This window comes from Abramis brama, assembly GCF_963993115.1.
Source record: "Abramis brama genome assembly, chromosome: 4".
Lineage (NCBI taxonomy): Eukaryota > Metazoa > Chordata > Actinopteri > Cypriniformes > Leuciscidae > Abramis > Abramis brama.
This window is the reverse complement of record NC_139966.1, coordinates 34,153,756-34,225,844: the sequence shown is the minus strand read 5'-3', so window position 1 is coordinate 34,225,844 and position 72,089 is coordinate 34,153,756. Positions and strand designations below refer to the sequence as shown.

At 41.4% G+C, this 72,089-nt stretch overlaps 1 protein-coding gene across 3 annotated transcripts; it reads right to left on the bottom strand.

Moving 5' to 3' along the window:
- Positions 1 to 33,011: 33,011 nt before the first annotated feature.
- On the bottom strand, positions 33,012 to 50,196 carry LOC311081000 (uncharacterized protein). Of its 3 annotated transcripts, XM_084111334.1 has the most exons (4): positions 50,005 to 50,139; positions 49,364 to 49,499; positions 49,031 to 49,081; positions 33,012 to 35,142 (listed from the first exon to the last, which is right to left on the bottom strand). In XM_084111334.1, exon 4 carries the CDS (start codon positions 35,135 to 35,137, stop codon positions 33,551 to 33,553), a length of 1,587 nt encoding a protein of 528 aa, XP_083967460.1. In that variant the 5' UTR covers positions 35,138 to 35,142; positions 49,031 to 49,081; positions 49,364 to 49,499; positions 50,005 to 50,139; the 3' UTR covers positions 33,012 to 33,550. The 3 variants fall into 3 exon arrangements, with proteins under 3 accessions (XP_083967460.1, XP_083967458.1, XP_083967459.1); XM_084111332.1 differs by lacking the exon at positions 49,031 to 49,081 and having other exon boundaries at positions 50,132 to 50,196; XM_084111333.1 differs by lacking the exon at positions 49,031 to 49,081 and having other exon boundaries at positions 50,005 to 50,153.
- Positions 50,197 to 72,089: the final 21,893 nt, after the last annotated feature.

The following is a 72,089-nucleotide window of genomic DNA, read 5'->3' as shown; positions in this document are numbered from 1 at the left end:
GGTTCGAATCCCACTTCTGACAAAGCCAACCTTTGGCTGCGGGCTCAAGCTAGAGTCTTTAACCCTCTGGCAAGTCTACCCAGAAATGCATTAATGTTGACCAAGCACTGCATTCCAGTTCATGCTAGAATTAACCAAACATTACAGTATGACCTGCATTACATGGCCTTTAAAGTAACACTTTAGTGCAACGTATGGGATTCTATGGCATTTTCGTGCCATTTTCTTGGAATTTCATGAAACTGGACATGTTTATAGAATGGAATTCAACGGAATTGCATGGAATACCATGCTGTGATGTTTACCGGAAGAAGAACTTGTTTATGAAAGGCTATTCGTGTTTTTGTTTTGTTTTTTGGGGTGGGGGATGCAATGTGATTCTTGGAGTTTGACTGTGATGTCATGGACTGGAGTTTTGGGGATGCAGTAGTATTTCCTGGCAAGGATTCTTGGAAATGTCTTGGAATGAAATGTCATGGGTTTTGGGGCATGGGGTGGAGTGTCATGGCATAAGATTCAAGGAATGTCATGTAAAACATTACATTAGCATTGACAAGACATGTCATTAGAATGAAAGAATGATATTAGCCTTAACAAAACATTGTAACAACACTGACACATATTGCATGAATATGAGAGCAATACTATTACTGCATTTGTTCAACATTAGTCCTACAAAAACACTGGATTTCAATGACATTGCATATGAAGAAATGAACACACGCACAAAAGGGAACACAGAAAGCAGCTCTTTTATTTACACGCTCCCCTGTATCAAAAAGCACCAGACTGCCCCGTGTGAGGCTCGAACTCACGACCTTCAGATTATGAGACTGACGCGCTGCCTAACTGCGCCAACGAGGCATGTGCCGTGACCAGGGTGAGCGGTGAAGCACCAGCTTCTAGATCATCTGCCATTCGGTGCAGCTCCAACAGTACCGCTCACCCTTAGCCGTCACGTCAGGATGGCCGAGCGGTCTAAGGCGCTGCGTTCAGGTCGCAGTCTCCCCTGGAGGCGTGGGTTCGAATCCCACTTCTGACAAAGCCAACCTTTGGCTGCGGGCTCAAGCTAGAGTCTTTAACCCTCTGGCAAGTCTACCCAGAAATGCATTAATGTTGACCAAGCACTGCATTCCAGTTCATGCTAGAATTAACCAAACATTACAGTATGACCTGCATTACATGGCCTTTAAAGTAACACTTTAGTGCAACGTATGGGATTCTATGGCATTTTCGTGCAATTTTCTTGGAATTTCATGAAACTGGACATGTTTATAGAATGGAATTCAACGGAATTGCATGGAATACCATGCTGTGATGTTTACCGGAAGAAGAACTTGTTTATGAAAGGCTATTCGTGTTTTTGTTTTGTTTTTTGGGGTGGGGGATGCAATGTGATTCTTGGAGTTTGACTGTGATGTCATGGACTGGAGTTTTGGGGATGCAGTAGTATTTCCTGGCAAGGATTCTTGGAAATGTCTTGGAATGAAATGTCATGGGTTTTGGGGCATGGGGTGGAGTGTCATGGCATAAGATTCAAGGAATGTCATGTAAAACATTACATTAGCATTGACAAGACATGTCATTAGAATGAAAGAATGATATTAGCCTTAACAAAACATTGTAACAACACTGACACATATTGCATGAATATGAGAGCAATACTATTACTGCATTTGTTCAACATTAGTCCTACAAAAACACTGGATTTCAATGACATTGCATATGAAGAAATGAACACACGCATAAAAGGGAACACAGAAAGCAGCTCTTTTATTTACACGCTCCCCTGTATCAAAAAGCACCAGACTGCCCCGTGTGAGGCTCGAACTCACGACCTTCAGATTATGAGACTGACGCGCTGCCTAACTGCGCCAACGAGGCATGTGCCGTGACCAGGGTGAGCGGTGAAGCACCAGCTTCTAGATCATCTGCCATTCGGTGCAGCTCCAACAGTACCGCTCACCCTTAGCCGTCACGTCAGGATGGCCGAGCGGTCTAAGGCGCTGCGTTCAGGTCGCAGTCTCCCCTGGAGGCGTGGGTTCGAGTCCCACTTCTGACAAAGCCAACCTTTGGCTGCGGGCTCAAGCTAGAGTCTTTAACCCTCTGGCAAGTTTACCCAGAAATGCATTAATGTTGACCAAGCACTGCATTCCAGTTCATGCTAGAATTAACCAAACATTACAGTAACACTGACCTGCATTACATGGCCTTTAAAGTAACACTTTAGTGCAACGTATGGGATTCTATGGCATTTTCGTGCAATTTTCTTGGAATTTCATGAAACTGGACATGTTTATAGAATGGAATTCAACGGAATTGCATGGAATACCATGCTGTGATGTTTACCGGAAGAAGAACTTGTTTATGAAAGGCTATTCGTGTTTTTGTTTTGTTTTTTGGGGTGGGGGATGCAATGTGATTCTTGGAGTTTGACTGTGATGTCATGGACTGGAGTTTTGGGGATGCAGTAGTATTTCCTGGCAAGGATTCTTGGAAATGTCTTGGAATGAAATGTCATGGGTTTTGGGGCATGGGGTGGAGTGTCATGGCATAAGATTCAAGGAATGTCATGTAAAACATTACATTAGCATTGACAAGACATGTCATTAGAATGAAAGAATGATATTAGCCTTAACAAAACATTGTAACAACACTGACACATATTGCATGAATATGAGAGCAATACTATTACTGCATTTGTTCAACATTAGTCCTACAAAAACACTGGATTTCAATGACATTGCATATGAAGAAATGAACACACGCACAAAAGGGAACACAGAAAGCAGCTCTTTTATTTACACGCTCCCCTGTATCAAAAAGCACCAGACTGCCCCGTGTGAGGCTCGAACTCACGACCTTCAGATTATGAGACTGACGCGCTGCCTAACTGCGCCAACGAGGCATGTGCCGTGACCAGGGTGAGCGGTGAAACACCAGCTTCTAGATCATCTGCCATTCGGTGCAGCTCCAACAGTACCGCTCACCCTTAGCCGTCACGTCAGGATGGCCGAGCGGTCTAAGGCGCTGCGTTCAGGTCGCAGTCTCCCCTGGAGGCGTGGGTTCGAGTCCCACTTCTGACAAAGCCAACCTTTGGCTGCGGGCTCAAGCTAGAGTCTTTAACCCTCTGGCAAGTTTACCCAGAAATGCATTAATGTTGACCAAGCACTGCATTCCAGTTCATGCTAGAATTAACCAAACATTACAGTAACACTGACCTGCATTACATGGCCTTTAAAGTAACACTTTAGTGCAACGTATGGGATTCTATGGCATTTTCGTGCAATTTTCTTGGAATTTCATGAAACTGGACATGTTTATAGAATGGAATTCAACGGAATTGCATGGAATACCATGCTGTGATGTTTAGCGGAAGAAGAACTTGTTTATGAAAGGCTATTCGTGTTTTTGTTTTGTTTTTTGGGGTGGGGGATGCAATGTGATTCTTGGAGTTTGACTGTGATGTCATGGACTGGAGTTTTGGGGATGCAGTAGTATTTCCTGGCAAGGATTCTTGGAAATGTCTTGGAATGAAATGTCATGGGTTTTGGGGCATGGGGTGGAGTGTCATGGCATAAGATTCAAGGAATGTCATGTAAAACATTACATTAGCATTGACAAGACATGTCATTAGAATGAAAGAATGATATTAGCCTTAACAAAACATTGTAACAACACTGACACATATTGCATGAATATGAGAGCAATACTATTACTGCATTTGTTCAACATTAGTCCTACAAAAACACTGGATTTCAATGACATTGCATATGAAGAAATGAACACACGCACAAAAGGGAACACAGAAAGCAGCTCTTTTATTTACACGCTCCCCTGTATCAAAAAGCACCAGACTGCCCCGTGTGAGGCTCGAACTCACGACCTTCAGATTATGAGACTGACGCGCTGCCTAACTGCGCCAACGAGGCATGTGCCGTGACCAGGGTGAGCGGTGAAGCACCAGCTTCTAGATCATCTGCCATTCGGTGCAGCTCCAACAGTACCGCTCACCCTTAGCCGTCACGTCAGGATGGCCGAGCGGTCTAAGGCGCTGCGTTCAGGTCGCAGTCTCCCCTGGAGGCATGGGTTCGAATCCCACTTCTGACAAAGCCAACCTTTGGCTGCGGGCTCAAGCTAGAGTCTTTAACCCTCTGGCAAGTCTACCCAGAAATGCATTAATGTTGACCAAGCACTGCATTCCAGTTCATGCTAGAATTAACCAAACATTACAGTATGACCTGCATTACATGGCCTTTAAAGTAACACTTTAGTGCAACGTATGGGATTCTATGGCATTTTCGTGCCATTTTCTTGGAATTTCATGAAACTGGACATGTTTATAGAATGGAATTCAACGGAATTGCATGGAATACCATGCTGTGATGTTTACCGGAAGAAGAACTTGTTTATGAAAGGCTATTCGTGTTTTTGTTTTGTTTTTTGGGGTGGGGGATGCAATGTGATTCTTGGAGTTTGACTGTGATGTCATGGACTGGAGTTTTGGGGATGCAGTAGTATTTCCTGGCAAGGATTCTTGGAAATGTCTTGGAATGAAATGTCATGGGTTTCGGGGCATGGGGTGGAGTGTCATGGCATAAGATTCAAGGAATGTCATGTAAAACATTACATTAGCATTGACAAGACATGTCATTAGAATGAAAGAATGATATTAGCCTTAACAAAACATTGTAACAACACTGACACATATTGCATGAATATGAGAGCAATACTATTACTGCATTTGTTCAACATTAGTCCTACAAAAACACTGGATTTCAATGACATTGCATATGAAGAAATGAACACACGCACAAAAGGGAACACAGAAAGCAGCTCTTTTATTTACACGCTCCCCTGTATCAAAAAGCACCAGACTGCCCCGTGTGAGGCTCGAACTCACGACCTTCAGATTATGAGACTGACGCGCTGCCTAACTGCGCCAACGAGGCATGTGCTGTGACCAGGGTGAGCGGTGAAGCACCAGCTTCTAGATCATCTGCCATTCGGTGCAGCTCCAACAGTACCGCTCACCCTTAGCCGTCACGTCAGGATGGCCGAGCGGTCTAAGGCGCTGCGTTCAGGTCGCAGTCTCCCCTGGAGGCGTGGGTTCGAGTCCCACTTCTGACAAAGCCAACCTTTGGCTGCGGGCTCAAGCTAGAGTCTTTAACCCTCTGGCAAGTTTACCCAGAAATGCATTAATGTTGACCAAGCACTGCATTCCAGTTCATGCTAGAATTAACCAAACATTACAGTAACACTGACCTGCATTACATGGCCTTTAAAGTAACACTTTAGTGCAACGTATGGGATTCTATGGCATTTTCGTGCAATTTTCTTGGAATTTCATGAAACTGGACATGTTTATAGAATGGAATTCAACGGAATTGCATGGAATACCATGCTGTGATGTTTACCGGAAGAAGAACTTGTTTATGAAAGGCTATTCGTGTTTTTGTTTTGTTTTTTGGGGTGGGGGATGCAATGTGATTCTTGGAGTTTGACTGTGATGTCATGGACTGGAGTTTTGGGGATGCAGTAGTATTTCCTGGCAAGGATTCTTGGAAATGTCTTGGAATGAAATGTCATGGGTTTTGGGGCATGGGGTGGAGTGTCATGGCATAAGATTCAAGGAATGTCATGTAAAACATTACATTAGCATTGACAAGACATGTCATTAGAATGAAAGAATGATATTAGCCTTAACAAAACATTGTAACAACACTGACACATATTGCATGAATATGAGAGCAATACTATTACTGCATTTGTTCAACATTAGTCCTACAAAAACACTGGATTTCAATGACATTGCATATGAAGAAATGAACACACGCACAAAAGGGAACACAGAAAGCAGCTCTTTTATTTACACGCTCCCCTGTATCAAAAAGCACCAGACTGCCCCGTGTGAGGCTCGAACTCACGACCTTCAGATTATGAGACTGACGCGCTGCCTAACTGCGCCAACGAGGCATGTGCCGTGACCAGGGTGAGCGGTGAAGCACCAGCTTCTAGATCATCTGCCATTCGGTGCAGCTCCAACAGTACCGCTCACCCTTAGCCGTCACGTCAGGATGGCCGAGCGGTCTAAGGCGCTGCGTTCAGGTCGCAGTCTCCCCTGGAGGCGTGGGTTCGAATCCCACTTCTGACAAAGCCAACCTTTGGCTGCGGGCTCAAGCTAGAGTCTTTAACCCTCTGGCAAGTCTACCCAGAAATGCATTAATGTTGACCAAGCACTGCATTCCAGTTCATGCTAGAATTAACCAAACATTACAGTATGACCTGCATTACATGGCCTTTAAAGTAACACTTTAGTGCAACGTATGGGATTCTATGGCATTTTCGTGCAATTTTCTTGGAATTTCATGAAACTGGACATGTTTATAGAATGGAATTCAACGGAATTGCATGGAATACCATGCTGTGATGTTTACCGGAAGAAGAACTTGTTTATGAAAGGCTATTCGTGTTTTTGTTTTGTTTTTTGGGGTGGGGGATGCAATGTGATTCTTGGAGTTTGACTGTGATGTCATGGACTGGAGTTTTGGGGATGCAGTAGTATTTCCTGGCAAGGATTCTTGGAAATGTCTTGGAATGAAATGTCATGGGTTTTGGGGCATGGGGTGGAGTGTCATGGCATAAGATTCAAGGAATGTCATGTAAAACATTACATTAGCATTGACAAGACATGTCATTAGAATGAAAGAATGATATTAGCCTTAACAAAACATTGTAACAACACTGACACATATTGCATGAATATGAGAGCAATACTATTACTGCATTTGTTCAACATTAGTCCTACAAAAACACTGGATTTCAATGACATTGCATATGAAGAAATGAACACACGCACAAAAGGGAACACAGAAAGCAGCTCTTTTATTTACACGCTCCCCTGTATCAAAAAGCACCAGACTGCCCCGTGTGAGGCTCGAACTCACGACCTTCAGATTATGAGACTGACGCGCTGCCTAACTGCGCCAACGAGGCATGTGCCGTGACCAGGGTGAGCGGTGAAGCACCAGCTTCTAGATCATCTGCCATTCGGTGCAGCTCCAACAGTACCGCTCACCCTTAGCCGTCACGTCAGGATGGCCGAGCGGTCTAAGGCGCTGCGTTCAGGTCGCAGTCTCCCCTGGAGGCGTGGGTTCGAATCCCACTTCTGACAAAGCCAACCTTTGGCTGCGGGCTCAAGCTAGAGTCTTTAACCCTCTGGCAAGTCTACCCAGAAATGCATTAATGTTGACCAAGCACTGCATTCCAGTTCATGCTAGAATTAACCAAACATTACAGTATGACCTGCATTACATGGCCTTTAAAGTAACACTTTAGTGCAACGTATGGGATTCTATGGCATTTTCGTGCCATTTTCTTGGAATTTCATGAAACTGGACATGTTTATAGAATGGAATTCAACGGAATTGCATGGAATACCATGCTGTGATGTTTACCGGAAGAAGAACTTGTTTATGAAAGGCTATTCGTGTTTTTGTTTTGTTTTTTGGGGTGGGGGATGCAATGTGATTCTTGGAGTTTGACTGTGATGTCATGGACTGGAGTTTTGGGGATGCAGTAGTATTTCCTGGCAAGGATTCTTGGAAATGTCTTGGAATGAAATGTCATGGGTTTTGGGGCATGGGGTGGAGTGTCATGGCATAAGATTCAAGGAATGTCATGTAAAACATTACATTAGCATTGACAAGACATGTCATTAGAATGAAAGAATGATATTAGCCTTAACAAAACATTGTAACAACACTGACACATATTGCATGAATATGAGAGCAATACTATTACTGCATTTGTTCAACATTAGTCCTACAAAAACACTGGATTTCAATGACATTGCATATGAAGAAATGAACACACGCACAAAAGGGAACACAGAAAGCAGCTCTTTTATTTACACGCTCCCCTGTATCAAAAAGCACCAGACTGCCCCGTGTGAGGCTCGAACTCACGACCTTCAGATTATGAGACTGACGCGCTGCCTAACTGCGCCAACGAGGCATGTGCCGTGACCAGGGTGAGCGGTGAAGCACCAGCTTCTAGATCATCTGCCATTCGGTGCAGCTCCAACAGTACCGCTCACCCTTAGCCGTCACGTCAGGATGGCCGAGCGGTCTAAGGCGCTGCGTTCAGGTCGCAGTCTCCCCTGGAGGCGTGGGTTCGAATCCCACTTCTGACAAAGCCAACCTTTGGCTGCGGGCTCAAGCTAGAGTCTTTAACCCTCTGGCAAGTCTACCCAGAAATGCATTAATGTTGACCAAGCACTGCATTCCAGTTCATGCTAGAATTAACCAAACATTACAGTATGACCTGCATTACATGGCCTTTAAAGTAACACTTTAGTGCAACGTATGGGATTCTATGGCATTTTCGTGCAATTTTCTTGGAATTTCATGAAACTGGACATGTTTATAGAATGGAATTCAACGGAATTGCATGGAATACCATGCTGTGATGTTTACCGGAAGAAGAACTTGTTTATGAAAGGCTATTCGTGTTTTTGTTTTGTTTTTTGGGGTGGGGGATGCAATGTGATTCTTGGAGTTTGACTGTGATGTCATGGACTGGAGTTTTGGGGATGCAGTAGTATTTCCTGGCAAGGATTCTTGGAAATGTCTTGGAATGAAATGTCATGGGTTTTGGGGCATGGGGTGGAGTGTCATGGCATAAGATTCAAGGAATGTCATGTAAAACATTACATTAGCATTGACAAGACATGTCATTAGAATGAAAGAATGATATTAGCCTTAACAAAACATTGTAACAACACTGACACATATTGCATGAATATGAGAGCAATACTATTACTGCATTTGTTCAACATTAGTCCTACAAAAACACTGGATTTCAATGACATTGCATATGAAGAAATGAACACACGCATAAAAGGGAACACAGAAAGCAGCTCTTTTATTTACACGCTCCCCTGTATCAAAAAGCACCAGACTGCCCCGTGTGAGGCTCGAACTCACGACCTTCAGATTATGAGACTGACGCGCTGCCTAACTGCGCCAACGAGGCATGTGCCGTGACCAGGGTGAGCGGTGAAGCACCAGCTTCTAGATCATCTGCCATTCGGTGCAGCTCCAACAGTACCGCTCACCCTTAGCCGTCACGTCAGGATGGCCGAGCGGTCTAAGGCGCTGCGTTCAGGTCGCAGTCTCCCCTGGAGGCGTGGGTTCGAGTCCCACTTCTGACAAAGCCAACCTTTGGCTGCGGGCTCAAGCTAGAGTCTTTAACCCTCTGGCAAGTTTACCCAGAAATGCATTAATGTTGACCAAGCACTGCATTCCAGTTCATGCTAGAATTAACCAAACATTACAGTAACACTGACCTGCATTACATGGCCTTTAAAGTAACACTTTAGTGCAACGTATGGGATTCTATGGCATTTTCGTGCAATTTTCTTGGAATTTCATGAAACTGGACATGTTTATAGAATGGAATTCAACGGAATTGCATGGAATACCATGCTGTGATGTTTACCGGAAGAAGAACTTGTTTATGAAAGGCTATTCGTGTTTTTGTTTTGTTTTTTGGGGTGGGGGATGCAATGTGATTCTTGGAGTTTGACTGTGATGTCATGGACTGGAGTTTTGGGGATGCAGTAGTATTTCCTGGCAAGGATTCTTGGAAATGTCTTGGAATGAAATGTCATGGGTTTTGGGGCATGGGGTGGAGTGTCATGGCATAAGATTCAAGGAATGTCATGTAAAACATTACATTAGCATTGACAAGACATGTCATTAGAATGAAAGAATGATATTAGCCTTAACAAAACATTGTAACAACACTGACACATATTGCATGAATATGAGAGCAATACTATTACTGCATTTGTTCAACATTAGTCCTACAAAAACACTGGATTTCAATGACATTGCATATGAAGAAATGAACACACGCACAAAAGGGAACACAGAAAGCAGCTCTTTTATTTACACGCTCCCCTGTATCAAAAAGCACCAGACTGCCCCGTGTGAGGCTCGAACTCACGACCTTCAGATTATGAGACTGACGCGCTGCCTAACTGCGCCAACGAGGCATGTGCCGTGACCAGGGTGAGCGGTGAAGCACCAGCTTCTAGATCATCTGCCATTCGGTGCAGCTCCAACAGTACCGCTCACCCTTAGCCGTCACGTCAGGATGGCCGAGCGGTCTAAGGCGCTGCGTTCAGGTCGCAGTCTCCCCTGGAGGCGTGGGTTCGAGTCCCACTTCTGACAAAGCCAACCTTTGGCTGCGGGCTCAAGCTAGAGTCTTTAACCCTCTGGCAAGTTTACCCAGAAATGCATTAATGTTGACCAAGCACTGCATTCCAGTTCATGCTAGAATTAACCAAACATTACAGTAACACTGACCTGCATTACATGGCCTTTAAAGTAACACTTTAGTGCAACGTATGGGATTCTATGGCATTTTCGTGCAATTTTCTTGGAATTTCATGAAACTGGACATGTTTATAGAATGGAATTCAACGGAATTGCATGGAATACCATGCTGTGATGTTTAGCGGAAGAAGAACTTGTTTATGAAAGGCTATTCGTGTTTTTGTTTTGTTTTTTGGGGTGGGGGATGCAATGTGATTCTTGGAGTTTGACTGTGATGTCATGGACTGGAGTTTTGGGGATGCAGTAGTATTTCCTGGCAAGGATTCTTGGAAATGTCTTGGAATGAAATGTCATGGGTTTTGGGGCATGGGGTGGAGTGTCATGGCATAAGATTCAAGGAATGTCATGTAAAACATTACATTAGCATTGACAAGACATGTCATTAGAATGAAAGAATGATATTAGCCTTAACAAAACATTGTAACAACACTGACACATATTGCATGAATATGAGAGCAATACTATTACTGCATTTGTTCAACATTAGTCCTACAAAAACACTGGATTTCAATGACATTGCATATGAAGAAATGAACACACGCACAAAAGGGAACACAGAAAGCAGCTCTTTTATTTACACGCTCCCCTGTATCAAAAAGCACCAGACTGCCCCGTGTGAGGCTCGAACTCACGACCTTCAGATTATGAGACTGACGCGCTGCCTAACTGCGCCAACGAGGCATGTGCCGTGACCAGGGTGAGCGGTGAAGCACCAGCTTCTAGATCATCTGCCATTCGGTGCAGCTCCAACAGTACCGCTCACCCTTAGCCGTCACGTCAGGATGGCCGAGCGGTCTAAGGCGCTGCGTTCAGGTCGCAGTCTCCCCTGGAGGCGTGGGTTCGAATCCCACTTCTGACAAAGCCAACCTTTGGCTGCGGGCTCAAGCTAGAGTCTTTAACCCTCTGGCAAGTTTACCCAGAAATGCATTAATGTTGACCAAGCACTGCATTCCAGTTCATGCTAGAATTAACCAAACATTACAGTAACACTGACCTGCATTACATGGCCTTTAAAGTAACACTTTAGTGCAACGTATGGGATTCTATGGCATTTTCGTGCAATTTTCTTGGAATTTCATGAAACTGGACATGTTTATAGAATGGAATTCAACGGAATTGCATGGAATACCATGCTGTGATGTTTACCGGAAGAAGAACTTGTTTATGAAAGGCTATTCGTGTTTTTGTTTTGTTTTTTGGGGTGGGGGATGCAATGTGATTCTTGGAGTTTGACTGTGATGTCATGGACTGGAGTTTTGGGGATGCAGTAGTATTTCCTGGCAAGGATTCTTGGAAATGTCTTGGAATGAAATGTCATGGGTTTTGGGGCATGGGGTGGAGTGTCATGGCATAAGATTCAAGGAATGTCATGTAAAACATTACATTAGCATTGACAAGACATGTCATTAGAATGAAAGAATGATATTAGCCTTAACAAAACATTGTAACAACACTGACACATATTGCATGAATATGAGAGCAATACTATTACTGCATTTGTTCAACATTAGTCCTACAAAAACACTGGATTTCAATGACATTGCATATGAAGAAATGAACACACGCACAAAAGGGAACACAGAAAGCAGCTCTTTTATTTACACGCTCCCCTGTATCAAAAAGCACCAGACTGCCCCGTGTGAGGCTCGAACTCACGACCTTCAGATTATGAGACTGACGCGCTGCCTAACTGCGCCAACGAGGCATGTGCCGTGACCAGGGTGAGCGGTGAAGCACCAGCTTTTAGATCATCTGCCATTCGGTGCAGCTCCAACAGTACTGCTCACCCTTAGCCATCACGTCAGGATGGCCTAGCGGTCTAAGGCGCTGTGTTCAGGTCGCAGTCTCCCCTGGAGGTGTGGGTTCGAATCCCACTTCTGACAAAGCCAACCTTTGTCTGCGGGCTCAAGCTAGAGTCTTTAACCCTCTGGCAAGTTTACCCAGAAATGCATTAGTGTTGACCAAGCACTGCATTCCAAGGGTATTGCAAGGTATTGCACAAAAGCAAGATAAGGGATTAAGCTGGGATTTTCCAGTTATTCTGGCTGAATTTAGCCCTGACTCGGTTGCATGAAGGGAGGCTAAATTAATCTACATTAAGTTACTATGGAGATTTACACTTTGCAGCTAGCCTGCTCCGGAGTGATTTATCGGCTAGTTCCTCCCTAAATCCTACTAGATATTGTGTTTTAGTCACTTCATGGTCCTGCATTAAAATACTAGATATACTGTCATTCATCTAAGTATGCGTACTGTTATTTTAGTTATTATTGAAAACTCCTGTTCATTTCACTGTCAGAGGTTTGATGAATATATATATTATTCGAGATTTAAAGCGTTTATTGTCATACACCCAGTGAGGAAAGCAGATTTTCCTGAGCAATTATTACTTTGCTGTCCACAATGAATGCCAACACAGTGCAAAAGAACTATACTATACAATATGAGAAATAGAATATAGACTATGTATATCTATATATGCAAGTATAGAGTAGTTGAATGAGAAAAAATATCAATTATATTTTATTGCAGTTGATGAGATACAGTGCTATGCATACGTTTAGACACCCATGCTAAAGTTGACTAAAAAGAGGAATAAAAAAATCATCTTTTGGAAATTGAACTTAATGCCTTAATTAAGAAAATTAGGAAAAATCCAACCTTTAAGGACACCAATTTTCTTTGTGAATGAATAATGTATCGTAAATAAATAAATGTTCTTCCTTAAAATACAGGGTGCATAAGTCTGGACACCCCTATGTTAAATTCCCATAGAGGCAGGCAGATTTTTATTTTTAAAGGCCTATTACTTCATGGAGCCAGGATACTATGTGTAGCGGGGCGAGAAATCGGAGGAGATCGACTAGCGACTACGCCACCCTGGAATCTTGCCAGGGACAATACAATGGAATTTCTGCTTTAAGACAACAGGTTCGTTCACAGTAAAGTGGCAGGAGACGTGGATACGAAAATATATATAAATTTTATTCAAGATAAATACTTTATATAAAATTCACAAAACACAATCAACAACACTTATAGACACGACAATGTCACTATTCAACAAGACACACAGAGCAACCTGAGAGGTCAGCGACAGAGGAGCCGAGGCAGAGCAGGGGATAAAGGGCACATAAGGCCTCCACGACAAGTCACCTTTCCCGTACACCTGTGCACACACACACACTCACACAAGTACACATGACACCACTCATGACACAGCACTTGTGAGAAAGACCACCACCAGCAATCCGCCCCTGCTTTACGCACTCAGCTCCTGTAACGACAGAATGAAGTTACACTCAGAATTGTCAGTTGAAACACTCAGAATTGTCAGTCGAAACACACTCAGAATTGTCACAATTGAAGCACTCAAAATTGTCACTTTACGGAGACCATGAATGGAATCGAGGTGGTCGCACTTTTCAATTTAAACCTTACAAATTCTAAATCAAAATACAAAAAAAAAATACAAAAGAAAAATATATAAACCACAACCACACACGCGCACACACACACACGTAATACACAAACACGAAAGACAACGATGTCGGTCCAATTGTTAACAGCAAAGCAACAGCGCCTTCGGACAGTAGTTCCACGCAGTCCAACCGCAAGAAAGCTAATCGGCCATGCAGACGCCACCAATCCGTACTTGATGCATCTATAAAATTACAAATTAACAATCAGACGAATTAACTACGAACAATTACTAAAATCGACAAAAGATCGCCACGCCAGACAGGCGAGAATGACTTAAATCACATACCTTATGGGTACGATCCCTGGGAACCAAACCAGTTAGGCAGATAAACGCATACATGCAGACTGAGGGCTCGTCCAGTCGATCGGGAGGACAGCGTGTGCCAGCGGAAACTAAGCACTTTCATATTGAAGTGTAAACACTCATACTGGCTGTACTTCTCACTCCAACCTTTGACTGTACACAACAAAAATGTCGCTACAATACAAGTGGATACAAAGTGTAAAACCAATATGACTTCACCTACCAGAGGAGGGACAACCTCAAACTGCCAGCCGCAGGAAACTCGCACGCCACTCTGAAAATAGGCTAATGTTAGCTACATTATACCATAGACAACCCAGCTAACATCACACAACATACCTGGATGGCGACCGAATGACGACCCGGGAAGGGGCGGTGACTCGTGACACCATAGCCAGCCCGTTTATATATGCTGCTACAGCCCACTGATAGGAGGAAACTCAACGAGTGGACTAACCAACCACATGCAGGCAGGAAGAATTTCATTAGCCCTGCCACATATGCATCCTGATAAAGTTCCCTTGGCCTTTGGAATTAAAATAGCCCCACATCATCACATAGCCTTCACCATACCTAGAGATTGGCATGGTTTTATTTCAGTTAGCCTAATAGCTAGTTTGATTTGCATTGAGAGATGATCTTATGGAAAGTACTCCATGCCAATCTCTAGGTATGGTGAAGGCTAAGTGATGATGCGGGGCTATTTTAATTCCAAAGGCCAAGGGACCTTCGGCCTCCTGAAATCACGATTTCAGTGCCTACACCACCCGAGGGTCTCCCCAGACAGAGCATGTGACGTGACTGTTGCCTGCACAGTGCTGCACAATATTGCCAGCCTAAGAAAAGAAAGGGCTCCCAGAGTTGCTTTGGATGTTGATTGGGACAATGCTGCCATATTCCCAGATAACAGAAATGGTAGACTTGTTAGAGAACAATACATTGCAAATTATTTCAGTTAAATTAGTTTTGATTTAGCCCATCCCTTAATAAAGGATAATGTAGGCTATATAACTTTTTCATGTGTACATGCATTTTATTTGGCATCGGTAGCACACACTGTGGTTATCTTCCCAAATTCTAGTTCTACTTCACTGGATCAATAACTATAAAGTGTACTTGACATTCATAAAAAAAGTTACAAGACCACAATGGTTTTGGGAATATTTTTATTTTATTATTTTGCTGTTATCACTTGTCAGCTTGGAGCTTTGGAGAGAAAAAATTATGATGATTAATACATTGTGTTACAGTCATGGTTACAGTATGAACTGAAGTCACTTACTTCTCTTTCTAGTTTCTGGATTTCCAGTTCTAGTTTCCTCAGTGTCTTGCGTTTAATTTGCATCTCAAGGTCCATGTCCTGCAGCTTTCTTTTGTTCACATCAATCTTGACTTCTGTCAGCTCGATCTGTCTCTTAAGATGTGTTGTGTAGAGATATCTGACAGTTTGTGAATTCTGTGAACACCTTTTAGTTAGCATAGCAGAATTTTTGCATAATGTAAATTTACTTTAGGCAATACTCACTATGTATAGATTAGATGGATAAAAATAGAGCAAATTATCTGATTATAGATTACATCAAATCAATTAGAAACAAAACCTACATACAAATAGATAAGAGTAAAAAGATTAAACGGATTATAGACATAAAAGAAACTAAATAGATCAAATAGATGCACATTGTGGGTAAGTGTTTGCAATTATTCTTCATGTTAAATGCATGTCCACTGGTCACATTTAAGGCAAAGTATACAATTATTTTTGAAAATGGCAAGTAACTCCTTGAATTGTAATTATGAGGGTTTCAGTGGAGCACTGGTTATTTGGACTACTTGCGCATTCAATCGGTCCGCTATTGTTTGCCAGGCATTCTCTCTTTGCTTTATTACAGCAGCTGTATTGCCTTTTTTACATATTATATGTTTCACTTCTTCATACGTTTCCATAAGAAGCTGTTGCTCAGGCGAAAAGTATGCCGCACGGGTTTTGTCCATTTTTGCATCGGTGATTCTGTGATCGATTTCGTGATCTTTTTAAGAATGCCGTGAACGCGCATTTATCCAAACTATATACACCTGGCTTGACATATCCGCGCGTTCTCATCCTGGCTCAGCAAACGTGCAACGGATTAAGCCAGGATGCACTGATTAAACTAGGTCAAGCCGCGACTGTTCTGTTATCCTGGCTTTCTTAATTCTACTTTTTGTGCAATACCCCTCAGTTCATGCTAGAATTAACCAAACATTATACAGTAACACTGACCTACATTACATGGACTTTAAAGTAACACTTTAGACATGGGGTGGAGCATGGGGTGGGAATACCATGTTGTGATGTTTACCGGAAGAAGAACTTGTCTATGAAAGGCTATTCATGTTTTTTGTTTTTGGGTTGGGGGATGCAATGTGATTCTTGGAGTTTGACTGTGATGTCATGGACTGAAGTTTTGGGGATGCAGTAGAATTTCATGGCAAGGTTTCTTGGAAATTTCTTGGAATGAAATGTCATGGGTTTTGGGGCATGGTATGGAGTGTCATGGAATAAGATTCTAAGAATGTTATGTAAAACATTACATTAGCATTGACAAGACATGTCATTAGAATGAAAGAATTATATTAGCCTTAACAAAGGAACATACAGTACGCAAACACGATTATTCACCAGAATGATCTACATCCCCTTTCTTTAGTTTGTGCCTTCTACGGCAAACAGAATAAAAGGCTAGGCATTAACTTACAACACTATGACAGTTTAATTTTTTTTTCATATTGTGAAATTTTACTTTTAATATTCAAAACATTTCAACATTCATATGTGAATTCAGTGCATTGAGTGGTAGTTGAAAACATTTTCACTGGAACAAAATAAAATTAAGTGCAGAACAAGGCTATATGCTAAGCACTACAACCAGTCCCATGGAGTCTACTGCAGAATTATTATTATTTTATTTTTTTTCTTAAATGTCTTTGGTTTGCAGTCCATAATAGCGAAATATTCATTGTTCATACTTTGGATTAGGCCTGCAGACGCGACCTGAGCGTGTCACATACCGTGTGTTACCTGGTGTTACCTTCGTTGGAGACTGGACAGCAGGCCTCTGTTGTTCACTGGTGGGCCGAGGTGTTACCTGGGTCTCTCGAGGTGTGTGTGGTGTGTATGGGGGACTGTCTGATGCAGCTGGATCGGCATACTGACAATCAAAGTCTGCAGGGTCGACCTGTCGTGGTGGTGGTTCGGCGACGGGGAGGATGTGGCAGCGATTTCTCCTGTAGGTCCCTACGTCGGACTCGATGATGTAGGAGCGTGGTTCCTTGCAGACTTCCCTCACGGTGCCCAAGTGGTCATGTCCCTTGATGGTCTGCATCCTGACGACTTGTCCCTCTGCAAGCGGCTGTAGTGGGCGACTTGATGCATCGTAGTATCGCTTTTGAATGAGTCTTTTATTTTGGAGTTGGGCAGTGACCTGCTTTGTGTTCTTCGGGGCTGGCTCCAGCAGTCTGGTGCTGACAGGAAGAGTCGAGCGTGTCTGCCGTGACATCAGACGTTCTGCAGGCGAGCCCAATGCTTGGTCGCGGGGAATTTTCTTGATGTTCAGCAGATTGAGATACACATCAGTCCCATCTCTGTGAGATTTTTTCCATCAGTAGTTTGGCACTGCGGACTGCTCTTTCTGCCAGTCCGTTTGACTGTGGATACCCCGGGCTGCTGGTGATGTGAATGAAGTCCCACTGCTCGGTGAAATCCTTGAAGCGCTGGCTTGTGTATTGCCTCGCATTATCACTGATGAGGGTGTGAGGTGTTCCGTGGACAGAAAAGTGCCTTTTCAGCTTTGTGATTACAGCTGCTGAAGTTGTGTCACGGAGAAGGTCGATTTCATGCCACCCTGAGTACGAGTCTACCAGCACCTGGTACTGTTGTCCGTGCCACTCAAACATATCAGTAGCCACTGTAGACCATGGCAAGGATGGGACTGAATGTGGCTGTAGAGGTTCCTTCTGCTGGCTGTAGAGGTTCCTTCTGCTGGCTGTTGCAGACGGAGCATGATAGCAGTTCTTCTTCAATGTCTTTGTTCATTGACGGCCAAAAGACAGTGCTCCTGGCCCTGCGTCTGGTTGACTCTAAGCCGGATGGAATGGATGGATGGGTGGACGCTGCGTTCTTTGTCAGGCCATCCGCGTTGAATGATTGTGCTGAGAGTTTGTAGCACCTGATCCTGTGCTGTGTGGGTCCGGAGCTCCTCTAGTCTGTTAGTTGAGATGTAGCTGATGGACATCACCTCAAATGTGTTGTTTGCAGCTGGGCTGCAAGACAGTTTTGTTTGGAGCTTGTGATAGGGTGTCGGCTAGATACATGTGCTTACCCTTCTTGTAGACCAGTGTGATGTCGTAGGCCTGTATCTGTTGTTTTTTTTTGACTTTGCAGTCGGGCAGGAGCAGTGTGGATGGGCTTCTTTAGGATTGTGACGAGGGGTTGGTGGTCGGTTTCAATGACCGTGGGCTTCCCATACATGTAATCCTTGAATTTGGTGCATGCAAACACCACTGCCAACAGCTCCTTTTCAATTTGAGCGTATCGTGTTTCTGTGTCAGTGAGCGTGCAAGACGCGTAGGCGACTGGTCTTTCCTCCTGTAGACATGCAGCACCAAGTCCGTAACATAACGCATCACAGATCAGTGTAACTGGTTTTCTCACATCATAGTAGGATAAGACTGGTGCGCTGGATAAGCATGACTTGAGACGGTTGAACGCCTGCTGATGCTGTGGAAAACAGCACCACGCAGTGTCTTTGTGCGTGAGCTGTCTAAGAGGCGCTGCAATCTCGCTTAGGTTTGGGATGAACTTCCCAAGATAGTTTACCATGCCAAGGAATCGCTGCATGGCTGGGACGTCCTGAGGGACTGGCATGGCTGTGATTGCCACAGTCTTGGCAGGGTCGGCTTTGAGGCCCTCCTTTGTAAATATGTGACCCACATAACAGACCTGGTCCAGGCGGAACTTCAGCCTGAGGTTTATCTCTCGGGCCCGGTCAAGCACTTGTTTTAGGTTAGCGTCGTGTTCTGTGGCATCACAAGTGATGATGTCGTCCACTATTATAGCACACGGGTATCCTGCAAACAACTGTTCCATTGAGCGCTGGAAAACTTTGCTTGCTGAGCTTATGCCAAATGGCATGCGAAGGAATCTGTAGCACACTGAAGGTGTGCTGAATGTGGTCAGCATTGATGACTTGTCATCGAGCCAGAATGAGCTCTTTGCGTCTAACACAGAGAACACTGTAGCACCTGACATCTGGGTGGCAAATTCCTCACCGCTGCGCATTGGATATTGGGGTCTCTTCAGAGCAGTGTTGAGGTCTTTTGGATTGATACACTGATTTCCTGTTTGTCCTTTTTGTGTGTTGCTACCATGGACGAAACCCACTCTGTAGGTTCAGAAACTGTGGTCATGACACCTTTATTCTGCATGCTGTCAAGCTTGGCTTTGACTCGTGTCTGCATTGCAACTGGTATGCGGTGTGCTGGACGAACCACTGGTTGTACAGTTGGATCCAGTGTCGTAGAGTATGTGATAGGGAGTTTTCCGAGCTCGTCACTGAACACATCTTTGTATTGTGCAAGAATCTGTTTGGTGAAATCGGCATCGCTCTCAGTGCTGACCTGATGAACGTGGGGGCTCATTGTGACAGTTCCTAAGCGCACACATGCACGAAATCACAGTAGTGGCACTACATCTCGGTCCACTAGGAAAAAAGGTAGTGTGTGTTGCTGTCCATCTAAACAGCAAGGCAGTGTGACTATTCCCGTAGTCTCTATTTTGCAGCCTCCATAAGCCACTAAGTTGGTGTCTTTGCTGCATTTCACTGGTCGCTCGCCGTCAGCAAGCTGTTGGAAGGCGTCTTTTGACATAACGTTACACCTAGCATCTGTATCAACTTTCATCTCAAAGGGCTTGTTATGTATGTGCAGTGTAACAAATCCTTTGTCCTTTCCTTCTGTCTGAGGAGTGATGGTGTTCACACACTTGTCGCCGAGTTCGACACCGTCCACATAAAAAGTGTCATCACTGGCACTGTTGTCTGGCTTTTCCAGTTCTAACTGGTGAACAGATTTTCTGTAGTCTTTGTTCTTTGCATAGCTTTTCTTTTCATTGCTTTGGCGGTGTGACTTACAGCATTTTTTGTAATGATTGACATTTTTACAGTTATGGCTGGCCAAAAGCAGGACACTTGTCTCTCTGCGCAGCATGGCTACTTCCACAATTGCTGCAGTTTGTAATGGATTTTGTCTCGTATTTGCCTGCTTGAGGTTTATATCTTGACCTCTGGTGCCACCCACTGGAATTTGGCTGAATTGTGTCAACAGTGGTGGCTGTTTGGGGCATGGCTAGCCATCCTATTACTTTCCTCAGTCATCTCATATATGCGGCAGATTGTAATGGCTTTAGTTAGAGTTAATTTGCTGTCACGTAGCAAAGCCTTTCTTATACTGTCATTTCTGATGCCACATACTATTCTGTCACATATCAGTTAATCTGTCAGGTTTCCAAAGTGACAACTGTTAGCTTTGATCCTCAAGTCACTGATGTAGGATTCCATAGTTACACCTTGCTTTTGTGAATGAAACGTGTGTCTCTCCATAGTTTTGTTATGTTGAGGGTCACATACCTCCCGAAATTTCCGTTTCAGGCACTCGGGGTCTTCTCTGGAGCCGTTCGATGGCCTCCGCTCCTGCGAGATTGAGGATGATACATGCCTTTGTTTTGGCAGGCTTGTCAGAGTGCGCCGCTGCTATGAAGATATCATACTCTTGTTCAAAAATCCGCCAATTCTCTGCGAGGTTCCCGTCAAAACGAGGGGGTCTGGTCTACGAAATCCACTCGCTCTGTCAGTTACCTTAATAAAGGCGACTGCAGATGTGTACTTTGCAGCCACCGAGCGCGTTGCAGTACCCGCTCACCTGCACCCAAATGCCGTTTTCACAGCAGCCCAGAGAAATCTCATAAAGAGTTCAATTTCTGGTTATCCGACTCATGTCGATGGTGTCTTGAGTGTAGAAAATGTGCCCGTTTCCCAGTGTTCACCCCTACTCACCCCACAAGCACGGTTCCCCCTGTATCACTCACTCACGCAGAGCCCACTCTCATAAAGCCGGCGTACGCCGCTCGAGTGTTAGATGTTGGGAATGTGGCCACAAATCAGCGCCCACATCTACTCACCGCCCGCTCTACCACACTTGTATCTCAGGGGTTAGAACTTATAAAACCAGCATTCACCGGCAGTGTGTTAAATGTAAGTCCTGTGCCTGCCCGCGAGCATTCACGCTTACTGATAAACACAACACGCCCGGCGCTACACACCCGGGGTTTTCTCCATGAAATGTTCCCCGTTCAAGGCGACCGGGGCGTTACATGTAAACTGGCCAGCTGCCGCTTTCAGCGCGCCGCTGTGTTCAAGCATCGAGAGCGCACTCGCCGCGCCGGTACCTCAGTCGAATAACCTAGAGGCTATTCGACCCCTAGCTATGCACGCAAAAGCGTGGGAAGCTATTCCAGGCGTGTCAGGATGGGTGCTGAACACAGTAACACAGGGCTATTCGCTGCAATTCGCTCGCCGTCCCCCGCGCTTTCTAGCGCGGACCGAGACGAAAGTGAATCAAGAGGTAGCACACCTGCTTCGTGCAGAAATAGCAAAGCTGTTGCGCAAGGGGGCCATAGAACCAGTACCGCCTTCCCAGAATGAGTCAGGCTTTTACAGCCGTTATTTCCTCGTTCCAAAGAAGGATGGGGATCTCAGACTGATCCTAGATCTGAGACATTTGAACAAAGCTCTCGTCAGACGACCGTTCAAAATGCTCACGACCAGGCAAATCCTCGCGCAAATTCACCCGAGGGACTGGTTTATCTCTCTCGATCTGAAAGACGCTTACTTTCAGATTCAGATAATACCCCGTCACAGGCCATTCTTGAGATTCGCCTTCGATGGTCAGGTATATCAATACACCGTCCTCCCTTTCGGCCTGTCCCTAGCACCCCGTACCTTCACGAAGTGCATGGACGCGGCTCTTGCTCCCCTCAGAAGTCAGGGCATGCGAATATTAAATTACTTGGACGATTGGTTGATTTTAGCACAGTCGAAGATAGAGTTGATATCTCACAGAACGTTGCTTCTCAGCCACCTGGAAAGCTTGGGTCTCACGGTCAACTGGACCAAGAGCTCATTACTGCCCAGCCAGACGATCTCTTTTTTGGGAATAGATCTGGATTCCGTGTCTATGACGGCTCGCCTGTCGACGCAGCACGCGCACCGCGTTCGATTCTTGGCCACTTCATTCCGGACAGGCAGCCTCGTTCCCCTGAAAACTTTTCAGAGAATGCTAGGCTGCATGGCATCAGCCACAGCGGTGCTTCAGCTGGGTCTGTTACGTATGCGCCCGCTACAGCGCTGGTTGAACGCACGATTACCACACCGAGCGTGGGCTCTCGGCGGTCTGCGCATCAGAGTGACTCAGAGCTGCGTCTCAGCTCTGGAGCCCTGGACAGCGGCCGAGTGGTACCGATCGGGGGTGACGATGGGAGCTATCTCACGCTGAAAAGTTATCTCGACAGATGCATCCAACCTGGGTTGGGGCGCACTTTTCGAGGGCAGACCGGTCTTTGGCCAGTGGTCAGACCGGGAAAAGCGCCTTCACATAAACTGTCTAGAGATGATGGCGGTTGAGAACGCTCTAGGACGCCTAAACGACGGTCCAGACAGGCTGTCCAGGGACAATGTTCCCCCGGGGGACTGGTCCCTGCATCCTCAGACAGTCCAGCTGCTGTGGCACCGTTTCGGCAAAGCGAAAGTCGACCTGTTTGCGTCGAAAGACAACGCTCACTGCCCACGGTTCTTTTCAAAGAACGAGGACGCGCTGGCCCAAGCGTGGCCCAGATGCCCGCTGTACGCTTTTCCCCCGATCTCGCTATTACCACAGGTAATCAGGAGAATCAGGGAGGTGGGCCATTCAGTGCTCCTTGTGGCCCCACGATGGGAGAATCAAGTCTGGTTCCCAGAGCTGATGCAGCTGACAGATATAGTCCCGTGGCCGATTCCGGTGAGAAGAGATCTCCTCTCTCAAGCCGGCGGCTCGATTTGGCATCCTCATCCAGAGCGCTGGTCTCTGCATGCATGGATAATCAACGGATACCCGTTGGCCTGCCAGAAGGGGTGGTGAACACGATCACGCAGTCTAGAGTTCCTTCCACGAGAAGGCTCTACGCGTCAAAATGGTCGGTGTTCGCGTGCTGGTGCACGGCAAAAGGCTCTGATCCACAAACCTGTGGAGTCGCTGAGGTACTTGTTTTCCTTCAAGAGCTGCTGGATAAGGGCAGGTCCCCTTCCACGCTCAAAGTTTATGTTGCGGCTATTGCGGCGTTCGTGGAGTCGACACGCGGCCAGGCAATGGGAAGGAATAAACTAGTCATCCGCTTCCTTAGAGGAGCTAGGAGGATGAATCCCCCGCGACCCCCGTCTGTCCCTATGTGGGATCTTTCTGTGGTCCTGGAGACCATGAAAGCACATCCCTTTGAACCACTGCAGACCGTGGATCTGAAATACCTTTTGCTCATAGCCCTGTCATCAGTTAAGCGCGTAGGTGACCTACATGCATTATCTGTTAACGCTGCGTGTCTCGAGTTTGGACCTAATGACTGTAAAGTCATCCTCAAACCGAGGCATGGTTATGTCCCCAAAGTGCTTGGCACTCCTTTCAGAGAGCAGGTTATTACGCTTTCAGCCCTGCCGGGCCCCAGTGGCGAAGCTGATGCTGACCTCCTCTTCCCTGTTAGAGCACTGAGGGTTTACATCGTGCGCTCTGCCGCCTTCAGGCGCTCGGAGCAGCTCTTCATTTCGTTCGGTGGACGCACTAAAGGCCTCGCCACCTCGAAACAGAGTCTGTCCAGGTGTATTGTTGACGCTATCGCTGCTGCATACGCGTCTAAAGACCTGCAGTGCCCTTTGGGCGTGAGGGCTCATTCCACTAGAGGCATGGCCTCTTCATGGGCCTGGTCCAGCGGGATTTCCATTCATGACATATGTACAGCGGCAGGCTGGGCCTCCCCCTCTACATTTATTAGGTTTTACAACCTAGAGGTTCCCACTCTGCAGGCTAGACTTTTGTCAGTCTAGTAGTAGAGTATGTTCGGCTCTAAACCGTTCATGGGAAGGTTACTCTCACTCTATCTCAGTTCCCCTGGCTACATGTCCAGCGGGATTTCCATTCATGACATATGTACAGCGGCAGGCTGGGCCTCCCCCTCTACATTTATTAGGTTTTACAACCTAGAGGTTCCCGCTCTGCAGGCTAGACTTTTGTCAGTCTAGTAGTAGAGTATGTTCGGCTCTAAACCGTTCATGGGCAGGCTACTCTCACTCTATCTCAGTTCCCCTGGCTGAACTACACTGTGATATAGTTATCCAAGTGTCAGTATGTTAAAGTTATCCAAGTGTCAGTACGGACCGGCAGTGCCGCTCTGTGTATTGACCACAGGATACTGTGTGCTTATGTACATGAATTGGCCCACTCAGGTTGGCCGTCTTATTCCCACTGATCTATGTTCCCCGGCTGTGTCCTTGGGAATATATGTGGTTGATGCGGGCGCGCACGGCGTTGACAAGGGGTTCCCGTAGCGTAAGCAACTTACGCAATACGAGAGAACCTCTCGTAAGAGAACGTAATCGGTTACTAACGTAACCTCGGTTCTCTCTAGAGAGGGAACGAGTATTGCGTAACCGGCCGTGCCCGCTTCGAGCTGATATCGCTTCAGTCGATGAAAACCAGGTAAGCAGCCTCCGAGCCGTCCTTATATACACTAAGCCACACCCATTCTGGCGGGCAATGCCGCATGAGGGCGCGAAGGATAATTTTTAAGGATCATTTTTGGCTTCAGTATCTCGAGAAAAGATGACTTTACCCGTAGCGTAAGCAACTTACGCAATACTCATTCCCTCTCTAGAGAGAACCGAGGTTACGTTAGTAACCGATTACGTTTTAAGGTTAACGATGTGACATATATGTCACCACAATATTTTCACAACTGGTTTTATATCAATTTGTTCAAGAAATGTATTAAAATCAGGTTAAGTGTAATCTAGGATATGTTATTAAAACATTAGAATTGTTGCATGGGTTGAAACATACCTTTAGTAACAAAAACAGGTGTTTTTAAAAATTGCTGACACTGCAACATGTGCTAACCAGACAGGCCATCATTATGGAAATGTTGCCATGGCAACAAAAATGCACACATTGTCACATGACTGAACCTGGGTGTTCCTTATACTCACTAAGGGACTTCCTGAGTTGAAAGTAAGGGATAATGCTTTAAAAAGACCTTTCCAGATAATCACACGTGTTTGTGACACCCGCGTCACTGTGGGTTCTTATGGGTTAAATTGGTGGTGTATGGAATTACCTTTGTGCCAATAATAATGAACGTAACTTTTCAAGAAACTAATGCAAATATAAATTGAAACTGAATAAAATATCTTTTAAACAAAAAAAAAACAAAAAAATGTTTTGACTTCGTTTTTAATACACTGCATGTTTTGCTAACTGTTTTCACATCTTTCTTTCACTGATCTGAACTTACAAATGCGCTTCTAGACTTTTCATTTATGCTTCTGAAGTTTTCGTTTACGTTCCCTGAGTTTTCATTCGCCATTCTGGCACATATCTCTCGTGGGGGCGGGGCTAGCAGCAGTGTATTCTCATTGGCTACTGATTGACAGCTTCTTGACCTGGAAGTGAAGACGTCAGTGTTGTGTTTACACGTGTGGATGTAAGTTTTATACTGTATTATAAATTGTATTAGTCTATTAAAACTTTTTTTAAAAATCTGACTTACCACGAATATCCAGTATCCTGTTAGTGACAATGACTGATGATAATGATTTCATTCGTCTGAACTATTCATTCTATAAGAAATCATCTCAACAATGTAGTGTAGCAGCAGATAAATACAGATATAAACTTTATATCAGTAAAATTAAATACACTGTAAAGCTGTGCTTACAGACGCTTACATCCACAAATGTAAACACAACACTTAGGCTAGTGACAAATGGTCAAAAAGTGCTTTAGTTTTTGAGATACCCCTACCGGAGGTAGAACTAAACCCAACAATGTTTTTCCTCATCTCTAAGGTCTCCCATATATGAAATGGATTCTTGGCTCAAAATATTTTACTGCTAAGATTGTTAAATTAACAGATATTGTTATACACCCCAAAACCAAAAAAGAACTAAAATATAGCTTGTCCGTATGGGAGTTAAGGCATATTAACTAGTGCAGATCAGTCACACAAGCTCTGAGAGCTTTGAAACTTGGCATGTGTGTAGTCAGGAAGTTGCTTTACCTACTAGAAAATACTGGATGTGAATATTTTGATGTATGGAATAAATAGAGACATATAAACACATACCTAAAATAAGCGGACATGCACAAATTGAATATCTATGCAGAATGTTTTCATTTACTTTGTGGTTGCTTTGCCAGGGATTATCATAGAAACACATATGATGACTTGTTGGAAAGATGGGGTTGTGCTGAATCCAGCCATACCAAATAAGTAAATATAGCACGACAAATCAGGGTGTTCTGTCACTCAATGTATGAGGTGTCTAAAATGAAAGAAAATGGAACACTGACATAATTTAGTCCAAAGCCCATTATCAGTGGTGAGAAGAATGGTGAGAAATTCTAATATAAGATACATTTAATAATGAAACATTTCATATGGCACCTTGTACTATAAGGAAACAAAGATTGAAATCGAAAGATAAGACCTTACCATAGCACAAACAGGAGACCAGGAGTCAGAATTGCAGTTTGACCTTAATGAGCCTTTTAATTAAACTATAACTTTACTTAACACAATACAAATTAAATTACTGTCTTAAATCAAACAAATGGCAATCTATCAAAACAAACACTCTAAGGGGGAATGAGCCCTCTCTTCTCAGGCTGTTTTTTTTTCTTCTAGCAGGGACCATTTGGAACATGAACTGCTTTTGGTAGCCATTCTGAGGTCAGCCCCCCATGATGTTACAACTGCAACACACCAATGTCACTCATCCACATTGTCATCAGTGACAAAGTGGGTCATATTTGGACAGTCTGGGAAAGGGCAAGACTAAACTCTGTGCAGGTCAAGCCTACTGAAAGACACTGGCATTTGGTGGCATCGTTGCAGTTTCCATCTTTACAGTAGAGGTGGGTGATGTCTCTAACTTCTTTAAGTGCTGGTGCCTTCTGGAACATTACAGGTTCAATGCACCCATCTTCTCTGAGCCTCCATCCTCTACCAACTGGGTTCCAGAGAAGAGCTTTGGCCAGGTGGCTGTGACGCCACACTGCTGTTTGGTACAAGGCTCTCAGCACATGTTGCTGGAAAGCATCTTCTGTTGGGGGTAGATTTGCTGCTGACAAATCTGTGGTAGACACTAGTGTACCTCAGCTCATCCAGGCTGGTTCAAGGATGCCCATCCACCTTTTTCTTTTGGCCATACAGGAGGAGGGCACACCTTCTTGCCACAGTGTGCTTTGCTTCTTGCAAAAGCCTTTTCCAGGCTACCAGAGAGTCCAAATTTGGTAATTTCCTGTAACTTACAAAGATGGGTCTTCAGTCTTGTGAAGTCAGTGGCCTTCCCAATTCTGTACAAACTGCTTGTGGTGTCACAACCCGTGAGGGCGTGGCATGCAATTAAACACTCACAAAGCACTGCTCCAAGCTTCTGAGCGATCAAACAGATAGGGACGAATCTTTCCTTAAGGCCATGTCCAGAGTGCATAAACACTGCTGAGGATCCAAACATCCCTTTGCTTGAATAGTACAGAAGCAAAACTAGTACATCTGTATCATCACATTTGACAATTAGACGAGAATGTGACTGTGCAAGATGTATTGCATGTAACACCAGCCTCGTGTCAGCCTCCTCCTGGTCACTGTTAAGATCTTTCAAGCAGTCAATGCCTGACTTGCTAACCTCCTGAGCATTTTCAAAGTCACCTGCCAAGATGGCAGTGTTCCCTGAAGAAATTCTCGTTGGCCCAGTACTGGCGATGTAGGTGCTGACAAAGCTACATAGAGCAGCCTTGTTTCCGCTGATCCTGAGGTATTTTCTGTAGTTTGGAACACTTGTTTGTCCTGTGAAGATATGTGTTTGTCTGCTGGTGTGAATGGTGCCTCTTCTTTGTCTTCCAAGATCTTTGTGTTGAGTGTTGGTGGTCATATCTATCAAACACTATAACGACACAGCTGTTATAATAATAATAATAATTTGTTACATTTATATAGCGCTTTTCTGGGTACTCAAAGCGCTTTACATGGGAGGGGGAATCTCCTCAACCACCAGCAATGTGCAGCATCCACCTGGATGATGCAACGGCAGCCATATTGCGCCAGAACGCCCACCACAAACAAGCTTACTGGTAGAGAGGGGACAGTGATGAAGCCAATCAGTATATGGGGATGATTAGGAGGCCATGATGGACAGAGGCCAAGGGGCAAATTTGGCCAGGATGCCGGGGTTACACCCCTACTCTTAGGACATCCTGGGATTTTTTAATGACCACAGAGAGTCAGGACCTCTGTTTAACGTCTCATCAGAAGGACGGTGCTCTTTGACAGTATAGTGTCCCGATCACTACACTGGGGCGTTAGGTCCCACACAGACCACGGGGTGAGCACCCCCTACTGGCCTCACTAACACCTCTTCCAGCAGCAACCTGGTTTTCTCAGGAGATGTCCCATCCAGGTACTAACCAGGCTCAGCCCTGCTTAGCTTCAGTGGGCAACCAGTCTTGGGCTACAGGGTGATATGGCTGCTAATATCACTGTTACCTTCCTTTCCCATTAAAGTTGCAATCTTTTTGACAGCCAGTAATCTTCGAAAGAGCACATCTGAGTCCATGTGAACCTTTGTATATATAATGACTCCAACTGATGTTTCCATGTCCTTGAAGGTTGCATACTGGTTTCTTTTCTCTGGCTCCCAGAAGCTCTTTGTTCTTTTTGATTTTGCCAGACGTTGTTCAATAAAGATGGGATTCTGCGTCGCAACATCTTGGAGGAAGCTTGAGAGCTCTTTTGCAACTTTCTCAGATGCAACCTGACCACTTGCAATGTTGATCAATTCCTTAGGAATGCTATCAAGATCAGAGGGATTCTGCCTCTGCTCCACAGCTTCCATTATCTTCTGTATGTCTCTTTCGTCTCGGTCCATTCTGGATGCTCCATGCTCTTTGTGTGCTTTCGGGCTCTGATCATCAGTGTCACAAAGCTCTTTCATGACATCCACATATGCTGTGGTCACATGTCTTGCCATCTTATGAGAGCTCCTTTTCGTAATGTGAAGCCAACAACTCCACCCTGACTCTTGCCTTCTCGATTAATGGTTTGCTCCAGTGCCTGATCAGTAGCCACACACTTCTATGCTCAGACTGGCGAATAACAAACCCACCTTGCTGCATGAATGTGTATCGTCGCTGTCCGATGAAAACCGCGTATGTCCATTTTGACGATTTTGAGATTTTTTGACGGATAGAATGTCCAGGTTCATTTCCGTATACAGTATGCTTCACATATCTAAATGACCAATGAAAAGTTGTGAAATCATGTCATCTGATTTTCACATATATCCATTTGGTGTCAAAGCTGTCAATCACGCCGCGTATCTCCCGCCCTGTGGAGGCATCTCGCCGGTCTAAGCGTCTCTGGAAGCTCAGCATTGGATAGCCGAATAACTCTGTGAGGTAAAGTATCAGCAAACGTTTGTTTTTGACAACTGTTCAAGTTTATTATATATTCGCAATATATTCACAACTGTTATTTACCGGTAAATGGTCTCTAGACGAAGTAATCGTCACTGTTTATTGTGGAGATGTTAACGCACGGGTCTGTTAACTTAAGCAATACTTTTAAGGTAGTCTAATATTTTTCTGACTAATAAATTACTGACACAGTAAAGGGTAGATTTAAATAAAGAATAACGAATTTTAAATAAAGAAAAACAAAATTTAAATAAAGAAAAAAACAAAATTTAAAAAAAGAAAAAATGAAATTTAAATAAAGAAAAAACGAAATTGAAATAAAGAAAAATTACATTTAAATAAAGAAAAAACGAAAATTAAATAAAGAAAAAAATGAAATTTAAATAAAGAAAAATGAAATTTAAATAAAGAAAAACGAAATTAAGTTAAATTAAAAACGAGATTAATTTAGATAACGGGTAAAAAGGCTAATAGCGTGTACTTTTTCGTTCATTCATTTTTCTATTTCGGAATGAAAGATGAAATGTAAAAAAAAGGGTGCAGCTTGTTTTTTTGTTTAAAAGAAAAAAACAGAAATGGCTGTATTTTTTTGTACATAGCATAGCCATGTTTGTTATGATTTTAGTATCATAATGATTAATAAATGCACGCACAATTATCCGTGAACTTGATTTGAAGCCTTTTAACTTGTGTGTGCAAAATTCAGAATTAAATGAATGTGCAGCAATTTGTACAAATAGAGTCTGTAGGTCTACTATACTGTTGAAAGTATGAAAAGTGAACAGCACGAGTAATAGGATGCACAATTTGAGACGGGTCAGACATGATTTTGACCACTTCATTAAGTTTTGTTTTGTAGAAAACCTTTCTTTAAAGTGAATTTCGTTTTGTATAAATTGTATCTTAATTTTAATCAATTTTTCATCAACCAATTGCCTGGAGTGGAAGAAGAGGAGAAGAAGCAAATATATAGCAGACAATATAATCATGGAGGCGCCCGCGAGGTCACTTGCATTGCACGTTAACTGGAGCGCATCTCATCCTAACTTAACGAAACTCAGTGTATGCCTCACACAGACATGAGAAAGACATCAAATACACAAAGCTTGAAAAGTCTTTAAACAAAATAATTCAAAAGGAAAAGAAAAAGGCCACTCTCTGATTATGTATGATTATATGATCAAATAGCCTAGCCTATTTTGTGAATTGTTCATTCCCGGTTGGCACACATTTTGCTGCCCTTACAAAAGTGCCGCTCTAGGCAATTGCCTAGTTCGCCTATATGGACGCGCCGGCCCTGGGGTCAGCAATGAGTGTATTGATTCATTGTCCCTTCATAGTTTGCAAGAGACATTTAATAAACTGAGCGTATTTAATAAACTGAGACGTAGGCTATTTAATAAACTGAGCGTAGCCTATTCATCTGTCAATATGAAACGCAACTTGGCCATTCTAATTAATGATCGGAAGAACGCGTATCGACCACCATTACTGTAAAATATGCACGTATGTCCATTTAAACTCGATTTTGGTCAAATGTGGATTATATCATTACACTGGCAAGAATATGGTTACATTTAAAGATGCCGTACCAAGTATGACAACGCTACGTTCAACTGCTTTTGAAATTACGGTGTTTTTTTCACTTCCTGAAAAGTAACCGTTTTGGACATATGTGAGTTTCATCGGGCAGCGACGGTATGCTTCTGGTTGTTCATGTTCAAGTGCTTTAATTTCTGCAACAAGCAGTTTGTACAGAATTGGGAAGGCCCTCACAAGAGGTTAAGAGGGTGAGCAAGTCAGACATTGACTGCTTAAAACATCTTTACAGTGACCAGGAGGAGGCTGACACGAGGCTGGTGTTACATGCAATACATCTTGCACAGTCACATTCTCGTCTAATTGTCAAATGTGATGATACAGATGTACTAGTTTTTCTTCTGTACTATTCAAGCAAAGGGATGTTTGGATCCTCAGGAGTGTTTATGCACTCTGGACATGGCCTTAAGGAAAGATTCGTCCCTATATGTTTGATCGCTCAGAAGCTTGGAGCAGTGCTTTGTGAGTGTTTAATTGCATGCCACGCCCTCACGGGTTGTGACACCACAAGCAGTTTGTACAGAATTGGGAAGGCCACTGACTTCAATCTTCAATCCTAATCGGTTAGGATTTTAAAACTCCTGTAGTGTGAGCCAGGCATTAGTCTTTTTACAGCAGAGTTTCACCACTAATCAGTGCTTGGTGAGATAGAGTTTATTTCTGCAGTTTTTTCCTCTACAAATTCATTACATTAAAGGAAAGGAGAATGGAGAAATGTCTTGTGTGAAATATCATGCTATGTTCTCGTCTGTGACATCTTGTCAATTTCTAATTTTGTATTCTTTCATAAATGTAGCCCCCTGGAAGTGGATAAATCCCATTTATGAGTAGGTATTTTTTTCTTTTCATATAAGTTGATTTATTGTAGGTTTATCTTGGGCAGGACTGCTCTAATGAAAACAGGAGGCACCTGTGACAACCTATTTAAGAAGCTCCTGGATTTTGTCTCACTTTCTTTCTTTTTTGTTTTGTCTTTGTTTGAAAAGTGGGTTCTTGAGATTGTATTCCCATTTTGTTTCCAGAACTCCAGAAACCCAATTTCCAACAGTTTATTAATTTGTTGTTCTATTATTTTTTTCTATTATTATTTTATAAATTAATTTAAAGTTAAACAAATAATGTCTAGGGTCAAAACATTTTCTTTTTTGAAACCCATCTTGTGAAGTGTCCTCTTTATATTGTGACTTTGAGCCAGGTCGTAACAATAAGAAACACAGGAGCCTGGAAACATAGGGCCCTTTTTCACATTTTCATTATGTGCCATATAAATCTGGGGAACATAGGACTCTGGGAAGAGAGGAACATGACCCAGTTTGGGATGTCATTTGAACATGACATTTGACATAATTGCATGTTTAATTTCCTGTGGAAAAGAAATGGAAAGAACCAAGGCAAGAGTAAAGCAGGAGACAAAATAATGGTAATAATGAGCAAATTTTATTGAATAAACTTAGTTGTTTCATTCTCAATGCTCAGTCAGACTTTGTCCATCTGTGGTATTATACCAAACTGCTTTACAACATCATCCTGTGACAGCAAAAACACTGAAATGACCTCACTCCCTCTTATCTATAAATTATGAAGACCAAACAAACTTAAGACTAAATAACAACAGCAAAACATGGCAAGAGTAAGGAATATAATGAGTAATATAATAAAATTGAACAGAAGGGAATAAATGAATATAATAATAATAAAAAAATGTATGTTTGCTCTCTTCAACCTACAAACAAAGAAGACAACAAAAAGGGCCAGTGGTGTGATTCTGAGGTAATGAATATATAGAGAAAGATTGGAAAACTGTCAGTTGTTGTCACAAGCATTCATATGTACATGTCAAAGGAAAAGAAGCCTCAACATTGAACATTGTAGGAGCATCAGTTGACCATTTAAAAATGATCCAAAAATAAAATAAAAATAAAACTTTTAGCAGAAAATTAGATTTGGGTCACATTCAGCTGAGGTGTGAACGTAGCCTTGATTTCACACAGACACGTATTTTATGGTGCCATTTTAATTTGCTGAGCCATTTAAAACTCTTTCCACACATAGAACACAAATAGGGTCTCACATCTGCATGACTTTTCAGATGTATCTGTAAGTGAGACAACAAAATAAATCTTTTATTACACTGATCACAATTAAATCGCCTTCCTCCAGAGTGAATGGGCAGGTGACTTTTGAAATGATCCCTTTTTGTTAACCTCCTATCACACTGCAATTTCTTTCCAGAATGAGTTTGCAAATGACGTTTCAGGTCTCGTTGATATGTGAAACTCTTTTCACACTCAAGACAAACAAAAGGCTTCTCTCCAGTGTGAAGTCTCACATGAGTTTGCAGGCTTACATTATGCCTGAATCTCTTTTCACATTGATGGCATGTGAAAGGCTTCTCTCCAGTGTGAAGTCTCATGTGAGTCTTGAGGTTTCCTTTAAATGTGAAACTCTTTCCACAGTGATGACACATGAAAGGCTTTTCTCCAATATGAGTTATTACATGATCCTTAAGTTGTTTACGGTCTGTGAACGTCATTCCACACTGCTGACATATACAACGGTTCTCTCTTGAATGAATCTTCATGTGGTAATTAAGGGTTACTTTGCATCTGAAACCATTTCCACACTGACCACATATGAACGGCTTCTCTCCAGTGTGAATTCTCATGTGAGTCTTAAGATTGCCTTTCTGTGAGAAGCTCTTCCCACACAGTTTGCATGTGTGAGGGGTCTCTCCAGTGTGACTTCTCATGTGGGCATTAAGGGTTGATTTATATGTGAAACTCTTTTTGCATTGAGGGCATGTGTAAGGCTTCTCTCCAGTGTGAAGTCTTGTGTGAGTCTTAAGGCTTACTTTATGACTGAATCTCTTTCCACAGTGATGGCATATGAAAGGCTTCTCTCCAGTGTGAATTATCATGTGTGTCTTAAGGTTTTTCTTATATTTGAACCCCCTTCCGCACTGCTGGCATTTGAAAGGCTTCTCTCCAGAGTGAATTATCACATGCCTGTTAAATCGATTCATGTCTGGGAAACTCATTCCACACTGATGACATTTAAAACAATTTTTTGAGTGAACTCTCATGTGGTTACTAAGGCCTACTTTACGTGTGAAACGCTTTTCACATTGATCACATGAGAATGGCTTCACTCCATTGTGAATGTTCATGTGATATCTAAGGTTTAGTTCTCGCATGAAGCTCTTTCCACAAAGTTCGCAGGTGAAAGGCATCTCTCCGGTGTGAATTCTCATGTGGCTTTTAAGAGTTCCTTTTTGAGTAAAACATTTTCCACACTGTTGGCAGGTGTACGGGCTCTCTCCAGTATGAATTCTCATATGGACTTTAAGGTTTCCTTTTTCAGTGAAACTCTTTCTACATTGAAAGCAGGTGAAATAACTACTAGTTCCTGTCTCATCTTTTTTCCGTAAGAAAGTATTTTCAGTCTGTGTGTATTTTTCTCCATTGGCAGAATCACGATTTTTCTCATAGTGATATTTCTCATCCATTTCATTCAGATCTTGAGACTCCTCTTTCAGCGGCATCAGGTCTAGGGCAAAAATGGCAAATACAAGTTAACTTAAGTTTAATGGCACAAAGCAACAGACATCAAAACATTCAAATAATCCAAACCAACAACATGTATGCCAGATCCGAAACCGACTAAGCTCTTGAAACATGGGTTTCCTTTAATCTCATCTCAGAACCTCCTCTTAATATTAAATCTTCACTTTCTTTAGGACACATCCCAAAATCGTACAAAAAATAAAATAAAACCGCTTGACCCAGAAGAAACTGGTAAATTATAGACCGATATCAAATCTGCCATTTAAATCCAAAATAAAGGAAAAACGGTTTCCTCTCAACTATGTTCAGTTTTGCAGAGAAACAGTATAGAATTTGATATTTCAGTCAGGATTTATGCCCCATCTTAGCACATACACTTTGCTTATTAAAGTTACAACCTACCTGGCTTTTGGCATCTAATTTTGGCATCTTCTAGTGCTTTTAGATCTTTCAGCAACAAGGGCCACAATGTTCCTTGGCATTTTTGGACAAGCATTAGCATTGTGTAGGTCTTGTATCTGACAAATTTGTGTAATTGAAGAGACTTTTCATTAAACACAGGTATAGAGTGCCACAGGGCCCACACTATTAGGTCCTTTGCTTTTCTCACTGTATTTCAGTTCCATTATTAGAGACGAGCAATATACCAGTAGACACAATGAACCGGTAGAAATGTGAAAACCGGCATACATTTTTGATTATTGTTCCAACCCAGTTCCTCTCATGTTCAGTTGCACTGCCATGAAAGTTGATCCTTTTCATGATTTTTTAAATGCCAGTCTAAATGTAAGCATTTTTGAACTAATCAAGCTAGGACTGTAAAATCGTTTAATTGTAATTAATCGCATCTTACATACTGTGTATACACACACACATAAGTGTGACATTGTATTTCTACATCAGTTCGATGGGACAAGTGAGTAAATAAATAAGAAACAACAAGGGAGTGTCTTTAAAAACCCTCTTTTTTGCAGAACTACTTCCTTCCGCTACGTATTCAAATCTCAAGTTGACAGTTTGACAGTTGAGCCTCTGTTACTAATTCTAAAACATCACTTTAAAACTAGTAACTAGTAATCTGATGTAGCATTCATTCTTCAGGTCAATGTCAATATTATTTCCATTACAAAAAAATCAGTTTGAATGTCCGCTGAGTAAAGCAATAGTTTTCCTTAACTTTTAAAAGTTAAGGGGATTTCCATGACAGCTAAAACAAGTTCCTTGATCTGACCAGAGACTCACTCAAAGTCTTCGCCGCCATCTAATGCGTAATAATGTAACTTTCACTAAATATCACGATCACTAACCGTTTCTCAATACCAAATACGACATATTATTTATATAAAATGTTTATTGAACAACAATATTTAAATTAACAACAATAGCCATTATAAAAGACAATAGGAAATAAACACAAGCAAACAATTCAGTCAAACGTATAAAAGCACTGCTATAGTACAGGATTCAAGTTAAATATAGCCCAAATATAAAGTTTTGAAACCATTAGCCAAATTGTTTTTTTCTTTGGAACAAGTAATAGATTAATAAGACCAGATTGCTATTTTGATATACCCCAAATGAATTATATGCTTAAGAGGTGGTTACAACTACACAGCCCAGAAACGTAAAACTTTTTAAGCGTTTTGACCGTTCATTTACATGACAACGGCGTTTTGGGTGCCTAAAAACACAAACTTTTGAAAACGGGTTTCAAAGTTCAAGTTTTTGAAAACGGTCTTTGTGTAAACAACAAAAAATCTCTGAGGATGATGACGTCATGCACATGCATACTACTTGTTCAGTCTATAGTGTTTCATCGCCATCTAGTGGCCTGGCAGCAGAATACAGTGTTTTTAGTCGTTTTCGCGGATCCGTGTGAATGGGCATTGTTTTGACAATAGTGTAATCTGTACGTGGAAAACTGAAAGGAAAAACTTCTCCGTTTTAAGCATATCGTTGTTGTGTAAACGTACCCTAAGATAGGTTTGATATTGGGAGACAGGCTATTGTATGTAGTCTAATTTGCGCGCACAAGGGAGCTTGCGTTTCGCTTTAAAGTCGCAATCACACATTCTCTGTGTATAGGGAGCAGCAGTGCTGAGCGCGCATTCTACAAGATAAGACATTTATCAGAAACTTAGGCTCTGTTGCGCAACGAATCCTCCGCATGGTCTTGTCAGTCATCTCGCCTTACTCTCTTCACGTGATCAGTGAACTGTGATTCCTGCTGCACTGTGTGCGACTCTCCAGGTCGTGCTGGATGAGAGCAGACGTTTACAATAGTTTACAATTGAAGCGACCGTTATCCAACTGAATTAAATGTTTTTCATTTCTATAAAAAATAGAGGCGGTAATGTAATCAAAGTCTATGCTAATCTCACCCTCACACTCCATAATGGTGATATCACTGTACAGCTTTTCACCTCAATGAGAAATCTCGTCACATTTTAATATTGCAGAATCTTGTGGCACGAGATCTTGTCACACCCTTACAAGGGATGCACCGAAATTTCCTAAAATGATCAGCTGAAAATGGCATTTTCGATTTTTGTCCGAAAAAGAAAAAAGGCTTAAAAAAATAGCCAAGAAATATGTGCTACCCCGCCCCTCTGTGTTTAGCACTCAGGTTTCACTCTCGCGCAGCATTTTATTGTAACTTTGCGAGCGGCTCCGCATCCGAAGATGCACAACTTTGAAGCGACTCTGGCCGAGCAGGCAAGTCTGTATCGGCACCCATCTGCTCAATGTTCTGCTCCGTGTGCGCAGAACATTATATATATGTATGTAATATATATTATATATACACTGCTCAAAAAAATAAAGGGAACACTTTTTAATCAGAGAATAGCATCAAGTCAGTTAAACTCCTGGGATATTGATCTGGTCAGTTAAGTAACAGAGGGGGTTGGTAATCAGTTTCAACTGCTTTAGTGTTAATGAAATTAACAGCAGGTGCACTAGATGGGCAACAGTGAGACAACCCCCAAAACAGGAATGGTTTTACAGGTGGAGGCCACTGATATTTTTTCCCTACTCATCTTTTCAGACTGTTTTTCACCAGTTTTGCATTTGGCTAGGGTCAGTGTCACTACTGGTAGCATGAGGCGATACCTGGACCCTACAGAGGTTGCGCAGGCAGTCCAGCTCCTTCAGGATGGCTCATCAATACGTGCCATTGCCAGAAGGTTTGCTGTGTCTCCCAGCACAGTCTCAAGAGCATGGAGGAGATTCCAGGAAGACAGACAGCTACTCTAGGAGAGCTGGACAGGGCCGTAGAAGGTCCTTAACCCATCAGCAGGACCGGTATCTGCTCCTTTGTGCGAGGAGGAACATGATGAGCACTGCCAGAACCCTACAAAATGACCTCCAGCAGGCCACTGGTGTGAATGTCTCTGACCAAACAATCAGAAACAGACTTCATGAGGGTGGCCTGAGGGCCCAACGTCTTCTAGTGGGCCCTGTGCTCACTGCCCAGTACCAGGGAGCTCGATTGGCATTTCCCATTGAACACCAGAATTGGCAGGTCCGCCACTGGTGCCCTGTGGTTTTCACAAATGAGAGCAGGTTCACCCTGAGCACGTGACAGACAGGAAAGGGTCTGGAGAAGCCGTGGAGAATGTTATGCTGCCTGTAACATCGTTCAGCATGACCGGTTTGGTGCTGGGTCAGTGAGGGTCTGGGGAGGCATATCCATGGAGGGACGCACAGACCTCTGCAGGCTAGACAATGGCACCCTGACTGCCATTAGGTATCGGGATGAAATCCTTGGATCCATTGTCAGACCCTATGCTGGTGCAGTGGGTCCTGGGTTCCTCCTGGTGCACAACAATGCCCGGCCTCATGTGGCGAGAGCATGCAGGCAGTTCCTCGAGGATGAAGGAATGATACCATTGAAGGGCCACCACGCTCACCTGACCTACATCCAATAGAACACCTCTGGGACATTGTGTTTCGGTCCATCTGACATCACCTGGTTGCACCTCAGACTGTCCAGGAGCTCAGTGATGCGCTGGTCCAGATCTGGGAGGAAATACCCCAGGACACCATCCGTCGTCTCAGTAGGAGCATGTCCCGACGTTGTCAGGCATGCATACAAGCACGTGGGGGCCATACAAACTACTGAGAACCATTTTGAGTTGCTGCAATGAAATTTCAGCAAAATTGACAAGCCTGCTGCATCATTTTTTCACTTAGATTTCCGGGGTGTCTTTGAATTCAATCCTCTGTAGGTTGATTATTTTCATTTCCATCAAACGATGTGGCATCCTTTCGTTCATAACACATTACCCAGTCCATATTAGTATAGATATCCAGCATGATATTTTTCCCCATTGAGATCTGATGTGTTTTCAAAGTGTTCCTTTAATTTTTTTGAGCAGTGTATATATAATATATATCACATATACACATGTATGTACAGTGAGGAAAATAAGTATTTGAACACCCTGCTATTTTGCAAGTTCTCCCACTTAGAAATCATGGAGGGGTCTGAAATTGTCATCGTAGGTGCATGTCCACTGTGAGAGACATAATAAAAATAAAAAAAATCCAGAAATCACAATGTATGATTTTTTAACTATTTATTTGTATGATACAGCTGCAAATAAGTATTTGAACACCTGAGAAAATCAATGTTAATATTTGGTACAGTAGCCTTTGTTTGCAATTACAGAGGTCAAACGTTTCCTGTACTTTTTCACCAGGTTTGCACACACTGCAGGAGGGATTTTGGCCCACTCCACACAGATCTTCTCTAGATCAGTCAGGTTTCTGGGCTGTCGCTGAGAAACACGGAGTTTGAGCTCCCTCCAAAGATTCTCTATTGGGTTTAGGTCTGGAGACTGGCTAGGCCACGCCAGAACCTTGATATGCTTCTTACAGAGCCACTCCTTGGTTATCCTGGCTGTGTGCTTCGGGTCATTGTCATGTTGGAAGACCCAGCCTCGACCCATCTTCAATGCTCTAACTGAGGGAAGGAGGTTGTTCCCCAAAATCTCGCAATACATGGCCCCGGTCATCCTCTCCTTAATACAGTGCAGTCGCCCTGTCCCATGTGCAGAAAAACACCCCCAAAGCATGATGCTACCACCCCCATGCTTCACAGTAGGGATGGTGTTCTTGGGATGGTACTCATCATTCTTCTTCCTCCAAACACGTTTAGTGGAATTATGACCAAAAAGTTCTATTTTGGTCTCATCTGACCACATGACTTTCTCCCATGACTCCTCTGGATCATCCAAATGGTCATTGGCAAACTTAAGACGGGCCTTGACATGTGCTGGTTTAAGCAGGGGAACCTTCCGTGCCATGCATGATTTCAAACCATGACGTCTTAGTGTATTACCAACAGTAACCTTGGAAACGGTGGTCCCAGCTCTTTTCAGGTCATTGACCAGCTCCTCCAGTGTAGTTCTGGGCTGATTTCTCACCTTTCTTAGGATCATTGAGACCCCACGAGGTGAGATCTTGCATGGAGCTCCAGTCCGAGGGAGATTGACAGTCATGTTTAGCTTCTTCCATTTTCTAATGATTGCTCCAACAGTGGACCTTTTTTCACCAAGCTGCTTGGCAATTTCCCCATAGCCCTTTCCAGCCTTGTGGAGGTGTACAATTTTGTCTCTAGTGTCTTTGGACAGCTCTTTGGTCTTGGCCATGTTAGTAGTTGGATTCTTACTGATTGTATGGGGTGGACAGGTGTCTTTATGCAGCTAACGACCTCAAACAGGTGCATCTAATTTAGGATAATGGAGTGGAGGTGCACATTTTAAAGGCAGACTAACAGGTCTTTGAGGGTCAGAATTCTAGCTGATAGACAGGTGTTCAAATACTTATTTGCAGCTGTATCATACAAATAAATAGTTAAAAAATCATATATTGTGATTTCTGGATTTTTTTTTTTTAGATTATGTCTCTCACAGTGGATATGCACCTACGATGACAATTTCAGACCCCTCCATGATTTCCAAGAGGGAGAACTTGCAAAATAGCAGGGTGTTCAAATAATTATTTTCCTCACTGTATATGTATATCTGTATCAGATATGTACAGATATGTATCTGTATCTGTGTGATCACTTTAAGTAGTTGTTTCCAAAAACTGAACATTAACTTGCTCCAGAATTTACTTCAGAAATATTCCCCTGGTTTCACAAACAAGGCTTAAACCTAGTCCTAGACTAAAATGCATGCGTGAGCTGTTTTAACTGAAAAAATAATCATGGTGCATTTACATTTACATTTACATTTAGTCATTTAGCAGACGCTTTTATCCAAAGCGACTTACAAAGTAGGACTAGATTAAGCGAGTCATCATGAAGAGGCAAAAAACAAAAAGCAGCGCAAGAAGTGCTCAAGATACAAAGTTCAGGCATTATTCAGAGTAGCATAAGCCCGATAAGTGAGGTTTAGAGGGAAAGGGGATGTTTTGTTTGTTTTTTTTATGTGGTTAAGTGCTCACGGAAGAGATGGGTTTTCAGATGTTTTTTGAAGGTTGTCAGGGATTCTGCATTCCGGATGAGGGTTGGGAGAGCGTTCCACCAGCATGGAACTGTGAATGAGAATGTTCTGGAAAGTGATTTTGTGGCTTTCTGGGATGGAACCACGAGACGTTGCTCGTTGGCCGATCGTAGGCTTCTGGTAGGGATGTAGACTCGTAGGAGTGAGTGAAAGTAGGAGGGAGCTGAGCCTGTGATAGATCTGTAAGCAAGCGTCAATGTCTTGAACTTGATGCGAGCAGTGAGAGGTAGCCAGTGCAGTGAGATGAACAGAGGAGTGACGTGGGCCCTCTTTGGCTCGTTGAAGACAAGACGAGCTGCAGCATTTTGGATCATCTGTAGGGGTTTAGTTGCACATGCTGGAAGTCCGGCCAGAAGAGCATTACAGTAGTCAAGCCTAGAAATGACCAGGGCCTGGACGAGAAGTTGTGTTGCATGCTCAGTTAGGAAAGGCCTGATCTTCCTGATGTTGTGCAGTGCAAACCTGCATGATCGAGCTGTCTTTGAAATGTGATCTGTGAAGGTCAGCTGGTCATCAAATGTTACTCCAAGATTTCTCACCGACCTTGATGGGGTGATTGATGATGACTCTAGCTGGATAGTGAAGTTGTGTTGTAGAGATGGATTGGCAGGGAGGACGAGAAGCTCAGTCTTTGCCAAGTTGAGCTGCAGGTGATGTTCCTTCATCCACGTCGAGATGTCCGCCAGGCAGCTTGAGATCCGTGCAGCTACTGTGGGGTCATCTGGTTGAAACGAGAGGAAGAGCTGTGTGTCATCAGCATAGCAGTGGTAGGAGAAGCCGTGTGCTTGTATGATGTGTCCCAGTGATGTGGTGTAGATGGAGAAGAGGAGGGGACCAAGAACTGAGCCCTGGGGAACCCCTGTGGTCAGTTGATGTGCTCTGGATACCTCGCCTCTCCATGCGACCTTGAAGGACCTACCTGTGAGATAGGACTCAAACCAGTGGAGTGAAGTTCCTGTGATGCCCAGTGATGAGAGGCTGGACAGAAGGATTTGATGATTCACAGTGTCGAAGGCAGCAGAGAGATCCAGGAGGATGAGGACTGAAGATTTGGAAGCAGCTTTTGCGATCCGTAGGGCTTCTGTGACAGACAGTAATGCAGTCTGTACCTTTAAGGTCGGGCCGATATTTCCCGCCACTATCCTCGGCCGGGCCCTTGATCAAGCATTTGTGTTACAAAATGCAACACGTCACGTGTCAAGCGCAGCGTCTCCTCCACTCGCACGCATCACATTAGCCCAGGGATAATAGGCTTTAAAAATATTTATTTTGTTTAAAAAATATTATATATTCTAAAACCTTGTTTAATTATATTAGAGTAGTAGCCTAGGCCTACTCCCCCTAGGCCATCCAAAGTTCATTCTTGTTCATATTCTGTGTTCATCATTGTTCACTTTTTATTATTATTATTTTTTTTTAAATGAATGTTTCTTCATTCGGATCCATTTGCGATCCATTCCATTCTGAATAAACAAACAACGCAGTTTACATCAGGGTATATGCAGGAATCATAGAGATGAATTTACTACCTTTTACTACCTTTTTTACTTCCTCCACAATATTTTTTACTACCAACACGACATCAAGCAGCAGCCCTTTTTTTGGGGGTGTGGGGTGGGAGGGGTATGCAAAGCACCACTTACTACTTACTATAAGGTATAAGTGTGATAAGGTAACACCCATCATACATATTAGGTACACTAATGTTTAATTGTGATCATTAAGTATTGTCATTGTTAATTATGGGGTTTTTTTGTAGTGTCGAGTTGAGTTTCAGTTGTCCTTATCTTAACCCTAGCCCTTGAGTTATCCTAACCATAGCCCTTAGCCCTAATAAGGTGAATAATAACCTTGGCACTTTGTCATTGCTAGCAACTCCGACTCACTCAGGGCTCGACATTAAGCCTTTTCATGTGCTTGTCCTTTGGAAAAGTAAATCTGTCATTCACTTGTCCGAGTAAAAAAGTTGCTTGTCCGGAATTTTTTTGGTGTGTGCGTGCTGTAAATATCATTTATTCTGAAGAAATATCCTCATCTGTGTTCAATCAGATATATTTAAATCTGCAGACAAGCGTTAATGTCGAGCCCGTCAGGTCCTGTTGTTAGCACCGTAAATATTTTTAAATTATGCTAGATGAAGTTAAAATATGGAGACACAAATATTAAGCAAAAAAATGTAAACTCATATATTGAGGTGGTGATGAAAAATGTACTACCAAGTCAAATTGCGTTTGTTACCTTTTACTACCTTTCAAGGGCCTTCATTTTGGTAGATTCTTTTTACTACCGCGCGGACACCCTGTACATGCTTCGTCCTTGTTGCATTATTCATTAAGATAATAGGCCTAATTAATAAATGCACGCACAATTATCCGTGAACTTGATAAATGTTGCAGATGTTTTACTATGCACAAACAAATGCCTTTCAACTTATGTGTGTGAAATTCAGAATTAAATGAATGTGCAGCAATTTGTACAAATAGAGAGTCTGTAGGCCTACTATGTGTTGTAGCCATTAAATAAGCGCATTTAGTTTCATATTTGTTAAAATATTATGTTATTTTTTTTCCATCTGCTGAATATGAAAAGTGAACAGCATGAGTAAGATAGGATGCGCAATATATCGAGAGACATGGAGTGGGGCAGACATGATTTTGACCACTTCATTAAGTTTTGTTTTGTAGAAAACCTTTCTTTAAAGTGAATTTCGTTTGGTATAAATTGTATCTTAATTTTAATACATTTTTCATAAACCAATTGCTTGTATTTAATAAATAAGAAGCATATATATATAGGGCTGTACTGTCCTAGTCGATCAGTCGATTAATTGGTCGATACGTTCTGGTTCGACCAAAATTCTGATTGGTCGATTTTCTGCCGCGTTTATTTCATCAGTTCAGCGCGCTCATTTCATCAGGTGGAAAGCACTAACTGCTAATGGGGGTGTTTTCAGAGTACCCTTGTTTCACTGTAACAGTCTGTCTTCAAAACACCCCCCTTGTTTTCACCTTTTTTGGATTAGCCCAACCCAAGAGAGAGCGTCGAGCATAGAAGGTTTGATGCTGAATATTATTTATTTAATTGTGAGAGCGTTTAATAGTCAGTCCTCTTCTAACATGTCAACAACAAAGAAATCGACAGTGTGGCAGCATTTTGTTAAAATTGATAACAGGAAAAAGGTCGAATGCAAAGTTTGCAAGCAAGTTTTCCACAGCTCGACGACAAACATGACATATCATCTAAAAGTGGTAAGCTCACTTGTCTGCGTTAGCTTGCCCTGTCTGTTTTGAGTAGGCTATATGAACATATCAGAATGTGCATATTTCAATGTTTTAGTGTGATAACCTAACTTTTTTATTTTTTATTTGGAGCCTAATGCGCAATTGCGCTGTGCTGTTGGTTGTGTTAGTTTTGGGGCTAGGATGCTTTATTTTTCAGTTATGCACTTTATTTCGTTTCTGCTCTTGATCTGGTTTGTTTAATAAATATTCTTTTTTTATTAAAGTGGACGTGGCTTTTGTGTTTATTAAGAGTAAAAGCTTTAGTTAATAGTCTATTCGTGTCTCAGCTGCGAAGCTGAGCTCATGTTCAGCCTCGCTCAGTGCGAGGACATGCACGGTGAAATGATAGTGTCTGACAGTTATAACATATGACAAAAATAATTGTCTAAATTATGTTGCATATTCCTCAACAGTTCTTGTGATGATATCACTAGTTGACAACATAGTACTATTTTCGGAAATCATAAGCTATGATATTGCGCAGGTGCACGTGATGCAGCGCTGTCAGACTCAAGTGTCAGACTCATTTCAGTGCAAAATAATTAGGTCAAAAACGATTTAATATACTGCAAATAGCCTACTAGTTGTTTATGTTTATTTATAATTCATTTAGGCGGACAACAAGGCTACCAAGTACTGCGCACAGTGCGCATCTAATTAATTTAACCTTTTTTTTTTTACGTCATTTTTAGTCGATTTTAGTCGATTTTTAGTCGAAAATTTCAGGACTTCAGTCGACCAAGATTTTCTTTGGTTGAGTACAGCCCTAAATATATAGCAGACAATATAATCATGGAGGCGCCGGCGCGCCACGGTCACTTTCATTGCACGTGAACTGGAGCGCATCTCATCATAAATTAACCGAAACTCAGTGTATGCCTCACAGACATGAGAAATACATCTGAAGAAAGCTTGAAATGTCTTTAAACGAAACAATTCAAAACGAAAAGAAATAGGCTACTCTCTGATTATGTAATCCATGATGTGGGACCTGATATTCATTTATGTGATATTCATGCTTTTTTTCCTACAGTAAAGCACAGTCCACAAACAATCTCAAATGCAAACTCCCTATAATAAGACAAATCTCTGGAGGCATGCTCCAAGCACACTCTCATCTCATCCCTTTTCCCACATTTAGTAATGACACTATAACGCAATCTGGAAATTGTAACGCGTGAGCACGTGATAGTTTTCTCGTGCGCACGCAAAAGTTTCTCGTGAGCATGCAAAACTTTTTGCAAAGGTCCCCTCAGGGGCTCTGTACTTTATTAATGGTTGTTTAAAAAAAATAATAAAAAAAAGTGTTCAAAAAGAAAAAAACCAAGCAAATACGGTATGTAAAACCTTTGTCCCTTATACGGATTAACAATATATAACCATATGCATGTAAACTGACACAAAATCGCTATAGTTTTTAATCCAACCTTTTAAACAAGTCTTACAATGGGGAAAATGATCAACGAACATTAGATGTACAAAAAAAAAATAGTGGAGTACTGAGCTATTTAAATTGATAACAGGTCATTCATGAGAGAAAAATGCATTCATCAAGATGGGCATGTGACACACTGCCATCAAAAAGAAAAGGACAGCACCTCCTGGAGCTTTTATCCTAAAAGTAAGTATTAGGGAATTGGCAAAGAGTACTGATTAAAAGATTTTGCACTTTTTTTTAGATTTACATATGACAGAGTATGTGGTTATTTCTATTAAGAACTAATGATCTATCATGAACTGCACACGGTTTCTCAATGCCAGTGTATCAGCTGTAATCTCAAACTCGCATCAGCTGACTCAGCTGATCCACGTCCACGAGCCCTAAATGAATCCTCCCCACTGCATGGAGAGACGTCATATGTCATGAAGTTCCTTGACAGAGGCCCAAGCAACACTTACAATCTCCCTTCACGGGAGATTGAAGATGTTGAGCACAGGTTTATTCTTTGCAGGGTGAACCTGGAGGGTGCTGGCCCTTTTTACCTGACAAACCACAATGAAGTAGAGAACCTCTACAAACAGAAACTTAAATCAATGAAATCAGCACAGTAACAAAACAGTAATTGCAAATGGTTGCATTCTTTGTTCATGAAGTGTTCTGCTTTGCATACTGTAGCCTGTTTTTCATGTTGAATGTTATTGGTACAGATAATGAGCACTATAGCAACCATTAGTATATTTTAAATGGAATATTGGAATTGGAATATTTTGAAAAACGGTCACTGAATAAATATATTGATGTTTTACTACTTTAAAATCAATAAATCTTTATATTTTGTGAATCATTCATGATGTGGGCTTATTTGGAACACATGGGGGCTTAAATGGTGCCAAAGTACCAATTAAGCCCATGCCAGACTTCTGACATTATTCCTAAAATATCTTAAATTTATATTCTAAAATGTACATCAACTAATTAATACATTTTCAAATGAAAGATAAATCTTGCATTTTAACAAATTATTTTTCTTATAAACCATGTCAATATCTATGAAAAAAAACTAAACTTAGATTTTGGTAGGCTTAATGGGTACACTTACCCTATTTAATTCACACACACAAACAAACTACTGTCTATAGATAACCTACATTTAAATGTGTGGAGGGAACAGAGAGACTGACATGGAAATTAGTGAACCCAAACGTAGGAGTTTAATGAAAAAAAATTACATTGGCTAGTTAAAAGAAGGAAAAGTACAAAATAAAGCAGGGCAAAACAACCATTAATAAAGAGAACTAAAAAAACCCCACTTAATCCAGAGTTCCTGACAGGAATTACACGTGTGGAAATTACTGGCGAAGAACATTAAAAAAAGACTGCCGCGGCTAGTGAAGTGACGTCATACGTGTGCACGCGAAGGGGAGTGAGATTCTGGCAGGGAGTCGAAGTTCGGCACAACACCATAGACAGTATAAGAAAAATGGACACAGCGACCCCATAGATTTCAACGGAGAAAAGTGAAGTCAATTAGAAGCACTCACTTCCTGATGGCTGAGCGTACTGCGCAGACTCAAACTGAGCTTGACGATGTAGATGTGACGTGAGCAACCTGTCTGACAGTTGTAAGTCTTCTAGTAGCTGTGCCAAGAGAAATCTGAATCATTCCCTTCCGAATCTTGCAGAGACGGAGAGCGTGAGTACTATCTGTCCATGAGCTAGGAGCAGGAGCAACTTTATGACTCTCTATGGGCTTCTCCCTTGACTTTATCGGACTTTATGCCTCCACGTCCCCCCGACTGCATGCAAGTTTTTCCTCCTGTCTATACGGTAATTTCTCTACTGTGCGACAGAGAGTCGCGTGGTTATGACGCAATCGTTAGCCTATTTTTACAAAAACTGCTTCTACGGGGCCATAACGTAAGATACAAGATAATGGAGCCTTTTATACATTGTCGTGTTTCTTTAGAAATAAACAATGGATAAATAGAGTCTTTAAACGTCTCAGATGTAAAGTTATTCGCTGTCAAAGTGACACCAAAATGAAATGGGAGTTAATGGAATGCTAACAGCAGGTGATGGCTTGCTAACCAGTGGCGGCCCCCAGGGAAGGTACGCTTTCCGGGTGCTGGATTACCCCCTTGCACAACACCGGCAAATTCGAGCTCAGGTAGGGCGAGCGGTTATGACATCATCGGACTATGCCGCGCCGGCGCAGTGGACCAGAACCCGGAGAAACCATGCTGTGTCTATATGTGGGGTACCCAAGTTTTAGGTTAAAAGACAAACATTAATTTGAGCTATGGTAGTTTTGTTTATTATGTTATTATGTTTACTGAAATTAGTTTGTATATATATATATATATATATATATATATATATATATATATATATATATATATATATATTATATATATATATTCACTGCTGGATTATTGGACTTTCGGGCACTTTTAAATAAATACCACCATACTCGGAATAAAAATAAAAATGATGGCTCAACCCGTAGCACTCTTCAGAGTATGGTGATATTTATTTACAAGTGCCCGAAAGTCCAGCAAATTTCATGTTTTTACGAAAGACAGACCCGTGGCCCTTGTTTCGCTAGCCATTTGAGTAAATGTAAACAATACTTACATTTTATACATGTATTCTTCAGCCACCACAGAAGAATTCACCCGCAATTTTCTTCGAAAATAAAAAATACTGTCATCACCGGCGCGGGATAGGCTGGGCTGCGAAGGACCAACTCATTCTATCCCTCGCAGCCCGGGGAAAGAAGGACGGTAGGCCGCATTCGAAGGACCCATAGTCACGCTGCTGTGACACAATCAGCCTTCAAATGCGACCTTTGAAGGATGCAGACCCTGAATTGGGACACAGCTACTGATTTGATGCAGAGAGCTCTTTTGAGTTCAACATTTTAATAAGGATCAAATGACAGAGTTTAGCTTTGAGAATAAAACCAACCTGTTTGTTCCTCAGTATCTTCCTCTTTCACTCTGAATGTTTCTTCAATCTTCATGTCTTCACTCTCCTCTTTAATAAACGCCATCTTTATAATGTGTGTCACATGGATTTCAGTTGCATCACCAGGAATTTTTTTCTGTGTGTTTAGACACTTTGTTTAAGATGTGAATAATTAAAAGAACGAAAAATAAATCCAAACTAAATTTCTGGGTACGTCTCAATTAGCTCCCTAGTTCAGTGTACTGGTAAGGGAGACAGTCAGTCGCTAAATGTCTCGATCAAACCTAATATATTACAAATTAATTTAGCTAGACTCTTCATATTATATCTAAACATATTCATTCCGTAAAATTCATTTTGCTGTTTACATAATCTTCATATTTAGTATTTATATTTGGTATTTAATAATTTGTAGATAATATTTAATATGATTTAATGGGGGGGGAAATCAGTTTGTAAAAGTTTTCAAACGTTATTTGTTTTGAAACAGTTCCAAAGCTTTAAATCTCCAATCACTACTTGTCAGAGACCGAATTTCAGTTTACAATATACTTTATATGATTTCACGATATAGGGAGATAGGGAGCGAAATGAGACGTACCCCTTCTGCAACTCATGCGTGGATGCGGTTTTATACTCACCAAAAATAACATTCATACACGTTGCGTTCATTATTTATTAATTTTAAATGCTATACATTGATTAAACAATCATTCCCATTTAAACACCAAATATTCCCCAAATCACAAACGTTTAAAAAACACAAACCTTTCATTAGCCGAATCACAACAGACGCAGGAGCGCAGCGCATGTTTATGACGTCACACGACCACACCAAAATAAAAGTCCAGGAGGATTTTTCAGAAAGCAGGTTATGCGACACCGGGGTAAGCAGTTTGTTTCAGGATTAATTTACTTCAGAGGTATTCAGGTATATAATCGATGCCCTATCGATTATATTATAGGCTACTACACTAAAAAAAAAAAATAAAAAAAATCTTAATATCAAGAATCAGTGATTCTTGGGAATTTGGATAAAACAGGTTTTAATTTTGAAAATAAAAAGTTAGTTAAATTACAAAATCTGAAGGTATATCATTATAGACCAAGGTCTTGGCTGTTCAGCAATGTACCGGTGCAACCTCCTCATTTTGTAAAATTTCATAAAATAGGCATTTTTCCAGTTTGGGTTAACTTTGTTTTTGTCAACACTGTCAGACACAATACAAATTATTTTTTATTTATTTGGTCTAATATGTATTTAGAGTTTTTAAATCATTATATGGCATTCTTAGTACACATATATGCTGTTAAATGTTGAATATTCACGTTTGTTCATTTTTTATACTGTTTCACGTGTACTCCTTTAAAATATCTAACATCATACAATGTTTACTTTAAGCCTAAATAGAAAAAGTAATGTTTTTTTATTTAACAAACATATTTTTGTATTAAAAGAGACTATTACTTTAATAACTCAACAGCACTGAAGAAACATTGTAAGCATACTCATTTAAAACAAATAAAACTCCCTGACGGTGGTGACTTTAGAACTGACGGTGATGACACTAATCTGACGGTGGTGACAGTGGCCTCATTGCAACATACAATCCCAAAATGTATACCACTCAAGTCAATTGCTTCTTGCTTAACAACTTTAACTATTTGGTCCAAAAAATAACAATCTTGAGCACTGTGATAAACATTTTTCAAGGAATATAAGGTGCAATATCATTATTAAAAGTACCCCATCCCCATATCATCAAATATCAAATCATCATAGTAAAAAATAAAGTCATTACCAGTAGGAATAATGTACAATGCATCACTGACATCATCTTAAACTGTCATCTAGTGCCTCCTACTCATAAAATAATACATTATATTCTTGTGAAAACTGTACTCATAAAATAATACATTATATTCTTGTGAAAACTGGACTGTAAACTGTATATTGGACGTGAAGAACAGATAACAACAATTGTGAGCACTGTGGCAAACATTCAATACGAAACATATAGGTTAAATTATCAATAGGCTATCATTAATAAAAGTACACCTTAATAATCATCATAAGTAAAAAAAGAAATCACTACCAGTAGCAATAAGACAGAATTCATCACTGACCTCATATTTAACTGTCATGTAGTACCCCCCACTCATAAAATATAGATCATATTCTTCTGTAAACTAGACTGTAAACTGAAATAATAAATGAATAGCTACGTCTTACAGTCTCTTTTCCATAAACTGAAATGTTTCAAAATACAGAAAGCATTCTGTGTAAATACCACAAAAATAATAATAATAATAACCTCCACCACTCATTTAGCTTCATCATTTAGCTCTGTAAACTTAAAAAAAAAAAATTCTCAGTAATTTTCATTTTGGGTGAACTATCCACAATACATATTGTTGCATTTTTATATTGTGATATATTGTGATACAATGTATTGTTACACCCCATAATCATCCCATAAAAATTGTCGTCAATAGTGCTGTAGTAATTTTAGTCTTAGTTGGGATTATTTTTTTCACCTCAGATTTAAAATGTCTTTTATCTGACTCACTGTTTTCTTTATATGATTGTTCTTTCATTGTAGCTCATAGTCTTCCCAAACAAAATATAGATCAAAAGCTACACTGAACAAAATTATAAATGCAACACTTTTGTTTTTGCCCCCATTTTTCATGAGCTGAACTCAAAGATCTAAGACTTTTTCTATGTACACAAAAGGCCTATTTCTCTCAAATATTGTTCACAAATCTGTCTAAATCTGTGTTAGTGAGCACTTCTCCTTTGCCGAGATAATCCATCCACCTCACAGGTTTCGCATATCAAGATGCTGATTAGACAGTATGATTATTGCACAGGTGTGCCTTAGGCTGGCCACAATAAAAGGCCACTCTAAAATGTGCAGTTTTATCACACAGCACAATGCCACAGATTTGAGGGAGCGTGCAATTGGCATGCTGACTGCAGGAATGTCCACCAGAGCTGTTGCCCATGAATTAAATGTTCATTTCTCTACCATAAGCCGTTTCCAAAGGAGTTTCAGAGAATTTGGCAGTACATCCAACCGGCCTCACAACCGCAGACCACGTGTAACCACACCAGCCCAGGACCTCCACATCCTCCACATCCAGCATCTTCACCTGCAAGATCGTCTGAGACCAGCCACCCGGACAGCTGCTTCAACAATCGGTTTGCATAACCAAAGAATTTCTGCACAAACTGTCAGAAACTGTCTCAGGGAAGCTCATCTGCATGCTCGTCGTCCTCATCGGGGTCTCGACCTGACTGCAGATCGTCGTCGTAACCGACTTGGGTGGGCAAATGCTCAGATTCGATGGCGTCTGGCACTTTGGAGAGGTGTTCTCTTCACGAATGAATCCCGGTTTTCACTGTACAGGGCAGCAGATGGCAGACAGCGTGTATGGCGTTGTGTGGGTGAGCGGTTTGCTGATGTTAACGTTGTGGATCGAGTGGTATGTTATGGACAACGAACACAGGTGCATTTTATTGATGGCATTTTGAATGCACAGAGATACCGTGACGAGATCCTGAGGCCCATTATTGTGCCATTCATCCACCTATACCGATATACCTATACCCCCGCCTCGTCTAGGGCTGGGGCTCGAGCCATTAAAGACAAAAGGTGACTTACAATAGAGAAAAACAGGACTGGCAGAAACTGTTGTTACTATTATCCTAACCTAACCTTAAAATGCTAACTTCAATGTACTCAACTTTTACTGTTGCAACCTAAATTAAACATTTCATAAATTTGTAATACAACAATACAATAGCCTGTCTCCCAATATCAAGCCTATCTCAGGCTGGGCTGTGTAGATGTAACCACCTCTTAGCTCTGATCTTTTTGCACTTTGAATATTAAGAGAGTACTTTGTGACAAGAGATCAGAGACCATTCCTCCATACAGAATCTCTCTCCTTCAGTTTCCCAAGTCCACGCTGATACTCATGACCATTGAACCCAATATGTAGTAGTATCAGGCAACTGAATAAGCTGGAGTTTGTTTTTCTTGAAACACTCCCAAACAATGTGTGTTGATGTAGGTGCTGAGTATATATATATATCCAGATGTGATCCTCGGAGAACTGATTTGTAACATTTCCTGTTGATTTGAACTTCTTAATTCCACCGAATGGGTGACATTTCTGTCCCCAGGACATTATATGTATAAAAAGCAAAATAGCCAGGATGTGTGCATGACTCAAGAATTTTCAGAGTCACATTATGCACATAATTTGAACGTGGTAAGGGAAAATATAAATATCAAGCTCACTGTATTACATACACTTATGCTGAGCCGAACAGAACATTTTTCCATCATACAAGTGATTATGACAGGATCCTGCTCGGAGACAGGGGCTATGCCTGCAGGCAGTATTTTATGACCCGATTCCCTGACCCAAACCTCGCTTATGAGGAGGAACTACAAACACAAGTAAAAAGTGTTAAGAAACTACAAAACATGGCGGATATGCGTGACTGATGGTGAGGGGTGAGATAAAGGTTTGAGTGACTAATCAAAGTTTAACCTGATAAAAAAAATATTTATTTAATGTTATCCGTGTTATATTTTATCTGCAATAATGTGGACTTTTATAAAGATCCGTTTGGCCATTAACTTTTAAATGCATCTTTTTGCATTAATATGAGGAGGGTCTCCACATGAAAGACCCGCGACTGCAGATCATCGTGCTACTGCATTTCTCTCCATTACGGTATAGGAAATGAATGAAATGAAATGAAATGAGGAGGATTTTAACTGTGACAAGATGATTGACAGGCCAGTTTACTGTGACAGGATGCGACCGAGAGCAACCGTTAAAGGTGCAATTGTATGATGTGATAGTATGTCCCAAAAGCTTGTCTACTTTTTGCTAAACACTTAAAAGTATCTACTTTTTCTTCACAAAAAGAGTACATAATTTTAGGGCATAGTATAAGTAGGCGAATGGAGACAGGACAATTGCAGTGCAGGACAAGGGCATGCATTGAAATGATCTTTAGCCAACTAAAGGGAAGATTTCAGTGTCTGAAAAGCCTGAGGGTTGCACCTGACAGGGCCTGTGACATTATTGTTGCATGTGCTGTATTACACAACATTGCCACCATCAGAGAGGAGAGGACCCCTGTGGTGGAGTTGCAGCCTGATGATGACCTCCAGCCTGATGATGACCTCCAGCCAGTGCACTTGGACCAACCTATTGGCAGAGCTGCACAGGACAGAATTGTGGAACACAATTTTTGAAATATGGTTTAAAAAAACCAAACACATTTCATTAAATGTTTAATAAAAGACAAGACAAATATGCTCAGTTCCGTTCAGTTTATTCCGTTTCAATTATTCTTTGTAAAGAAAAGCCAGTGATCAAGTCATCTTTTGCCTGAAATAAGAGATATTGTTATGCAAGTTCAGCAATGGTACTGACTCTGAAGTTCTTTTTGAAGCAACTCTATCTCTAGTGCCAAATTTTTCTTTAAGTTGTTCTTCCCTCAATTTTTTTATTATTTTTTTTTCAGGTCAAAATACTCAGCGAAGCACCAGCAGCGTACGCTCTCTGTGATTGATTGGTTTCGTTTTGTATTCAGATGACTAGGAGAAATAGTTCTATCCTACACAATTATTCGCTAACATTCACTTATTGTTCCACTTAGAAACTTTTTTTACGCACTGAATTTCATGCTAATTACTGGTAAAAACAGTAATAAAATCCACACATTTGGACCGATATTTTTCTATGAGGATCAATCGTTTTCGACACTACGTCAGTATCGAAAGTATCGATACTTCAGGATCGATCCGCCCACCCCAAGTCAGTGATCGGAAGGTCCCAGATGATGTGCTCCATTCTCCATTTATTGGGCCTTCGGTATGATCTGTCCTGATCACAGATTTGCAGTAACAATTGACTACACTTTAATCTACTAGAAATAATGATTTCAGAATAATACAGAATAAATCATTTAAATGAAATAGATTTTTTTCAACAGCCTTGACAGCCTCAGTGAAAATGTTTGTTGGCGTTTGTCGGTACGGTGTGAATTGGCCTTTAGAGAACTTTCAGTGACTTGAATGAAGGGGAAAGGAAGGGAGAGGGGGGGATGTATATATAAACACGGAGAGATGTTTGGGCAAGGCAGTGTTCTCTGCTCTTTCTTTGAGATCTTCTCTCAAAGAAGTTTTATTGCAGGGGGTTTGATCTCAGATTTTGGTTTATCAGGAAAACCGAGTCTTACACTTATATCTTCTAAATGCGGATTTTGTCATTGTTTTGGAGCACACTAGCTTATAGATAACAGTAAGAGTATCACATTCATACTAAAAGCTAAAAAAACGACCATTTTAATTTCATGGGGACTAGAATCGCCCCTGTGGCAAACCATATCTTCCTGTGACTACTGTTATTAGCCAATGTCCTGATATTTCATTCTACCCATCGGCTTGTCCTACCAGGGCTTATTGCACATGCGCACATGAATATTGCATCATTTTTGTCACACTGAACAATACGGCCATTTTTTTTTACTATATGCTTGTGGACGTTCCACGTTTTTGACTATTTATGTTAGTTTTTATTATACCAAGACAGCTAGCAGTAACTGATTACGTCACATTCTTACGAAGCCAGATAGCACCAGTGATTGTCTTTGTTAGCATTTGTCATGGAAAAGTTAGGATAGATATGGGGCATGCAATCACTGATTAGTGAACCATTTCAAAATGATTTGATTGTTTGGAGTATTTTATGTATGTATGTATATATATATATATATATATATATATATATATATATATATATATATATATATATTTATTTATTTTAATTACCTGTTTATTGGTGCCTTTTTCTTTCTTGCATTTTTTTTAACAGCTATGGGAGATGAGTGGGAAGAGAGACGAAACTTGAGAACAGAACGCTGGGCATAGCAGCAAAACAGAGGTAAAAACAAGGGGCAAACACAGCAGATAAAATAAGGGGAAAGGAAACAAGTGACAGGTGAGGGCAATTAGCTCGTGATTTTGGTAGATTTTTCTTTACGTAGGCTACCTGACTCCTAATTACCTGGGGCATCTCCAATCGACACCCAAGCGTCTACAGTCAAAACTTAATAATAATTTTACCTGGGGCGTCTCCAATCGACACCCAAGCATCTACAGTCGACACTTAATAATATCTTTATACTCTAACTCTGCGTCTACAGTCGACAACTGGCTTCGAGTTCGCAATCCCTAACTTGTTCCCCTAACTAACTTGCTGCACAGCATTAACTAGACAGACTCCAGACAATGCCTCCAAATATGCTTTAATCATGGCCGGAGGATCTCAAACAAATTTCAGAGAGAATCCCTCCAGCAAAAGGATGACAACAGTTTTTATAGAATAGGAGCATGATGTGAAAATGACATGATACATTACATAATTTCCCTACAATTTGATTGGTTCTTCATATGCAAACCCTTCTGTTACTAGGTAGAAGCAAACTCTGTTTTTTTGATTGCTTCACTTTGTTCTTTAATGTACTTACTTTGTTGTAAATTTAGATATCTGTCTATTTCATTTCCCCTTTTTGTTATATACAGACATGATTCACTGACACACACTCAGTCACAAGTTTATACCAAAGGGTTTGGAAACATTTAGGATTCAAAAGCATTTGAATGTTATTCCTGCAAGAAAAATAAATGTTAGTTATGATTAATTAAAAAATCCATCACACATGGTACAGAGAAGACCTCCCTCAGCCAGACTCCAATGACCAGGAGATTCACAGATGGAAAGTAAACAACCAACTTAAAACAGTGCTGACATCAACAGCAAAATAAACACTGGATCGCATAGACATGCAATACTACCCCAACATCCACTGTATCATCTCCATTTACCTCACACTACCAGTGACCACCTGTTCATGTGAGAGGTCATTCTCTGCATTGGGACGTCTGAAAAACTGGCTATGATCGAGCATGGGAAATGACAGGCTATCAGGACTCTAATATCCCGTCTTCACGAACTGCCAGTATTCTCCAAAATATACTATGACGAGATTGGCTACCTTTGATTAGGCTATTCTCATGTGACAAAAGACTGCTAGTTGCTTTTATATGATCACCTAGCAAAGACAATTTAGGAAAGAATAAATATTATTCTTATATATATATACACGTATTATTATTTTTTTAATAAGTCGCGACAAAAAAACTAAAAATAGAGCTGAAATACAGGACTGTCCCGGGTAAAACAGGACATCTGGTCACCCTATCCAAAAGAAAATTCCCTCCAATTCAAAAGCCATGGCAAAACATATATGGTGAAAAGTTGGCCCACATGTGCTCAGCCTTGCCAAGGGAGAAATTACAAGATAACAAAAACTTAACCGTCCCACTTTTTTATATTATGTGGGATAAAGTACCAAATATAATCTGGAGAGTTGACAATTCATTACCCAATTCACTTTGAAAGTATTTTTAACATAAAAGATAAAAATCTTCAGATGCTAATGTTTGTTTTTCCAAAAAAAAAAAAAAAAACTTAAACTATTACAGTTTCTCAATTGCTTAAATACATTTGCCCACTCTGACATCACATTTTCAAAACAGTTAACACACAGGATAAAACTGAAGCTCAATGGCCAAAATGACTAATTTTGTAAGCAAAATGCTCCAACACTCACAAAACATTAAAAGCATGCAACATAAGCAAATATTTCCATCAAACACCACAACTTGTGGTTTTATCTTTCACATTTAGTCCATTCGTTCTTGACGATTATGCCACAGGTTCTCATCAACATCGCATTGAATGTTTTCCCTTGCAATGCACCGAGGGAAATACCTCCTTGCATGGCGTATCCATCCCTGGCAGTCCTCTGCACCTATTGCCAGGCAACCAGCATTCATTGCCTCCAGGAGGGGCATCTGCTCATATGGCCGGTGATCATACACCTTCCACCTCCAAGCAGAGAAGAACTCCTTGATTGGGTTCAGAAAAGGGGAGTATGCAGGAAGGAATTGCATCATAATACGAGGCTGTGCTGCAAACCATTCGTTCACAAGGCGAGAGTGATGGAAAGCCACATTGTCCCAAATTATGACATACAGAGTCATGCCAGGCCTCAACAGCTCTCTCTTCGGGTGGAATCAGTATTTCTTTCGATGAATCAAGAAATGTGATGAGGCGTTCTGTATTGTATGGGCCAATGGTTGGTATGTGGCAAAGGACCCCATCATTGGAGATGGCAGCACACATGGTGATATTGGCACCCCTCTGACCTGGCACTGTGACAGTGGCCCTCTGCCCAATGATGTTCCTCCCGCGTCTCCTCACTTTACAGAGGTTGAAGCTGGCTTCATCCACAAAAATGAATTTGTGATGTGCCCCTTCAGCTTCAAGCTCCATTATTCTCTAAGAAAAAGAGCAAATTCATAAAGCAAATTACAGTATTCCAGTCACATGCAACTATGGTAAACAAGGTATTACAATAAAAAAAAATCTGTACCTGCACATACTGGAATCGTGCCTCCTTTACGATGTCAGAGTTTCTTTGAAATGGAACTCTGTACAGCTGCTTCATTCTGACATGGTTTCGTTTAAGGACTCGATCTATAGTTGCCAAACTCACACTGTTTATATTTCTAAATGCTCCCTGATCTGCAATTACTGCTGCCTGGATTTCACGCAGTCTGATTGCATTGTTTGCCACTACCATATCTACAATGGCAGACTCCTGTTCAATACTAAATATCTTTCTTCTGCCACCAGTGTGTGGTAATGTGTGGATCCTATAAAGTAAAAGCAAAAAGCATGTCAAAATTGACATGACTGTATGACAGTCACATAAATGGGATTGATAAAACATCTGCATTACTGTAGGCACAGTTTGTTCTGCTAACAGGGCAATACAGTAAAGCTGAAATACATAGTGGTATACATTACAGTAACACTGTGAATTACTTGTTCTCATTCTGAAAAAGCCTGACAATAGATGCCACAGTGCTCCGACTCAGAATGGGCTGGACCCTTTGTCCAGCCTCTCTAAAGGACAAGCCATGATTGATGACATGGTCAATAATTGTTGCTCGAATTTCATTTGAAACTTGAGCTCGATTTTGTCCTCTTGCTGTTGCAGCTCCTCCACCACGCATACAGGCTCCTCTTCCTCGGGCCCCTCTGCCAGGGCCCCTCTGCCAGGGCCTCTTACTCTATGGCCTCTTTGATCCATGTTTGCAAATAGCAACACAGAGGTGGCATCTTTTATAGATGGATGAGGACTGCTTGCTGATTGAAGAGTTGTGCAAATGAGTTTCACACAGGTGCATAGAGTTTTATAATTATGCAAGTACTTTCTATCAGCTGTGAATAGATGTTTTCCTTTTGTTCAACACAGTGAATCCAATAGAGTTCGGGGTCTTTCAATGAGATCTGTGGTAACTGTTTTGACAAAGGGTGTGAAAAATGTGTGAAACAAATGAAAAAGTGTTAAAACATTTGCAAGAGAAGACTTCTGCTGTGCTAATAATGTGATGATGAAGATCAAGCGGATCCCATTTTCATTTAGTGTGTCTTAGCAAATGAGAAAAACTGTAATTTGTTTACCGGTATTATCATGGACAAATAATGAAATAGATGGATGTATAAAGCGAGATAGACCTTCAGCTTTTATTAAAAGAACTTGACCAAGAAAAGATACATCTCTTTGAAGCCAATTGTTAAATATTATTTTTGCTTTTTTAACTTTAGTAAAAAAATTCATGTACTGATATATTTGAGATATACTGAGTATCTTTCATGGGTATACTGTAAAAAAAATAATTAAAAAAACGTAATATTCAGGCAGCTGAGGTGCTGGGGGGAAAAAAAACCGTAAAATGACCAAATAGCCAATACATAAAATTACAGTAATTTTCCTTAATTCAAAATACAGTTTTTAGCTGTAATTTTACATACGATTTTCTGTGTTTTCTTGAGCTTTTTAATGTTTAATTAAGGATCTTAAATATTGCGGACAATTTATATAAAAACCATGAAATTACAAATAGGATTGAACACTAAATCATGGACTGTATAATATGCTCTTAATATATTAGCAATAAAAGTAGCAGAATAGTGGGAATTTGCACAGGGGATGCTTGAAGTGGCAACAAAGATGTGCATGTGAGAAGGTGTTGTGTGTGTGTGTGTGTGTGTGTGTGTGAGAGAGAGAGAGAGAGAGAGACTGTATGTTAATTGTGAGTGTATGTGTAGGTTGAGTGTATGTTGTGAGAGAGAGTGTATGTGAGGATGCTTGTGAGAGGGTGAGTGTGAGGATGTGTTTGAGAGAGTGTATGTGAGGATGTGGGTGAGAGTGAGTGTATGTGAAAGGTTCACAATAATGCGACACCCATTTGTATACAAGCACAAAGTTAAACTAGAAAAATGCATTTCCGGAGGAACTGCGAAGTGTGCTTGCTCGGGTGCGGTTCACTAACGTTAGCAGGTAGTGGATAAGGGTGCGTTGAAGTTTGCTTGATCTGAGAATTTCAACAATAGTACTTTTTTCAAGATTGTGCAAAAAGGTTAAAAGTTATGTGCATCATATGTTTCACGCTGTCAATGCAGTGGTCTGCGTTGCGCTATCGAATGTAGGTGCAGCATTCTAACATTGAGTCATAATGAGCTGTTTGTGAAGAAATTATCCGCTCCCAAATTATGTCATTTTAATCACGAAATTGAAACATTAAAAAACAATTTGCTCTTTATGGTGTGCGAGTGATAGAGCGCGGCAGCAACGAACCAACTGGTCAGCTTGCAGCGTAACAACATTGAATGCTCGGCCGAACAGCTGATCATAGCTGTACAGGGCGCCTTATTATTTTTCATCTCCATAAATATATCTAGTAGTAAAGCTAATGCAAAGGCTAGAAATCAATTAATCTTTTGCTGATACTTCCTTGTCATCATGGAGAGTGCAGTTCATGGTTGCATAGCAACGACAGACGCCACGGGAGAGCAAGCGCTTGTGGAAAGGAGACAGCGGCGCGCCCGCGCTTTTCACTTGTTTTTACACATCTAAGGTGCGTTCCATTCGACAGGGTCCATACGCAGTGTTCACTGCTCCCCTACTCCCTGAGCACGGTATATCAGTTGAAGTGGACTTCACTGACAATAACCGCTCATTTGAAACGCCCTGCAAACGTCATCAAAGAAAGTCAACAACGGGGTTTTGATATAACATAAATATATATAGGACTACATTCATATTTTAATTTTTATTATTATATTATATATTTACAATTATATTGCACTATTTTACAACTACCTAAAATAAAATCACTTTACTTCACAAACTAGCTAAGCTGGCTGCATTCACTGAGGTAAATTATAATCATCAAAAATAGTATATGTAATATTCACAACAATAACCGTTAAAAATACTGTCATTTGTATAACAATGGCGAAATGTATGAATACTTACACACATACGTAACCTCCTCCATCGTTAGTTATGACCATTCTGACTGGTGATGACGTGGTGCGCGAAATGACAGTTGGGTGATCATCGCTCTCCACTTCCTGTGAAGTGATGTATCAATGTTCCCTTATTCCCTATGCCGTGCGCAGTGCCCTTCGAACTGAACATGTTCGCTCCCTTCGGATTGGAATCTCACTTAAGATGGCGGAATATCCTGTGAAGTCCACTTACGGTCAAATGGAACGCACCTCTAGAGCGACGTTGTTGATTGTTTGAGCATGTGACTGCGCGTTTCTCCTTGTTTTCTATTGTTATGCGCAGCATATTTCCCACGCGCACAAACACAGCCACAGACAATGAATTGTTTGTTCGGTTAGCGAAGAAGAGCATGATGTATTTTGTATAAAGTTTTTTTTTGTTTTGTTATTAACTGTTTTGAGAACTGGAAATGCACAATTCATGCATACAAATCTGTAGATATTAATAAATGAAGATGATTAAATTAGACCGATGTATCAAAAGTTATCCCCCCCACCCATAATCTTTAGATCCCCCCCATGTGACCCATGCAAGCGGGGAATTCCCTCCCAGTTTAAAAAACGAAATTCAGGCCCTGTATTTATTAAAGGGATAGTTCGCCCAAAAATGATATTTAAGCCATGATTTACTCACCCTAAAGCCGTTCGAGATGCATACGTCAATCTTTTTTCAGACGAACACATTTTCAGTTATTTTAGAAAATGTCTTAGACCTTTCAGTGGTTATAATGTGAAGCAATGGGGTCCAGCTGATTCAAGTCGGAAAATGTACATGCATCCTTCTCAAAAATAATCCATCCGTCTCCAGGGGGATAAACGAAGGCCTTCTGAGGGTAATCCGTGCGGTTTTGTCGTAAAAATATACATATTTAAAACTTTATAAACTAAAATAACTGGCTTCCGGTGGCGGTCGGTGCGCGTTCACAGAGATGAATGCGTCGTGACGTAGAACGAACGTGACAGCGGAGCCAGAGAGCAGAGCAAAACAAAACTCAACGTTCGTTCTACGTCACGACGCTTCCTACGCTACGTCATACGCCAGCATTCATCTCTGTGAACTATCCCTTTAAGACAAACCTAGTAAAAACGAATGCAGTCTATACACTGACTTGGCAGCTCTGTAAAATGTAATACAACAGTGCCACCTACTGTCTAAATGCATTAACATTAAAAGTGTGAGGTGAAACTCTTTTGCATAGACATAAGTAAATGGGTTTGTCAATTAGCCTGAAATAAAAAACAAACAAAAACAATTCAGATCTTGTGCATCCTCACATTGGAGTCCCGAGTTCATGTACAAAGTTTGGTTTCGATACGTGACAGAGTTCCTGAGATATGGACGACTTCCTGTTTGGCGACTACGCCGCTGATTTCGTTTGGCTGTGACGGGCAAACGCTTCCGAAAATCCAAAATCCTTCTAGTAACTTTTGTGAGGCTTGGTCCAAGGATCATGTACGTCCAGTTTCGTGAAGTTCGGACCAAATTTGTGACCTGTGAAAATTTAGTTTCGCTTTCTGTTCAATCCAATATGGCGGACGAACGACATGGACTCGTGATGTCATCTTCGCGAGCAACTTACACCGGTACTGACCGTACGTTTTAAAGTTGGAACAGTGTCTCTGTCTCAAAGGGCCTAGGCGCAGGAGCTGGCCAAAATTTATCTCCCGGGAATAATAAGAAGAAGAAGAAGAAAACTTAAGAAGAACAATAAGTGTGCTGCTTTCAGCAAGCACACTTAATTAAGAACACATGACTGTTCAAAGCCATCTACAGTATCTGACTGAAGAGGCAACATGTACGATCTGTACAATTTTATGTAAACAGTAGGTTGCACCTCAACAATGTTATCTTTCACTATTGAAAGTCATTAGCAAAATATAAAATAAATTATCTAAAAACATAATAAAAAAGGTTTTTTGAATTTCAACATAACCAGCAACAACTAAGTAAACAAATTAAAGTGAATGTTTTACTTTATGTATATATGTGTAAAATAAATGTACAGTATGTAAATGTATGAAGAATGAACCATTAACTAATTTTAACAGTTCAAAGCCATAATTAATTTTTTTCACTATTGAAAGTCATTAAAATATATCTTCAGAAAAAAAAAGGTTGTTCAACATTCAACATAACCTGTAATAACTAAGTGTAACCTGTAATAAATAACATTAATAATAATGCATACATACAGTGAGGAAAATAAGTATTTGAACACCCTGCTATTTTGCAAGTTCTCCCACTTGGAAATCATGGAGGGGTCTGAAATTGTCATCGTAGGTGCATATCCACTGTGAGAGACATAATCTAAAAAAAAAAATCCAGAAAACACAATATATGATTTTTTAACTATTTATTTGTATGATACAGCTGCAAATAAGTATTTGAAAACCTGTCTATCAGCTAGAATTCTGACCCTCAAAGACCTGTTAGTCTGCCTTTAAAATGTCCACATCCACTCCATTTATTATCCTAAATTAGATGCACCTGTTTGAGGTCGTTAGCTGCATAAAGACACCTGTCCACCCCATACAATCAGTAAGAATCCAACTACTAACATGGCCAAGACCAAAGAGCTGTCCAAAGACACTAGAGACAAAATTGTACACCTCCACAAGGCTGGAATGGGCTACTGGGAAACTGCCAAGCAGCTTGGTGAAAAAAGGTCCACTGTTGGAGCAATCATTAGAAAATGGAAGAAGCTAAACATGACTGTCAATCTCCCTCAGACTGGGGCTCCATGCAAGATCTTACCTCGTGGGGTCTCAATGATCCTAAGAAAGGGGAGAAATCAGCCCAGAACTACACGAGAGGAGCTGGTCAATGACCTGAAAAGAGCTGGGACCACCGTTTCCAAGGTTACTGTTGGTAATACACTAAGACGTCATGGTTTGAAATCATGCATGGCACGGAAGGTTCCCCTGCTTAAACCAGCACATGTCAAGGCCCGTCTTAAGTTTGCCAATGACCATTTGGATGATCCAGAGGAGTCATGGGAGAAAGTCATGTGGTCAGATGAGACCAAAATAGAACTTTTTGGTCATAATTCCACTAACCGTGTTTGGAGGAAGAAGAATGATGAGTACCATCCCAAGAACACCATCCCTACTGTGAAGCATGGGGGTGGTAGCATCATGCTTTGGGGGTGTTTTTCTGCACATGGGACAGGGCGACTGCACTGTATTAAGGAGAGGATGACCGGGGCCATGTATTGCGAGATTTTGGGGAACAACCTCCTTCCCTCAGTTAGAGCATTGAAGATGGGTCGAGGCTGGGTCTTCCAACATGACAATGACCCGAAGCACACAGCCAGGATAACCAAGGAGTGGCTCTGTAAGAAGCATATCAAGGTTCTGGCGTGGCCTAGCCAGTCTCCAGACCTAAACCCAATAGAGAATCTTTGGAGGAAGCTCAAACTCCGTGTTTCTCAGCGACAGCCCAGAAACCTGACTGATCTAGAGAAGATCTGTGTGGAGGAGTGGGCCAAAATCCCTCCTGCAGTGTGTGCAAACCTGGTGAAAAACTACAGGAAACGTTTGACCTCTGTAATTGCAAACAAAGGCTACTGTACCAAATATTAACACTGATTTTCTCAGGTGTTCAAATACTTATTTGCAGCTGTATCATACAAATAAATAGTTAAAAAATCATACATTGTGATTTCTGGATTTTTTATGGGTAACACTTTATTTTGATAGTCCGTTTGTTGAGACTTTACTAGTTATTAGTAGCCATTCAGTAGCTTGTCAACAGTGCATCAGTTGACATTCAACAACACTGTTTCAACTGACAAGTAACATACGTTCAACTGACTGCCTATAGACTATAAGGTACAATTCAAGTGTTAATCTACAGATTTTACGAAAAAGTGCCTGTTGACTGTCAATATTATTTTGCAACAGGTTATTAACCAACTGGCGACTAACTTTCAATTGTCAACTAACTTTCTGTAGATTGAGTACCAACAACTCAAGATCAATCTGTCAGTTAAATGTCAACAGTCATGTCAGCATATGAAGTATATGATACTGTATATCCTACTCAAGGGGTCTCATGTGCATCAAATTAATAATTATTTTAGCTGATTTAAAACTGTTTTAAAAAATGTTTTAACCATTTGTAGATAATCTGTTGATAGTCAACTAAAGATTACATGTAGTTGCTTATTTGTTGCTTGTCAACAAATAAATTGTTTATGATCAGTAGACTATTAATAGACATTCACAACTAAGCGTTAGTAGATATATTTTAGGACTATCTAATTAAAGTGAAAAAGAGTTTATATCAGTAGAAAGTCTATAACCTATCAACAGATTAATATATTGTTTATGATCAGTTGACTATTAATAGACATTATCCACTAAGTGTTAGTAGATATCTTTTAGGACTATCTAATTAAAGTGAAAGACAGTTGATATCAGTAGAAAGTCTATAACCTATCAACAGATTGCATACCTAACCTGACTGAAGTAGAACAAACACTATGGACAGCACATCAGAGAAAAAAAAATCACTTTTATTAAATTAAAAAAAAATATAGCTGCGAGCAGCGATTGCGGGCCCAAGCCGGTGGCACCGCCATCCTGGTGCCTTTAGTTACACTAAAGCCACCAGGGTGGCGGTGTCACCGGCTTGGGCCCTCCATCGCTGCTCGCAGCTATATTTATATATATATATATATATATAATGTATATATGCCAGTTGGTGGCCCCCCCAGGTCTACATCTGCCGTGTGTCTACACTATACACATAAAGTTTTAAGCAAATCGGGTAAAAATAAGAAAGTGATTTCAAAGCATTTTGAAAGTGACACACTTCCTGTTGCCAGTTGGTGGCGCTATAACTTTGACTCACAAAGGTCACATCCATGTGATCGGCCTCTTACAACGAACACACTGCTGAAGTTTCAGCAAGATCAGATTATGTATGCAGAAGTTATAACACACTTCCTGTGTCCCATTATTCGCCATAAATTCGTTTCCTCGTCACGGCCAAACCGTTCGAGATATCAAAAATCTATTCGCAAGAATTCATCCTCAATGTCTTGACTTCATTCACACCGAGTTTGGCGGCGATCGGATGAATTCCCTAGGAGGAGTATTTCACATTCCATTGTATGCGTTTTCCAAACAACGTATAATAACCGACTTCCTGTTGGGCTTTTGTAAAACTTAGAGCACGAAAGTTGTGCGGCCCGATGAGATCTATATGTGTACTGAGTTTCATATTATTACATGCAAGCGTGTTTGATATATGGACCAAGATTTCGGACCCCATTCCAGGGGGCGCTGTCGAGCCCCCCTGCCACGCCCGGGTACCAGCTTCAGTCCGGCCCTGATGGCCGCGGGTTCTGACCTGTGTGCAAAGTTTCAAGAGTTTTTGAGCATGTTAAGGGCCCCAAAAGTGGCAAAAGGGCACAAAAAAAAAAAATGAAGAAAAAAAAAAGAAAAAGAAAAAGAAAAAAAAATATAGCTGCGAGCAGCGATTGCGGGCCCAAGCCGGTGGCACCGCCACCCTGGTGCCTTTAGTTACACTAAAGCCACCGGGGTGGCGGTGTCACCGGCTTGGGCCCTCCATCGCTGCTCGCAGCTATATTTATATATATAGTTGGTGGCGCTATAACTTTGACTCACAATAGTTACATCCATCTGATCGGCCTCTTACCACGAACACACTGCTGAAGTTTCATCAAGATCAGTTAACGTATGCAGAAGTTATATTACTTTGTGTTTCTCTTTTCTCGCCATTGTTTCCTCGCCACAGCCAAACCGTTCGAGATATCAAAAATCCGTCCGGAATTTATCATCCTCAATGTCTTGACTTCATGCTGACCGAGTTTGGAGGCGATTGGATGAATTCTCTAGGATGAGTACATTAAATTCCACAGCATGCGTTTTTCAAACAACCCATAATAGCCGACTTCCTGTTGGGCGGAGCTAATAACTTAGAGTGCGGAAGTTGTTCGGCCTGATGAGATCTATATGTGTACCGAGTCAAAGAGTATAGAAGCCCAAGAGGCGAAACGCAATAGAACGCTCCATAGCAACAGTTGCCCCATGACGTGACGGCGCGGCCACCATTATGGACTGAAAACTGAAGGAAAACGCCGAAAAATAATGGGAGTCAATGGCACTAAAAAACTTAACAAAACAAAAACTTAACATAACTTCATTTTTTCTGGCCGTCATATCTAAATATGAAAATAATTTAAAATACATTAATGAGGATGACCAACGTTAAATGACGTTAAATGACAGAAAATATACGTCTATGTGTTGGTTATGCATGGCCTAATTACCCTTAGGAAAATAGTATAAGTACTATAAGACTACTATAGAAATACTATAGCGGCTCTAGGATATTATAGAGGTATTACAGAACATAACAGAACATAACATACTTCTGTGATGTTCTGTAATACCTCTATAATATTTTAAAGCTGCTATAGTATTTATATAGTAGTCTTATCGTACTTCTGTAGTATGTCCCAAATTACTATAGTATTCCTATAAGATTACTACAATATTTTGTCCCAAAATACTATAAGATTCCTATAGTACTTTTTAGTAAGAGTATGTCCCCCACCGAATCGGCTTCATTAGCCTACCACTTACGGTTTGCAAAGATACAATTATAAAATTATTGCAAAACTTTAATCTATCAATATTTATGTTCTATTATGCATTTTCCTTGTTATATGAATAACAGAAATTCAAGAAATAATATAGGCTATAGGCAGACACACAGTAATTAGATATAAGTAATAAGATATTTATTCAAATGTTGATTTTGAAATTAGTGAACATCACCATTTTATATGATTTGGAAAAATAAATAAAATTATAAATGAACATTTCTAAAGACAGTTAATATTTTACATAGAATATCACAAAAATATGAACAACTTGTTTTTTCAACATCTTCAGTGAAAGTGCACACAGTGAACGTTTCAATGGCAAGAACAAAAACAATCTGTGAATGTCCTATTACAGGCGGAAAGGTACAAAAAAGATGTGCAATCTAGCAAGTGCACACATGAACTATAAACACCTACTAAAATGGATTTTGCCATTGACTGGCGCTAACGATTTCAGCAGCTTTCAGTCCATAATGGCGGACGCGCCTCCGCAGCGCCATCTACAGACTGTTACCCATAACACAACAGAGTTTCGCCTCTTGGGCTTCTATACTCTTTGACCGAGTTTCATATTAATTCATGCAAGTGTGTTTGATATATGGACCAAGTTTTCAGACCGTGTCCAAGGGGGCGCTGTTGAGCCCCCCTGCCACGCCCGGGTACCAGCTTCAGCCCGGCTCTGATGACCGTGGGTTCTGACCTGTGTGGAAAGTTTCAAGAGTTTTTGAGCACGTTAAGGGCCCCAAAAGCCCCTGAAACCTTGAAAAACAAAGATTAAATGGAATAGACAAATCCCCCCCCCCCCCCCAACACACACAGACACACAGAGAGAGAGAGAAAATTCTCCAGAAAATCCACATTCAAACCAAAATATCTGACTTCCTGTGGGTCTGAGGTTATGACTGTAAATTAGAAAGGTGTCCTGCTTGATGAGAACAATACACCTACCAAGTTTTGTGATTCTAGGAAAAACTAAGCCCCCATTTTTGACTAAAGGTGGCGCTACTGAGTCATTCCACCACACCCGTTTCTGAAACTTTGCACGTCTACTGTATAATAAATGTGATGTGTCTGTCGAGTTTCATGCATTTTCAAGCATGTGAAGAGTCTCAAAAGCATCCGAAAAGAATATTAAAGTTTGATGCGTTGCCACGGCAACAGTATCTAAGATATCAATAATCCTTTCACAGGTCTACATCTGCCGTGTGTCTACATTATACACATAAAGTTTTAAGCAAATCGGGTAAAAATAAGAAAGTGATTTCAAAGCATTTTGAAAGTGACACACTTCCTGTTGCCAGTTGGTGGCGCTATAACTTTGACTCACAAAGGTCACATCCATGTGATCGGCCTCTTACAACGAATACACTGCTGAAGTTTCAGCAAGATCAGATAATGTATGCAGAAGTTATAACACACGTCCTGTGTCCCATTATTCGCCATAAATTCGTTTCCTCGCCACGGCCAAACCGTTCAAGATATCAAAAATCTGTTCGCAAGAATTCATCCTCAATGTCTTGACTTCATTCACACCGAGTTTGGCGGCGATCGGATGAATTCCCTAGGAGGAGTATTTCACATTCCATTGTATGCGTTTTCCAAACAACGTATAATAACCGACTTCCTGTTGGTCTTTTGTAAAACTTAGAGAACGAAAGTTGTGCGGCCCGATGAGATCTATATGTGTACTGAGTTTCATATTATTACACGCAAGCGTGTTTGATATATGGACCAAGATTTCGGACCCCATTCCAGGGGGCGCTGTCGAGCCCCCCTGCCACGCCCGGGTACCAGCTTAAGTCCGGCCCTGATGGCCGCAGGTTCTGACCTGTGTGCAACGTTTCAAGAGTTTTTGAGCATGTTAAGGGCCCCAAAAGTGGCAAAAAGGCACAAAAAAAAATAATGAAGAAAAAAAAAAAGAAAAAAAAAAATCCTTACGAAAACAATAGGGCCTTCGCCCTTTCAGGGCTTGGGCCCTAAAAATAATCCTTACGAAAACAATAGGGCCTCCGCCCTTTCAGGGCTTGGGCCCTAATAATACAACCCATTATTTACTAGGATATCACGATCACATCTGAACCATCTGATTATGTGAAAAAAAATCATTCCAAATGAGAAAACTCTCAATAGTCTACATCATTTCAAATGCCCGAGGCCAAGATCAAAAGTTATAAACAACAAATAAGAATAATTATTAATTAATACATTTAGCCTTTCATGACAGTAAATTTTACAGAAAATCGCATTTATTAAATGCAGTTTAACGTTATCACAGTTATTCATGTAATAAATAATCTCTGTTCCTGCTGCAAACTCGCTTCGGAGGATTAACAGACAAGACTATTGTTTAAACCCTTAACAATACCTTCTTTAATCGTTTAACCATTTTGTAACATTTAGTTTATTTAACGTTACGGTGAGACACAAAAGGCGTTTTCTCCTATAGAACCATAATACACCAAAACACAATATAAATTAACAAAATACATAATCTTTATTAGCTAACGTAACGTTAGATGTAATCCAAATCTTTATAATCCATACGTGTCATGGGCGGACAAAACTGGAAACAGTTGCAGGTTCTCAAAAGCTCAGAAAAGGTCAGACAAACAGTTCAGAACAGTGGAGGGCGGCGACTCAGGCTCGTGCAGGGACTTGATGGTCTGTGGTGCGCTGGTGCTGTGACGGTGATGAATCCCGATCCCGGTGCTGGAGTGCGGTGAACCAAAAGACGAAGAACAAGAACGGCAGGAAGACAAGGCAGGCGAACACAGACACGGCAACTCCACGGGAAACACAGACACGGCAATCACAGGACCTCAACAAACAATCCGACACTGGAACAGAGAATGGTGTGAGTATATATAGGGAATGGAAATGAATCGCAGCTGTGAACAGTGATTGTGATGATGATGATGATCAGCTGGAGCGCTGACAGACACGTGAGCGGGACAACGCCCACTCACACATAAACAACAACGACACGAGACAAGAAGGAAACAATGCATTCAACAACCGTGACAGTACCCCCTCCTCTAGGAACGCCTCACGGCGTTCCCAGACTCCCTTACCTGTCGATTGTAATCATCGATAAGAGAGTGATCCAGGATGTCACGAGCCGGAACCCAACTTCTCTCCTCCGGACCGTAACCTTCCCAGTCCACCAGGTACTGGAATCCGCGTCCCCTCCGCCTAGAGTCCATAATGCGACGGACCGAATAGGATGGTTCCCCATCTACGAGTCGCGGCGGTGGGGGAACCGGGCCAGGCGGATTAATGCGGGAAAAAAAAACGGGTTTAATTTTGGACACGTGGAATACCGGATGAATTCTCCTGTACACTGGAGGGAGGTTGAGGCGGACTGCCACCGGACTAACAATCTTGGTGACAGAAAACGGGCCAATGAATTTAGGAGCCAGTTTATTGGATACGGAGCGGAGCGGAATGTTCTTAGTAGAAAGCCACACTTTGGAACCGACGACGTATACGGGAGGCCTAGACCGGTGGCGATCGGCTTTGGCCTTGGTGCGCGCCCGCACACGGAGGAGAGTCTCACGGGCTCTTGT

Coding starts and splice junctions, on each gene's coding strand:
- LOC311081000 (XM_084111333.1), bottom strand. Junction 35,143..49,363: donor AGATACTGAGGAACAAACAG/GTTGGTTTTATT, acceptor TTTTTGCCCTAG/ACCTGATGCCGCTGAAAGAG.